The sequence below is a fragment of the Impatiens glandulifera genome, chromosome 4 (genome assembly GCF_907164915.1).
Source record: "Impatiens glandulifera chromosome 4, dImpGla2.1, whole genome shotgun sequence".
Taxonomy (NCBI): Eukaryota; Viridiplantae; Streptophyta; class Magnoliopsida; order Ericales; family Balsaminaceae; genus Impatiens; species Impatiens glandulifera.
The window spans coordinates 36646913-36719001 of NC_061865.1; the positions used below are offsets into that span (position 1 = coordinate 36646913).

At 37.4% G+C, this 72089-nt stretch overlaps 1 protein-coding gene across 1 annotated transcript; it reads left to right on the plus strand.

Moving 5' to 3' along the window:
• The first annotated feature begins 30919 nt into the window (after positions 1-30919).
• On the plus strand, positions 30920-36296 carry LOC124935810 (threonine dehydratase 1 biosynthetic, chloroplastic-like). Its single transcript, XM_047476237.1, has 9 exons — positions 30920-31434; positions 31790-31969; positions 32064-32333; positions 33727-33933; positions 34342-34590; positions 34923-34996; positions 35215-35332; positions 35639-35773; positions 35870-36296. Exons 1-9 carry the CDS (start codon positions 30982-30984, stop codon positions 36011-36013), a joined length of 1830 nt encoding a protein of 609 aa, XP_047332193.1. The 5' UTR covers positions 30920-30981; the 3' UTR covers positions 36014-36296.
• Positions 36297-72089: the final 35793 nt, after the last annotated feature.

The window sequence follows — 72089 nt, forward strand, 5'->3', positions numbered from 1 at the left end:
AGGATTAAGCAAGTCACTACACAAATTATTAACGGAGAAGATGAAGAGGTTACATCGGCCGAGAATAGGTTTGGGCGAGAAGAGTAGAGAAGATAAAGAGAGAGGGTGCTTCTAATTTTTTTTTCTTTTTTACACATATTTCTTTAAGAATAATAATTGTAGCATAAATTAAAAAAAATGAAATGTTAAATAAAATTAACGGAATAGACAGACGTTAGTAAAAAAGCCCCAAATGGCCATAAGTTTGATAGTTGGAGCCCCATATGGCTCAAATCAAAGTTCGAGCTCCATATGATAAAAACGCTTAAAGTTCGAGCCCAAAATGGTAATTGGGCCGAGAGTAAATGGATACTTGGGTCGTATCGTGGGTAGGAGTGAGCATAATTTGAGTTTACCTTAACCCAAACCCAAAATATTAATTTGGGTAAGTTAATTTGGGTTGGGTTAGGGTTATCCAAATTATATAAATTTAATTTAATTCTCTAATATTAATTCAATATAAACTAATCATCTTCCAACTTTAAGTCGGACACGTTTTTGACATTTTTAACATGTTTTTCACATGTTTAACATGTTTTTGGCACATTTAACACGTTTTTGACATTCTTAACACATTTTTACACTCACAACACGTTTTCACGTTTTTGACACGTTTAACACATTTTTGACATGTTTAACACGTTTTCACACGTTTAACCCATTTTCACGTTTTTGTCACGTTTAACACGTTTTTACAAGTTTAATACGTTTAACACATTTTTGATAAGTTTAATACAATTTTCACGTTTTTGGCACGTATAACATGTTTTTGACATATTTAACACGTTTTTGACAAGTTTAACACAGTTTTCATGTTTTTGGTACATTTAACACGTTTTTGACATTTTAACACGTTTAATACGTTTTTGATATGTTTAACACATTTTTTACATGTTTAACACATTTTTCACACTTTAACATGTTTTTCACGTTTTTGACATTTTAACACGTTTTTGACATGTTTAACACGTTTACACGCATTTCACATGTTTAACACATTTTCACATTTTTGGTACGTTAAACACATTTTTGACATGTTGAACATGTTTTTGGCTCATTTAACACATTTTGGTACGTTTAACATGTTTTCAAGTTTTTCACACGTTTCACATTTTTTGACACGTTTAACTCTTATTTGCACATTTAATATATGTTTAACACGTTTTTCACACTTTAACATGTTTTTCACGTTTTTGACATTTTAACACATTTTTGACATGTTTAACACGTTTACACGCATTTCACATGTTTAACACATTTTCACATTTTTGGTACGTTTAACACATTTTTGACATGTTGAACACGTTTCTGGCTCATTTAACACATTTTTAGCATATTTAACACATTTTGGTACGTTTAACATGTTTTCAAGTTTTTCACACGTTTCACATTTTTTGACACGTTTAACTCTTATTTGCACATTTAATATATTTTTGACATGTTTAACTTTTTTTTGCACGTTGACACGTTTTGACAAGTTTTAACACATTTTTGGCATGTTTAACATGTTTTGACCTGTTTAACACGTTTTTACATGTTTAACACGTTTTTCACGTTTTTGACACATTAAACACGTTTTGGCACGTTTAACATGTGTTGGGTCAAATTATTTTGACTATGTGTTGAAATAGTTTGACTATTGGGATTTTGATGATGTAATGATTTATGCGTTTTGATGCAGGTGTATCGAAATCATATTTCATGAGACTTGGCTCTAATAAGGCTCATTAGACCGATTTTGCATTAGATGCACAGAATTAGACGTGCAGTCTAACTTAGTGGAGTTAGACGTGCAGTCTAATGTATACGGAATTAGACGTGCAGTCTAACTTAGTGGAGTTAGACGTGCAGTCTAATGTATACGGAATTAGACGTGCAGTCTAACTTAGTGGAGCTAGACGTGCAGTCTAATGTATACGGAATTAGACATGCAGTCTAAGTCAGTGGAGTTAGACATGCAGTCTAATGTATACGGAATTAGACGTGCAGTTTAACTCAGTGGAGTTAGACGTGCAGTCTAATGTATACAGAATTAGACGTGTAGTCTAACTCAGTGGAGTTAGACGTGCAGTCTATTAGATTGTGAAAGTTAGACGTAAGTCTAACTTCTTCAGACAAGTCTGAAGTTGAACCGTAATTAGACGTATAGTCTAACTCGTGGAGTTAGACGTGTAGTCTAATAGAACCTGAAAGTCAGACGTAAGTCTAATTCCTTCAGACAAGTCTGAAGTAAAACCGGAATTAGACGTGCAGTTTGACTCGTGGAGTTAGACGTTTAGTCTAATAGAACCTGAAAGTTAGTTGTAAGTCTAACTCCTTCAGACAAGTCTGAAGTAGAACCGGAAATAGACGTGTAGTCTAACTTAGTGGAGTTAGACGTGTAGTCTAATGGTTTGTAACAATTAGACGTGTAGTCTAATTGGTGAAAGTTAGACGTAAGTCTAACTCCTTCAAATTAGTCTGAAGTGATTTTAATTAGACATAAGTCTAATCCCATTAGACCAGGAGGTCTAATGAATTCTGCTCTTAGACGGGGATGTTTGATTTCATTAGACGAGGTCGTCTAACTGAAATACGTCTAATTATAAGCTTAAGAAGTATGATTGAAGCTAGCACCCGCCTACCCACGTGCTTTAGCTATACTTTACTCCTGCTCCATTTTCTAGTGAAGATTAGTACGATAGCTATATGCAACCAACCAACGAATGCCACGTAAGAGAATTTTCCTCATATTTACTTGTTTTGCAGGTACATCTCTGATGGAATATTCGGCGCACTACCAGTTGGTGTACAACTACGATCCTTGTGCTCAGAACCTGCTATGTACAATGGAGTTTTTCCAATAGAAGAGTGACATGTATCATTCTAAAAGATTTGACCGTTAGTCTCTGTCCAGTATTTATCAAATCCTAAGGACAACGGATGAACTGCTAGATTTTAGAGAGAAGCGGATTAACAATCTTTTGATCATCTTGCTTGTTGATATTCTAAAGAGAGAAATCAAGCCTTTGAATATTCATACTGTGAAGTTGCTTTCCTGATTGTACTGTGTGTGAATCAAGAGAGAGATATAATCAAAAACATTATTAGCTGAGTGATATTCTTCATCTTGTAAATTGAACAGAGTGTGTTCTGTTCAATAGTGAGCTAAGTGTGTACAAAATGTATTTGATTCGAATCATATTTTAGTGAATCCTTCCGTTGGTTGGAAGAAGGGGTGACGTAGGAGAGTTTCTCCGAACATCCATAAACAAACTATTATGTTCCTTCATTTATGTCATCTTTTCATTCTTCATCTTGAGCTTCAAACCCAAGTAAACAATTCCGTCTTGATTCTGTTTCAAGTGTTTGTAAGGGTTTGTGTAGAATATAAAGCGAATTAAATCCCTAACAAGATTTCTTTCAAACCGTTTTTCATAAGCCTTCATCAATAGCCAGACCCCCGTCTCTATCGATAAAGATGATCCTATCAATTGGTATTAGAGCCCTGTTTTTATTCTCAAGCTTTTCCTGAAAAATGTCGACCAATTACCAAAGATGCCAGTGCTACAACCATTCAAACCTTCTCTCGATAAAACTACATTGTATGGAAGAAAAGAGTTATGCTCACCTCTCTTCTCTTCATGACGACATGTGGAGTGTTGTGACAGAAGGTCCTATCAAGATTGATAAGGATAAAGCTGACTGGACCATTGATGAAAAGAGACAGAACAACCTCAACAACATGGCCCTTGATGTTCTGTACAGATCTCTCGATCACAGCATGTTCAACTACATTAACGAATGCGATACTGCCAAAGAGCTCTAGGACAGACTCACCCAACTGTGTGAGGGCAACGAGCAAACTAAGGAAAACAAGATCAAGGTTGCCACTCAGCAGTTTGATAGCTTCAAGATGCGTCTTGGTGAAACAATGAACGATTTCGACACCAGATTCAGCAAGATTGTCTCCTCCCTGTCCATCCTAGGCAAGATCTATAGCAACCGGGAGTTTTCTATCAAGGTCATGCGTGCTCTTCTAAGAGAATGGGACATAAAGACGATAGAGATGAGAGAATCCAAAGATCTTAACAAGATCTCTCTCTTTGATCTCTTTGCTGATCTCAAGGCCTATGACTTCGAGCTGAACTGTAGGATGGAAGAAGATCAACCCACATCTGTTATCATTGCCAAGGCACTAGTGACTACTGAAGAGCCACCAACCGCTCCGGATGTGAAGATGGCAGCTCAGCAGTTGAGCAGCGACGCCATGTCTCTTTTTGTGAAGAAGTTTGGCGACTTCATGAAGACTCTTCAAATTCTAATGACAATAAAAAATCTAAAGCTAATGTTACTTATTTTAACTGTGGCATTAAAGGTCATTATACATCGGAATGCCGGAAGCCGAAACGTGAAGATGCCAAGGATGATGGAATAGAGCTGAAGGCTCTTATTACAAGTGACGGGAAGAACAAACAAAGCAATTATGGTTCCTACTTCTCATCCAGTGAAAGTGATGAAGAAGAGGTGGCTTGTTTCATGGCTAGAGAAGATGAAGAAAGTACTCAGGAGATTGAGGTATTTGACTTCTCTTCCGAAAGGTTTTGAAGGGAACAACTGGTAGCTGCACTAGATGACATGGTCATCGAGTACAGAAACCTAGCAGAATCCCTAAATGAAACTAAATCTTCACCAGATGTAAACAAACCAATTATATTTCAAACTAAAGAGTCAAACATTTTTGAAAAGAAGGTTGAAGAGATCTCATCTGAGAATGAGATACTCAAAGAACAGATTCAAACTCTTTCATCTGAAAACAAGAGGTTAAATTATATTGTCTGTGCATGGACAAGTTAAAACATGTTGGATCTAGATCCAGATTGGGATTTGATAGCAATGACCCTAACCTGTCTTGCAAAAAGTCAAACTCAGTAACTGATAAGTTTAAGCCAATAAGTTTTGTCAAAGGAAGTATGACTAACATTGAATCTGATCCTATTCATGAAGAGGTAGATTTCAAAAATGAAATAATTTATGTTCTGCTGACTGTTAGCTGACTTAAGAATAAGCTAGAAGCAGCTAATAAGTCTGGCAATCTAAAATCTGACTCTAAGTCAAGGAGTTTTAAGAGAAAGTCTTCTTCAAAATCTAAGGGATTAGTGGCTAGCAGGAAGTCATCTGCTAAGTCAAAATCATATGCATTAATCACAACACAAAATGGGAAATCCATCAGAATAATTCAAATATGGATTCCTAAGGGACTAATTGATCGAGGACCCAATTGAATATGGGTACCAAAATGTGTAAATATGTTCTTTTGTAGGTGATGCAGGAGGATTGCAGGAAGGAAGCAAGAAGAATACTCTTTTGAGTACACAGTCTAGAAGATCAACAATGACCTTTGCCATTCTAGTAGATTAAATATTTTTATTTATTAAATTTTTTTTTTTTGGTCCTTGGACCATAAAAACTATTTCTTATGCTCTTTTGTCCCTATACAAAATGAGATGGAAAATTATTGTGGAAGTAAGGATACTCTTTAGACGAATATTCTTAATCGGCCTATTAGACAAGTGTGTCTAAAAGGAACGGTCTGTACTTAGACATATATTTGCTCAAAATCTATACATCTAAGTTTATATGTTGAGGTTTAAAACCTACGCGGTTAGACGTACACGTCTAATAGACGTTAAACGTTTTTACGTCATGAGCAAGAGGATGCTCACATCTAACCAAACACACGTCTAACACGTGGTGTTCATGCGTAATTAGACGTACACGTCTAATAGACATTAAACGTATTCTTTACAACACGGAATTAGACGTATGCGTCTAATGGACCCATCCGTCTAATAAACGTTTAGATATATGGATATATGCAATAAGAAAAACGTCTAAATACGTGCCGATTAGACTGATCAAGGACAGTTGTCCCACGTGAGGAGATATCTGTTTTTCCCGCTCAAATATTAAACAGTCATCTCTTAACAACATGAAGACACATGTCTTTCAAGTTTAGAGAAAATGACTGATATATCCTCATTTTTTAATGATGACTCTTTGGAAAGGACGTCTAACATTTATTGATGGGCCATACCCTTAAGAAAAGTGACAGTTATTATGTATATCTTTTTCTGTCTATATAAGGACACCCTTGCATGAGTTTGAAAGCTTTTCATCTCTCGAAATCCTTAAGAACCCTAGTTTTTCTTTGCATTCCTCTCTCTAAATCTCTCTGAAATCTTGTGTTTGTTCATATTCTTCTAAAAATGGTGAACAATAGAATCACTCTGGGTCATTATACATTGTAGGTGGATTTTCCATCGGTCTACACTTTCGATCAGCCGGAAGTGATGGATATGTTCAGAACTCTAGAGTATTCTGGGTTGTTTCTTTGAACTTCCGACGGAGGGGCACACGTCCGACATGATTCTTTCATCAGACATTATGCAAGAGATGAAGAAGGCTTTTTCTGCCGATGGTTCGATGATCCATGTAAATGGAAACAAGAAGGTCCTCAAACCTCACTTTATTTTGTTGAACGATGTGATAGCAAAAGCACTCCAAGGGAAGTCTGGTTCCTTTCATCTCTATAATCAAGACCGCTTCGACTATATGTGCGCCATCTCAAAGGGAATCCAAGTAAACTGGGCTTCTACTCTTTTCCAGAACCTTAGCTTTTCTATCTGCCAGGCAAACAAGGAAAGTATAACGTTTGCGGCTCAATTGAGTCGTTTGATGGAGCATCTGGGGGTTCCTATGGGTGAACCTGAGCAGATCAACACTCCAAGGGTATTTTCTGCCCTTACAGTCGCTAGTACCCTGATGAGGATGAAGAACAATTTGGAATCTGCCTCAGGTGCATCTAGTTATCAAACATGTGGTAAGCCTTCTACTCGATCCAGACAGTTGTCTGCTTCCATTATGTCAACGGGAGCGAAGAGATCAAAGACCGTGAATGAATCAGAGGCTAGTTTCTCTAGTCTAAAAAGCTCCACAAAGAAGGATTCTGAATTAGTCGATTCAAGAATCAGGCAAGATCCAAGTGTACTTGTTGCCACTCCCATGTCCTCCCTTTCTTCTTCGGCGACCATCCTGAGAAAGCCCACGAGATCCAGTGTCTCGAAAGAAAAGAAGACGAAGGCACCCCGCGTGTCTAAATCAATGAAGGTAACGTCCTCTAGACCATTGGCCGTTGTGCCTAAGTTTAATGTTATTGTGATGGAACAAGATGAATCTGTTTTTTCTCCTATAAGAGAATCTGCTGAAGGGCCCACTATTTTGTCAGCTGGTCCAAATAATGAAAATGTTTACAGGACAGAGTCTCTTGTTATTCAACCCGATCAATTAGCCGCAGGTGCTACAGAAATTACTCAACTAGAACAAGGTGCAGGTCTTACTTTTGTTGCTGGTAAATCTGCTGAAAAGGATTCCTTAGTAGCCGGGAAGGTAACTCGTGTAGAGCTCCCTGCTGAGCTGTGTAAGAAACTCCAATCGGCGTATGAGTTGATGCGTTCCGCAAGGCTGTCGTGCGGAATTGTTTTTAGTGAACCTAGACCTGCTCCAAGACCCGTAGAGGTTGTTGGAAAAGGTAAGAATATTGAAACTCCTGTTAATGAAGAGGTATCGGAGGCAACATGCATTGTTGACCTCGTGTTAGATCAAGTTAAAGCCATTGCGGCTGAAAAGATGGAAATTTTTGAATCATGGACCCTGTAGATATTGTTTTCCAAGTACAATGAAGCCCTATCAAATTCTGAAATAATTCGAGAATAGAAGAAACGTGTAGCCAATGAGAAGAAGGCTCTCAAGTGGGCTAAAACTTCAGATGTGGCTGATGCTCTGAAGAGAAAGGATCTTGTTGAATCATGCTTAAGTGGAAGATCATTATTCCCAATTCTTGAAGCCAGAAAGGCTAATTTTAACCCTGTTGAGAAAAGCTCTGAAGTGGAAGTGTAAGTGTTGAAGAGATTAGACGACATCATGGATAATTTCGTCTCGATTGTTACCCGATACGTTCATGGCACTAACTGCTCGGGAGCAAATCCTTTTGATGATGATGAACCGATGAATATCTTTGATGTTAATGATGGTACATATGAGATAGATGCTGCTCTCTTAATTGAATTTGGGAATCTTTCTGCTGAAGAAAGACGTATTTTAGATCAACCTGTTCAAGATAATCCTCACTTTGAATAAGAAGAGGTGATTGTTCAAGAGCCTGAACAAGCTCCTCTAACGCATGAAGAAGAAGCTGTTGAAGAAGGTGTTGATGAGAAGTCTACTCACACTCCTAATGATGAAGATGTTGTGATATCCCCTATTGTAAGAACAGAGGAAGGCCAAGAGAAGGAGGCTGAAGTAACTCAGCCAGAGATTATCAGATCTAAGGGGAAACCCTCCAAAGACAAAGATATGTCAATATGCAAGTTATGTCAGACCTCTTCCATTCCCCAACATCATTACGGGAAGTGTTCATGAAAATGTCAACAATCCTCTTCACTACTCTAGTGATCTGTATGAAAGATTTCAGAGAGCTGAAAGGGAATTGCTAGAAAAAGAGCAGAATGAAGCTCGTAAAGTATCTGAGAAGGATCAACCGGAGAAATCCATGCAGATTCATACCCATTTTGAACCTATTCAGAGTATGGCAGCAGAATCTCAAGAGAATTCATCTAACGAAGAAGCCTCTGCTGACGGTATTAAGCTTCTAAAGTCTATGACTTTTGTGCTCTCATTTCTTCAGAAGAACGTGGTTTCAATGGGATCAAACATGATAAAGGCTTTGAACACCCAGACAGAAGAAAGAAAGGATTTTGCTGAAGTCATCAAAGTTCTTACTGAATTGGACAATACTCTGAAGAAGAACACGTGTGAGACTCACGTCTCAAATTTAAACTTCTCCAATTTTGAAAAGAAGCTCTACAGTCGTCAATCTGAAATGATGGACCTTGAAAGGCACATCAATGATGATCGTCATAGAGAGACTATGGATGAACTCAGCTTGATGAAAAACCAGATGGTTGAAATTCAAGGATGTTTAAGAAGAAATGATGATGAACGACTAGAATTTGCTGACTCTATTGCAAGAAAGTTTCAAACAAAAGAGAACGCAAAAGCCGATGCTAAAAGAGATCAACCTCGAATCACCTAAGGTGAGTCAAGTAGAAGAAGTGACGGTGTGTCAACCGGCACTAGATCTAGACGAGCGACAAGCAACGATGAAAATCCTAGGCCAACTAAAAGAGGTGAAGGTCGAAGGGTGGTGATCGTGGTAGCCGAAGCAGTGGTGGTGGCCGTGGTAGGCAATTTGGCTTTGATCAAAGAGGTTGTGCCAGTGGCGGTGATCGTGGTGGTAGACCAAGTAGAAGCGGTCGTGGTAGTCGCAGTCTTCCTCCTTTTCTGAATATGTTAACTAGTCAAGACATGAGCCCAACCGATCCTCGAGTAAAAAGGGAAGAACAATAATTTTTTTTCTCTTACTCTGTTTAAGTTTCTCAAACAATGTTTCGTTGATGATGTTTGAATATTGGTTTTGGAAGTTTGTGAAGTGTGCTGTAAGTGAACAGATGTTTATTTATGTGATGAATGCGTATTTTGCTATATATATGCAGGTTTTCAATTTCTTCATCAAAAAAGGGGAAATTGTTGGGTCAAATTATTTTGACTATTGGGATTTTGATGATGAAATGATTTATGCGTTTTGATGCAGGTGTATCGAAACCATATTTCATGGGACTTGGCTCTAATAAGGCTCATTGGACAGATTTTGCATTAGATGCACAGAATTAGACGTGCAGTCTAACTCAGTGGAGTTAGACGTGTAGTCTAATGTATACGGAATTAGACGTGCAGTTTAACTCAGTGGAGTTAGACGTGCAGTCTAATGTATACGGAATTAGACGTGCAGTCTAACTTAGTGGAGTTAGACGTGCAGTCTAATGTATACGGAATTAGACGTGTAGTCTAACTCAGTGGAGTTAGGCGTGCAGTCTAATTTATACGGAATTAGACGTGTAGTCTAACTCAATGAAGTTAGAGGTGCAGTCTAATGTATACGGAATTAGACGTGCAGTCTAACTCAGTGGAGTTAGACGTGCAGTCTATTGGATTGTGAAAGTTAGACGTAAGTCTAACTCCTTCAGACAAGTTTAAAGTTGAACCGTAATTAGACGTGCAGTCTAACTCGTGGAGTTAGACATGTAGTCTAATAGAACCTGAAAGTTAGATGTAAGTCTAACTCCTTCCGACAAGTCTGAAGTAGAACCGGAATTAGATGTGTAGTCTGACTCGTGGAGTTAGACGTGCAGTCTAATAGAACCTGAAAGTTAGACGTAAGTCTAACTCCTTCAGACAAGTCTGAAGTAAAACCGGAATTAGACGTGCAGTCTAACTTAGTGGAGGTAGACGTGCAGTCTAATGGTTTGTAACAATTAGACGTGTAGTCTAATGGTTTGTAACAATTAGACGTGTAGTCTAATTGGTGAAAGTTAGACGTAAGTTTAACTCCTTCAGATTAGTCTGAAGTGATTGTAATTAGACGTAAGTCTAATCCCATTAGACCAAGAGGTCTAATGGATTCTGCTCTTAGAAGGGGATGTTTGATTTCATTAGACGAGGTCGTCTAACTGAAATACGTTTAATGCTAAGCTTAAGCAGTATGCTTGAAGCTAGCACCTGCCTACCCACGAGCTATAGCTGTACTCTACTCTTGCTCCACTTTCTAGTGAAGATCAGTTCGATAGCTATATGCAACCAACCAACGAATGCCACGTAAGAGAATTTTTCTCATATTTACTTGTTTTGCAAGTACATCTCTGATGGAATATTCGGTGCACTACCAGTTGGTGTACGACCATGATCCTTGTGTTCAGAACCTGTTGTGTACAATGGAGGCTTTCCAATGGAAGAATGCCACGTATCATTCGAAAAGATTCAATCGTTAGTCTCTGCCTAGTATTTATCAAATCCTAAGGACAACGGACGAACTGTCAGATTTTAGAGAGAGAAGCGAATTAACAATCTTTCGATCATCTTGCTTGCTGATATTCCAGAGAGAGAAATCAAGCCTTTGAATATTCATACTATGAAGATGCTTTCCTGATTGTACTGTGTGTGAATCCAGAGAGAGCTAAAATAAAAAAACACCATTAGCTTAGTGATATTCTTCATCTTGTAAATTGAATAGAGTGTGTTCCGTTCAATAGTGAACTAAGTGTGTGCAAACTGTATTTGATTTGAATCATATTATAGTGAATCCTTCCGGTGATTAGAAGAAGGGGTGACGTAGGAGAGTTTCTCCGAACATCCATAAACAAACTGCTGTGCTCTTTCATTTATGTCATCTTTTCATTCTTCATCTTGAGCTTCAAACCCAAGTAAACAATTCTGCCTTGATTCTGTTTCAAGTGTTTGTAAGGGTTTGTGTAGAATAGAAAGCGAATTAAATCTCTAACAAGATTTCTTTCAAACCGTTTTTCATAATCCTTCATCAATAGCCAGACCCCCGTCTCTATCGATAAAGTCGATCCTATCAACATGTTTTTGACATGTTTAACATGTTTTTCACATTTTGGCATGTTTAACGTATGAAAAGCCCATCTGGGTCACAATAATCTAACAATCTCCACCTGGACACGGATCTAGTATGTCAAAAGAAAAATTGATCTTCAAAATATAGACAATAATCATACCAATATCCACCTCTTCCAAAAGCCCTATGAGCTTCAACAACCATGACCAACTAAGTTCGAGCAATGCTCCAACATAGCAATGGGGAGCGTCTTTATCATCATATCATCATGATTATCAACAATACTAATTTTACTCACATCAATATTACCACGAGTAATAACATGCCAAAAACGTGTTATACGTTCCAAAAACATGAAAAACGTGAGAAACATGTTAAAATGTGCCAAAACGTGAAAAATGTAGAAAATGTATTAAAAATGTTAAAAACGTATTAAACGGATAAAATGTGTTAAATAAAAAAATACATGTTAAATGGAAAAATAAAAAAATTAATTTGGGTTACCTAACCTATACCCCACCCATATTAGTAAATAATATGGGTTGAGTTATGGTTTGGGTAAATTTAATTTGGGTTGAATATGAGTTGGGTAATACTGATAGGATCGGCTTAATCAATAGAGACGGGGGTATGGCGATTGATGAAGACTTATGAAAACGGTTTGAAAAAATCTTGTTAGGGATTTAATTCATTTTATATTCTACGCAAACCCTTCTAAACACTTGAAACAGAATCAAGTGCGGAAATGTTTACTTAGGTTTGAAGATTAAGATGAAAAATGAGAAGATGACAGAAAAGAACAACACAGCAGTTTGTTTATGGATGTTCGGAGCAAACTCTTATACGTCACCCCTTCTTCCAACCACCGGAAGGATACACTATAAAATGATTTGAATCAAATACAGTTTGCACACACTTAGTTCACTGTTGAACAGAACACACTCTGTTCAACTTACAAGATGAAAAATATCACTCATCTAAATGATTCTTTTGATTCTAACTCTTTCTTGATCAACACACAGTATACACAAGAAAGCAGCTAACAATTTCAGTAATGTGGATATCACAATGATAGATTGAATTCTCTCTCTGTAGTTCCAGCAAGCAAGACGATAGAGAGATTGTCCGTTGTACTTAGGAATCTTTAAATATGCACAGGTACCAACGACCGAATCTTCAGAATGATACGTGGCACTCTTCCATTGGAATGCCTCCATAGTACACAGTAGATTCTGAATACAAGGATCGTGGCCGTACACAACAGGTAGTGCACCGAATATTCTTCAGAGATTTACTTGCAAAACAAGTAGTGGGAAGGATATTCGCTTACATGTCATTTGTTGATTGGTTGCATCGGGCTGTCGTATTGATCTTCACTGGAAAGTGGAGCAGGAGTAGCGTACAGCTATAGCACGTGGGTAGGTGGGTTCTAGCTTCAAGCAACTACTTAAGCAAAGCATTAGACGTATTTCAATTAGACAACCTCGTCTAATGAAATCAAACGTCCCCGCCTATTAACAGAATCCATTAGACCACCTAGTTTAATGGGATTAGACTTCACGTCTAATTACAATCACTTCAGACTAATCTGAAGGAGTTAGACTGCACGTCTAATTTTTACCAGTTAGACTGCACGTCTAACTTTCACCAGTTAGACTACACGTCTAACTTTATCTTTCTATTAGAGTGCACGTCTAACTCTACGAGTTAGACTGCACGTCTAATTACGGTTCTACTTCAGACTAGTCTGTAGGAGTTAGACTCCACGTCTAACTTTCACAATTCATTATACTGCACGTCTAATTACGGATTCATTAGACAATATGCTTAACTCCACGAGTTAGACTGCACGTTTAATTACTAATTCATTAGACTACACGTCTAACTCCACGAGTTAGACTGCATGTCTAATTACGGATTCATTAGATTGCACGTCTAACTCCACGAGTTAGACTGCACGTCTAATTACGGATTCATTAGACTACACGTCTAACTCCATGAGTTAGACTGTACATCTAATTAATGATCCAATAGACTGTACGTCTAACTCCACGAGTTAGACTGCACGTCTAATTCCTCTAGTTAGACTGCACGTCTAACACCGCTTAGTTAGACTACATGTCTACCTTCGCTAGTTAGACTATACGTCTAACACCATGCATTTAATACCAAATCGGTCTAATGAACCTCATTAGAACCAAGTCATATAAAATCTGACTTCGATACACCTGCATCAAAAACAGTTAGACGCATATATAATCCATTCATCATTTCATCATCAAAATTCCAATAGTCAAACTATTTAAACCCTAGGTCAAAATAATTTGACCCAATAATTTCCTCATTTTTGATGATGAGATTGAAATCCTTGTATAGATAACAAAATAATCATATCCATCATATAAATGCAGGGTAAAACTTGTTCATCCATCACATATAACCACTTTCAAAAACAAATATTCCAAAAACATAGTCAAGGAAACATAGTTCAAAAACTTAACAAATTAAGAGAAAGAAGATTATTTTTCTTTCCTTTTCACTCGAGGATCGATTGGATAGTTGAATCCTCCACCGCTTATCCCTTCACCAGTTAGTAGGTTTTGAAACGGAGGAAGAGCACGACCACCACGACCGCTTCCACTGGATCTCCCACCACGATCACCGCCACTGGTACGACCTCCTCGATCACTACCAGATTGCCCACCACGACCACCACTACTGCTTCAGCATCCGCGATCACCACCGCTTCAACCTCCACCTCTTTTGGTTGGCCTTAGATTTTCATCGTTTGTTGGCGCTCGCTTAGATCTGGTGCCGGTTGATAAACCATCGCCTCTTCTACTGGGCTCACCTTGAGTGATACGAGACTGTTCTCTTTCAGCATCAGCTTTAGCATTCTCTTTCTCTTGAAATTTCCTTACAATAGAGTCGGCATACTCCAATCTTTCAGCATCAGTTCTTCTCATGCTTCCTTGAATTTCAAATAGATGATTCTTTTATAATTCCATTGACTCCATGATCTCACGATGATTATCAAGATTGATTTGCCTATCAATGCTTATCATTTCTGATTGACGACTGAAGAGCTGCTTTTCAAATTTGGAGAAATTTGAATTCAAACTATGAGTCTCATACGTATTCTTCTTCAGTGTGTTATCCAACTCCTTAAGAGTTTTGAGATGTTCAGCGAAGTCCTTTTTGTCCTCTTTCTGGGTCTTCAAGATCATTGCCATATTTGATCCCAGAGTTACCACGTTCTTCTGAAGAGAATCAAGTAGAGATGTCATAGTCTTTAGAAGCTTTGTACCATCAGCAGATGATCCTTCGTTAGATGAATCATCTTGTGAATCTGTTTCCATGCTCTGAATAGGATTAAATTCGGTGTGAATCTGTAGAGATTGCTCCGGTTTATCCTTCTCAAAATCATTTCCAGTTTTATTCCGCTCTTCTTCTTCCTGCTCCCTTTCTGCTCTTTAAAATCTTTCATACAGATTTCCTTTGATGTGAAGAGGATTGTTAATATTTTCATGGAGGTTACCAGCATTAATATCGGGAAATGGTAGAGGCTTGACAATTCTAGCATTTTGATCCTGTTCCCCCTTAGATGAGGAACTCTCTTCTTCGGCATCTTTGTCATTTGAAGGTTCCCCCTCAGATCTAATAATCTCAGGCTAACTAACTTCAACCTCATTTTTTTGAGCTTCCTTTGTTCTGACAACAGGGGATATCACAACCTCTTTTTCATTTGGAGTTTGAACGATCTCCACAACAATTTCTTCTTCTTGAGTTACAAGAGCTTGGACCGGCTCTTGAATAGCATCTTCTTCTTAAGTCACAAGAGCTTGTTCATGCTCTTGAATGTTCTCTTCTTCTTCTAAGGATGGATTCTCTTCAACGGGTTCCTTATTTTGCTCGACAACGGGTTGAGCCAGTAAACGTCTTTCTTCTGCAGAAAGATTTCCAAACTCTATCAGAAGAGCAGCAACTTGCTCATCTGTATCAGCATTATCAATAGAAACATCCATTGGTTCGTCTTCATCGGAGAAAATACCAAAATAACTCCTGAGCAGTTAGCTCCATCAACATATCTAGTGACTACAGAAAGATAGTCAGCCATGATCTCGTCTAACCTCTTTAAGACTTTCACTTCCACTTCAGCACCTTTCTCAATAGGGTTAAAATTAGCTTTTCTAACTTCAAGGATGGAGAATAAAGCTCTTCCTCTCAGACAAGCTTTGATAAGATCTTTTCTTTTCAGAGCTTCCGACACCTGCGGAGTTTTAGCCCATTTAAGAACCTTCTTTTCATCTACTACAAGATTACGCCATTGAGTACTTATTTTTGAACCCGTGATGACCTCATCATACTAGATAGACATTCTGTTCTTAATCCACGAATTAAAATTTTCCATCTTCTCAGCAGCTATGGCCTTGACTTGATTCATCATGAGGTCAACAATGCATGTTGTCTCAGAAACATCTTCACTTTCTTCAGTTACAACGTCTTTCCCTTTTCCAACAACCTCAACTTGTTTTGGAGAGGGTCTCGGTTCACCAAAAACAATTCCACACGACTGTCTTGTGGAACACATCAATTCATAAGTAGATGGTGGTTTCTTGAAGAGTCCAGGAGGAAGCTCGCCTCGAGTGACTTTCCCGGTTACTATTGAATCTTTTGAAATGGGATTAGTGGAGAAGGCTCTCTGACAGAAACAGAGGAAGCCTTTTCAGCATCATCACCAGCAACAAGGGTAAGGACTGCACCTTGTTCTGGTTGGGTAAATTCTGTAGCACCAGCGGCTACTTGATCAGGTTGTTGAACAGGAGACTCAGTCCTGTCAATATTCTCAATATTTGGACCAGTTGACTCAACAGCAGGCCCTTCAGCAGATTCCTTTTCAGGAATAAAAACAGATTTATCTTGTTCCATTACAGGAACATCAAACTTGGGCACATCAGCCAGAGATATAGAAGAGGTTACCTTTGATGAAGCCTTCATCGATTTAGACGCACGGGGCGCCTTTGACTTGTCACCTTTTGAGACAGATGACCTTGAAGATCTCCTCAACTGACTGGTAGCCAGAGATAGGGGAGACATGGGAATGGTGGCAAGTTCAACTAGACCTTTCCTGATTCTGGAATCAACAGTTTCAGAATCATTCTTTGAAGAGCTCCTTAGGCTAGTAGAACTAGCCTCTGATTCGTTGACTGTTTTGGATCTCTTTGCTCTAGTTGACAGGATGGAAGCGGCTGACTGTTTAGATCGGATAATCGATTTTCCACCAGTCTATTGGCTAGAAGCACCCGAAGGCGATTCCTTAAGATTCTTCATTCTAACCAGAGTGTTGGCAACTGTGAACACATTATACACCCTGTTTGAGTTGATCGGTTCAGGTTCACCCATCGGAACCCTAGATGCTCCAACAAACGGCTTAGTTGAGCAACAAAGGTTATACTTTCTTTGTTCTCCTGGTTGATGGAGAAGCAAAGATTGTTAAATAATGTTGAGGCCTAGTTGACCTAGATCCCCTTTAAATGGCACACATATAGTCAAATCGATCTTGACTATAGAGATTGAATGAACCAGCCTTCCCTTGAAACGCTTTAGCCACCACATCATTTAGAAAAATAAACTGTGGTTTAAGGGCTTTCTTACTTCCATTTAGATGAATCGTCGAGCCATCGACCGATAAAACCTTCTTCATCTCTTCCCTTACTTCCGGTGACAGATCCCTGTTGAAAGTATTACCCTCCGACGGAAGTTCAAAGAACTCCGCGTACAAGGCTTCGTCGAAAGATATTTCCATCCCGTTTACAATCGCTAAGATGAAATCGTCCACCATAGTTGTAGATTTAAAGAACTCTCAAACTTCCTTCTCGTAAAAAATGAAAGGACCGCCAAGATATTTTCCGAGACTGGAATACTCGAGGGTTCTGAACATATCTACTACTTCTGGCTAATCGAAGGTGTAGATAGACGGAAAATCTACTTGCAAAGTACAATGACCCAGTGTGATTCTCTTGTTCACCATTTTCAGCAGAATATGAACAGACACAAGATTAGCACCGATTTTTGAGAGAGAAAGGCAAAGAAATCTAGGGTTCTTAGAAATCTTGAGAGATAAAAAGCTTTCAATCTCATGCAAAAATGTCCTTATATAGACCATGATAAGTTATACAAGATAACCGTTGTTTATCCTAGGGGTATGGCCCATCAATTAAAATTAGACGTCCTTTCCAAAGAGTCATCATTAAAATGAGGGTATATCAGTCATTCTCTTTTAACTTGAGAGACACGTGTCTTCATGTTATTATGAGATGACTGTTTTAATGTTTGAGCGGGAAAATCAGATATCTCCTCACGTGGACAGCTGTCCTTGATTAGTCTAAAAGGCACGTAGTTAAACGTTTTTCTTACTGCACAAATCTATAAAACTAAACGTCTATTAGATGTGTGGGTCCATTAGACGCATACGTCTAATCACGTGTTGTAAAGAATACGTCTAATGTCTATTAGACGTGTACGTCTAATTATACATAAACACCACGTGTTAGATGTGTGTTTGGTTAGACGTGAGCATCCTCTTGCTCATGACGTAAAAACGTCTAACGTCTATTAGACGTGTACGTCTAACCGCGTTGGTTTTAAACCACGACATAGGCTTAGATGTATAGATTGTGAGCAAAAGTACAGACTATTTCCTTTAGACACCCTCGTCTAATAGACCGATTAAGGTCATTCGTCTTGAGAGTGTCTTTACTTTCAAAGTAATTTTCCTCTCATTTTGTACAATTACAAAAATGAATAACCAAATGTTTTGAGATCCTTTGGACCAAAAATATTTTAATACACAAACATAGAAAAACATTTATTCTTCTGAAATGGCAACAACCATTGTTGATCTTCTGAGTTGTATACTCAAGAGAGTATTCTCCATGCTTCCTTTCTGCAATCCTCCTGCACCACCTCAGTTTCCTAAGTTTATTCTTCATCTTCTCTTGCCATGAAGCAAGCCACCTCTTCGTAATCACTGTCACTAGATGAGAAGTAAGAGTCACAGATGCTTCGTCGGTTCTTCCCGTCACCTGCAATAAGAGCCTTTAGCTCTTTTCCATCATCCTTTTCATCTTCACATTTCGGCTTCCGGTATTCCTATTGATAATGACCTAGAATACCACAGTTAAAACACTTAACAATAGCCTTTGATTTCTTATTATCATTAGAATTTGAAGAGCTTGAGTTAGTGTTTCTCTTCTTCATAAAGTCGTCAAACTTCTTCACGAAAAGAGACATGGCGCCGCTGCTCAGTTGTTATGCCGCCATCTTCACATTAGTAGCTATAGGTGGCTCTTCAGCAGTCACCAGAGCTTTGGCAATGATAATAGATGTGGATTGATCTTCTTCAATCCTACAGTTCAGCTCGAACTAATAGGCCTTGAGATCAACAAACAGGTCGAAGAGAGAGATCTTGTTGAGATCTTTAGATTCCCTCATAGTCATCGTCTTTATGTCTCATTCCCTTGGAAGAGCATGCATGACCTTGATAGTAAGCTCCCTGTTGCTATAGGTCTTGCCTAGAATGGATAAGGAGGAGACAATCTTACTGAATCTGGTGTCGAACTCGTACATTGTTTCACCAAGACGCATCTTAAAACTGTCAAACTGTTGAGTGACAACCATGATCTTGTTTTCCTTGGTTTGTTCGTTTTCCTCACACAGTTGGGTGAGTCTGTCCCAGACCTCTTTAGTAGTCTCACACTCGATAATGTAGTTGAACATGCTGTCATTGAGAGATCTGTACAGAACATCAAGAGCCATGTTGTTGAGGTTGTTCTGCCTCTTTTCTTCACTGGTCTAGTCGGCTTTCTCCTTATCGATCTTGATAGAACCCTCTGTGATGACACTCCACATATCGTCATGAAGAGAAGAGAGATGAGCACGAACTCTCTTTTTCCATACAATGTAGTTTTCTCGAGAGAAAGTTGGAATGGCGGTTGCACTGGCATCTTTGGTTAAGGTTGTCATTTTTTTCAGGAAAGGCTTGAGAATAGAAACAGAGCTCTGATACCAATTGATAGGATCAACTTAATCAATAGAGACGAGGGTCTGACGATTGATGAAGGCTTATGAAAAACGGTATGAAAGAAATCTTGTTAGGGATTTATTTCACTTTCTATTCTACGCAAACCCTTGTAAACACTTGAAACAGAATCAAGTGTGGAAATGTTTACTTAGGTTTGAAGCATAAGATGAAAAATGAGAAGATGACAGAAAAGAACAACACAGCAGTTTGTTTATGAATGTTCGGAGAAAACTCTCCTACGTCACCCCTTCTTCTAACCACCAGAAGGATTCACTATAAAATAATTTGAATCAAATACAGTTTGCACACACTTAGCTCACTGTTGAACAGAACACACTCTGTTCAACTTACAAGATGAAGAATATCACTCAGCTAAAGGATGTTTTTGATTCTAACTCTTTCTTGATCAACACACAGTATACTCAAGAAAGCAGCTAACAATTTTAGTAATTTGGATATCACAATGATAGATTGAATTCTCTCTTTATAGTTTCGGCAAGCAAGACGACAGAGAGATTGTCCGTTGTCCTTAGGAATATTTAAATATGCACAGGTACCAACGGTCGAATCTTCAGAATGATACGTGGTACTCTTCCATTGGAACACCTCCATAGTACACAGCAGACTCTGAATACAAGGATCGTGGCCGTACACAATAGGTAGTGCGTCGAATATTCTTTAGAGATTTACCTGCAAAACAAGTAGTGGGAAGGATATTCGCTTATGTGTCATTTGTTGATTGGTTGCATCGGGCTGTCGTACTGATCTTCACTAGAAAGTGGAGCAGGAGTAGCGTACAGCTATAGCACGTGGGTAGGCGGGTGCTAGCTTCAAGCAACTGCTTAAGCAAAACATTAGACGTATTTCAATTAGACGACCTCGTCTAATGAAATCAAACGTCCCCATCTAATAACAGAATCCATTAGACCACCTAGTTTAATGGGATTAGACTTCACGTCTAATTACAATCACTTCAGAATAATCTGAAGGAGTTAGACTGCACGTCTAACTTTCACCAGTTAGACTGCACGTCTAACTTTCACCAATTAGACTTCACGTCTAACTTTCACCAGTTAGACTACACGTCTAACTTTCTCTTTCTATTAGACTGCACGTCTAACTCCACGAGTTAGACTGCACGTCTAATTACGGTTCTACTTCAGATTAGTCTGAAGGAGTTAGACTCCACATCTAACTTTCACAATCCATTAGACTACATGTCTAATTACGGATTCATTAGACTGTACGTCTAACTCCACGAGTTAGACTGCACGTCTAATTACTGATTCATTAGACTGCACGTCTAACTCCACGAGTTAGACTGCATGTCTAATTACGGATTCATTAGACTGCACGTCTAACTCCACGAGTTAGACTGCACGTCTAATTACAGATTCATTAGACTGCACGTCTAACTTCACAAGTTAGACTGCACGTCTAATTAATGATCCATTAGACTGCATGTCTAATTCCGAGTCTATTAGACTGCACGTCTAACTCCACGAGTTAGACTGCACGTCTAATTCCTCTAGTTAGACTACACGTCTAACACCGCTCAGTTAGAATACATGTCTACTTTCTCTAGTTAGATTGCACGTCTAACACCATGCATTTAATACCAAATCTGTCTAATGAACCTCATTAGAACCAAGTCTTATAAAATCTAACTTCGATGCACCTACATCAAAAACAGTTAGACGCATATATAATCCATTCATCATTTCATCATCAAAATTCCTATAGTCAAACTATTTCAACCCTTGGTCAAAATAATTTGACCCAACAAATACGAATTGGGTTTACCCGTTTGCTCTCCTCTAAACGTGGGTTGACCCATTCATAAATTTAAAACGGTTAAAAATAAAATAAAAAATGTTATATGGACGTTTCAAACTTGTAACCTAACAAAACAAATACTACCCTTTAACTAACTAAGCTAATAAGACTTTATATTTTAAATTCTATACAAAATTTGATTTACGTGCGACATTCATAACAATATAATATATATAATAATGCTTAATTTGAAATTTTCGGATTGAGAGTTGTGTTTAATTTGAATATAATGTATATGTGAGAGTAAATAGATATTTGAGTCGGATCGTGGGTTAACTCGCCCATAAATTTGAAACGGTTAAAAATAAAATTAAAAATGTTATATTTATGTTTCAAACTTATAACCTAACAAACACAAGTACAACCATTCAACTAACTAAGCTAATAAGACTTTATATTTTAAATTCTACAGAAAATTTGATGAACGCACGATGTTCATAACAATATAATATATAATAATAATAATAGTAATAATATTGTTTTATTTGAATTTGTCGAGTCGAAAATTGTGATTAATTTGGATATATGTGTGAGAGTAAATAGATACTAGGGTCGAATCATGAGTTGACCCGCTCATAAACTTGAAACGGTTAAAAATAAAATAAAAAATATTATATGTATCGAATGTTGCGAATATTGGAATGCACACGGATAACATAAAAAAAAATCAACAAAAGAACTATAATAATTTTAAGATATGTACTCAATGTGTCTTCTACACAAAATTATAAAATAATTTCAACAATTATAAGTGATATAACGGTTAAAGTTAAAAAAATATTTAAAATAAATGTGACATTTATTTTATTTTTATAAATTTTTGGGTTTAATAAATAATTTATTTTGGATAAAATTGATACAAATTTTATCCTAAATTATTTATTTTAATACCTTGATTTTTTAAAATTAATTTGAGATTAAATGGGTAAACATTTATTTCAATTTTTTTTACTATTATCCTTAATTAATTATGATTAAATTATCAGAATAATTAATCTAATTGATTGTTTGATTAGGTTTTGACCTTGAGTTAATTATTTTTTTGATTTTATTTATTCAAAAATAATTAAAATAATTATTTTTAAATTTATAATTGAATATTTAGAATTTTAGTGTTTACACTAATATAAAATAAATTTAAATATAATATTAAAATAATTAAGTAAATTAAAAAAAATATGTATTAAAAAATATATTACTCTTTTACAAATATTTCTTAAAAGTAAATTTTAATAAAAATAAATTTATAACTCAAGAAACCAAAATTATTAAGATTTCAGGGTTAGATATTTATGTAAAACGTCTTAAATTATAATGAATATTATAATTAAAATAATAAAATAAAAAATATATTTTACTCATAAAATCTAACTAACTAACCGGATATTCATCCTATTTGGTGACAAAAATAGTAAAACTAAGTAATTGAAAAAACTTCGGATTTTTTTTGGAAATTTTTTTACCAAAAAAAATGAGTTGTAAATGAAATTTATCTACTCCTTAATAGGTGACATTATTTTTGTTTAAGAAATTTTGGTCACAATACATTTGTTTAAACTTTCTTTGGAGTTTAACCATGTAAATAATTTATTTGGATTTCTTATTTTTTTTTCTTTGAAAAGTACAAAATAGAGATATGTGTTATGACAACAACCTAATGAATGCCAAGCATTAACAAATTTACATAAATGTTGAGTTGGGTTTAAATCAAACCTAAAAAGAATTTATTATTATTATTTTAATATAACATAATAAAATGAAATTACTCTTTAATTTTTTTAAATAGAATTAATTGTTAGATAAAATATATATATATTTTTTTTAAAATCCAACTTAACTTAGATTTCTAAGTTCTTACATCGTGACAAGTCTAATCAGAGTTCAATGAACGAAAGGTTAAATGTTGATATATAAAAAGAACGAAACTTGACTTGAGTCGATGCACAATTTAAAACGAGATTCCGCCCTATAAATATTTTGATGAACCCAAATTGACGACGTCAATAGATAAGGTTAATTGAAATTTATCGCCTTGATTTTGACCGTCAACATTCTCATGATGCGGAGAGTGCGTTGTATTTTGTTGTTCGGGCACTGCTTCAAGCCGCGCCACTTCGTCGATGAACTCTCCTTTCTTGACCGCAAGTAACTCCAACACCAAGAGTTGTAGTTGAGAATTCGGTGTTCCCGGAGTATACTTTTCTGTTCGTTTTCGAATATGTTCGGCTAGCTTTTGTAGCCGAGCACGCAGTTTCACTATTGCGTGTCGGCTCAAGGCTTCATTTGGATCCTGAGCTTTTGTTAGGTTGATGACTTCCTCCTCCATCTCCATCAACCTTTCGAATTTTTGTCCAGCGGTTAGGCCCGGTAGCATTTGTTTGTAGAATATTTCATTCCGGTACTAGAACCACCGTAAGAATACGTCGGATACCTCCTGGTCTTGCTGATGGATTTCCTCCATGATTCTGCGCACAATTTTCTCGGCCATCTCCTGAGTGTTGTCGTTAGCGTGAACATTTTCTTCCTCAGTGCCCTCTGCACCGGTATCGGCGTTTTCAAGACTGGCCGATTGTTCCTCGTTCATCGGTCCTTTTCCTTTACCGGACTCATTTTCTTCGGTATTCTGTGAAGCGGTTCGGTCAGAACTAGAGGCCGAATCGTCCTCATTTTGCGTTTCGGATGGCGGATCTGCGAATTCTATCGGTTTCTTGCTTCCGGATTTCTCTTTTACCGGAGTTGCCTTTTTAGCGCCTATCTTCTTTCGGCCACCGTTAGAGACCTTCCTGTTGCTCTTCCTTTCCTTGAATTGGCGAGACCTTATGATTTTGCTTGAAGAAAGAAGAACACCTGGACCGGTGTTGATATTGTAGTGGAGCATAATTCCCGAGTGGGATGGCGTATCCCCATGACCGGGTGGAATCCGGTATCACCATTTCCTTTAGGTTGTTGAAAATCTCCTTCACCCAGTTAATTTTGATGCCGTTTAGTAAACCGGCAAGCATCTCGATTTTTGCCTTGGTGAGATTGTCAAAATTTCCCCCTCTTGCCTGGACCGACTTGGTGAAGATGTCACATAGCGGTATGTATTCCGGTCGAAGTGATGATTTCTTTCCGGAGACTTCTACAGGAGCCGCGGTTGTCGAGAGAACCTGGCAAGCCGCCTCGAAGGTTTCTCGATCTAGATCCGCCGAAATGTTGCGTCCTTCTGTTGGTAGGTGTAGGATTTCAGCAACCGACTCTTCGGTTAGGTCGAACTGCTGACCGCCGACGGTTGCGGTTATTGTTCTGCCGGTGAGAGATGCGGTTTTAAAGAATTCCTCAACCGCTTCCTTGTATAGAACAAACGGACCACCTAGGAAGTATTCGAGGCCGGACTCGGAAATCCGGGATAAAACTTGCTTTGCCGGATGTGTGTGTGCTGCTTCAACCTGAAACAAACCAGGATATAGTATACTCCGGGAACACCGAATTCTCAACTACAACTCCGGCAACCTGAATTCGGTGTTCACCAAGGAAGCCCAAATCCGGTTCTGCCTATCCTGTATGTGTGCTGCTTCAACCTGAAACAAACCACTTCCGCGTTTGAATCTTGTTCAAGGGTTTGTGACAGTTTGTGTAGTATTGAAACCCCGGTATTAATCTCTAACCGGATTAATTACCACCTTTGAGTGAGACGAGCTAACCCCGGTCCTCCAGCCGCGACCTAGATCCTAACATTCCTGCTAGCCACTGATCCTTTAGCTTTTGAAGAAGATTTTCTTTTAAAACTCCTTGACTTAGAGTCAAGTTTTAAATTGCCAGACTTGTTAGCTGCTTCTAGCTTATTCTTAAGCGAGCTAACAGTAGGCGGAACATAAGCTATTTCATTTTTGAAAGCAACTTCTTCATGAATAAGATCAGATTCAATGTCAGTCATACTCCCTTTGACAAAACTTATTGGCTTAAACTTGTTAGGTGAGTTGGACTTTTTGCATGACAGGTTAGGGTCATTATTATCAAACCCCAATCCGGATCTAGATCCACCAGGTTTCAACATGTTGATCTGATATTTGACAGATTCTCCGGACCTTGTCCATGCACAGACAACGTAGTTTAATCTTTTGTTTTCAGATGAAAGGGTTTGAATTTGTTCTTTGAGCATCTCATTTTCAGATGAGATCTCTTCAATCTTCTTTTCAAAAAAATTTGACTCTTCAGCTTGAAACATATTTGGTTTGTTTACATCTGGTGAAGATTTAGTTTCATTTAGGTATTCTGCTAGCTTTCTGTACTCGATGACCATGTCATCTAGTGAAGCTACCAGTTGTTCCCTTGAAAACCTTTCGGAAGAGAAGTCAAATACCTCAGTCTCCTGAGTTCTTTCTTCATCTTCTCTTGCCATGAAGCAAGTCATCTCTTCTTCATCACTATCACTGGATGAAAAGTAGGAACCACGGCTGCTTCCTTTGTTCTTCCTGTCACCTGCCATAAGAGCCTTCAGCTCTTTTCCATCATCCTTGGCATCTTCACGTTTCGGCTTTCGGCATTCCGATGCATAATGACATTTATTACCACATTTAAAACAAGTAACATTAGCTTTAGATTTTTTATTGTCATTAGAATTTGAAGAGTCTGAGTTAGAGTTTCTCTTCTTCATGAAGTCGCCAAACTTCTTCACAAAGAGAGACATGGCATCGTTGTTCAGCTGCTGAGCAGCCATCTTCACATCCGGAGCGGTTGGTGGCTCTTCAGCAGTCACCAGCGCCTTGGCAATAATAACGGATGTGGGTTGATCTTCTTCAATCTTACAGTTCAGCTCGAACTCATAGGTCTTGAGATCAGCAAAGAGATCAAAGAGAGAGATCTTGTTAAGATCTTTGGATTCTCTCATCGCCATTGTCTTTATGTCCCATTCCCTTGGAGGAGCACGCATGACCTTGATAGCAAGCTCTCGGTTGTTATAGGTTTTGCCTAGGATAGATAGGGAGGAGACAATCTTGTTGAATCTGGTGTCGAAATCGTTCATTGTTTCACCAGGACGCATCTTGAAGCTGTTGAACTGTTGAGTGGCAACCATGATCTTGTTTTATTTGATTTGCTCGTTGCCCTCACACAGTTGGGTGAGTCTGTCCTAGACCTCTTTGGCAGTATCGTATTCGATAATGTAGTTGAACATGCTGTCATCGAGAGATCTGTACAGAACATCAAGAGCCATGTTGTTGAGGTTGTTCTGCCTCTTTTCATCAGAGGTCCAGTCAACTTTCTCCTTATCAATCTTGATAGGACCTTCTGTGAAAACACTCCACATGTCGTCATGAAGAGAAGAGAGATGAACACGAACTCTTTTCTTCCCAACAATGTAGTTTTCTCGAGAGAAAGTTGGAATGGCTGTAGCACTAACATATTTGGTTATGGTCGACATATTTCAGGAAAGGCTTGAGAATAAAAGCAGGGCTTTGATACCAATTGATAGGATCGGCTTTATCGATAGAGACGAGGGTCTGACTATTGATGAAGACTTATGAAAAATGGTTTGAAAGAAATCTTGTTAGGGATTTAATTCACTTTCTATTCTACGCAAACACTTGTAAATACTTGAAACAAATTCAAGGAGGAATTGTTTACATAGGTTTGAAGCTCAGGATGAAAGATGAAAAGATGACAGAAATGAAGAACACAACAGTTTTGTATGGATATTCGGAGAAACTCTCATACGTCACCCCTTCTTCCAACCACCGGAAGGATTCACTATAATATGATTCGAATCAAATACAATTTACACACACTTAGCTCACTATTGAACAGAACACACTCTGTTCAATATACAATATGAAGAATATCACTCAGCTAAAGGTGTTTTTGATTCTAGCTCTCTCTTGATTCACACACAGTACAATCAGAAAGCAGCTTCATAGTAAAAGACTTGATTTCTCTCTTTGGAATAACAAGCAGAATTGTAGATTAACTCTTTTGTAAAATCTGACAGTTTGTGAGGCAGATTGTCCGTTGTCCTTAAGATTTATTAAATACTGGGCAGGGGCTAACGATCGAATCTTTTAGAATGATATGTGACACTCTTCCATTGTAAAGTCTCCATTGTACACAGTAGGTTTTGAGAACAAGGATCGTGGTCGTACACCACTGGAGTGCGCGAATATTCCATCAGAGATGTACCTGCAAAACAAGTAATATGAGGAAAATTCTCTTACGTGGCATTCGTTGGTTGGTTCCATATAGCTGTTGTACTGATCTTCACTAGAAAGTGGATCAGGAGTAGGGTACAACTATAGCACGTGGGTAGGGGGTGCTAGCTTCAAGCATACTACTTAATCTTAGCATTAGACGTATTTCAGTTAGACGGATTGTGAAAATCAGTCTAATGAAATTAACATCCCCGTCTAAAAACAGAGTCCATTAGACCGCCTAGTCTAATAGAATTAGACTTACGTCTAATTACAATCACTTCAGACTAATCTGAAGGAGTTAGACTTACGTCTAACTTTCACTTAATTAGACTACACGTCCAATTATCCAATAATCATTAGACTGCACGTCTAACTCCACTAAGTTAGATTGCACGTCTAATTTCGGTTCTACCTCAGACTTGTTTGAAAGAGTTAGACTTACGTCTAACTTTCACTAATTAGACTACACATCTAATCTTTCACTAACCATTAGACTGCACGTCTAACTCCACTAAGTTAGACTGCACGTCTAATTCCAGTTCTACCTCAGACTTGTCTGAAGGAGTTAGACTTACGTCTAACTTTCACAATCCATTAGACTGCACGTCTAATTTTCTCATTCCAATAGACTGCACGTCTAACTCCGCTGAGTTAGACTGCAAGCCTAATTTCAAATATATTAGACTGCACGTCTAACTCCACTGAGTTAGACTGCACGTCTAATTCCGTATATATTAGACTGCATGTCTAACTCCACTGAGTTAGACTGCACATCTAATTCCGTATACATTAGACTGCACGTCTAACTCCAATGAGTTAGACTGCACGTCTAATTCCGAGATCTATTAGACTGCACGTCTAACTCCGCTGAGTTAGACTGCACGTCTAATTCCGAGATCTATTAGACTGCACGTCTAACTCCGCTGAGTTAGACTGCACATCTAATTCTTTGCATTCATTAGACTGCACGTCTAACTCCACTAAGTTACACTGTACATCTAATTCTTTACATTCATTAGACTGCACGTCTAACTCCACTAAGTTAGACTGTACGTCTAATTCTTTGCATTCATTAAACTGCACGTCTAACTCTGTTGAGTTAGACTGCACGTCTAATTCTTTGCATTCATTAGACTACACGTCTAACTCCGTTGAGTTAGACTACACGTCTAATTCTTTGCATCTGGTGACGAGATCGGTCTAATGACCCTCATTAGAGCCAAGTCTTATGAAATATGATTTCGATACACCTGCATCAAAACACATAATTCATTTCATCATCAAAATTCTAATGGTTAAATTATTTCAACACTTAGTCAAAATAATTTGACCCAACATCATAATAATATAATATATATATATATAATAATAATGATTCATTTGAATTTGTCGGGTCGAAAACTGTGATTAATTTGGATATATGTGTTAGAGTAAATGGATACTTGGGTCGAATCATGTGTTGACCCGCTCATAAATTTGAAACGGTTTAAAATAAAATAAAAAATATTATATGTATCGAATGATGGGAAGATTGGGATGCACACGAATAACATAAAAAATAAAAAAAAAATTCAACAAAAGAATTATATTAATTTTAAAATATGTACTCAATGTGTCCTATACACAAAATTATAAAATTATTTCAACAATTATAAGTGATATAGCGGTTAAAGTTAAAAAAATATTTAAAATAAATGTCACACATTTATTTTATTGTTATAAATTTTTGGGTTTAATAAATAATTTATTTTGGATAAAATGGATAAAAATTTTATCCTAAATTATTTATTTTAATCCTTGATTTATTTTAATTAATTTGAGATGAAATGGGTAAACATTTATTCCAATTTTTTTTACTATTATTCTTAATTAATTATGATTAAATTATCACAATAATTAATTGTTTGATTAGATTTTGGCCTTGAGTTAATTATTTTGATTTTATTTATTTAAAATAATTATTTTTTAATTTATAATTGAATATATAGAATTTTAGTGTTTATTAATATAAAATAAATTTAAATATAATATTAAAAGAATTAAGTAAATTAAAAAAAAAATATGTATTAAAAAATATATTACTCTTTTACAAATATTTCATAAAAGTAAATTTTAATAAAAAAAAAATTATAACTCAAGTAACCAGAACTATTAAGATTTCAGGGTTAGATAATTATGTAAAACTTTTTAAATTATAATGAATATTATGATTAAAATAATAAAATAAAAAATATATTTTATTCATAAAATCTACATAACTAATCTGGAGATTCATCCTATTTGGTGACAAAATTAGTAAAACTAAGTAATTGAAGAAACTTTGGAATTTTTTTTGGAAATTTTTTTACCAACAAAAATGAGTGGTAAATGAAATTTATTTACTCCTTAATTGTTACATAATTTTTTTTAAGAAATTTTGGTCACAATACATTTGTCTAAATTTTATTTGTAGTTTAACCATGTAAATAATTTATTTGGATTTCTTTATTTTTTTCTTTGAAAAGTACAAAATAGAGATATGTGTTATGACAACAACCTAATGAATGCCAAGCATTAACAAATATACATAAATGTTGAGTTGGGTTTAAATCAAACCTAAAAAGAATTTATTATTATTATTTTAATATAATATAATAAAATGAAATTACTCTTTAATTTTTTTTAAAAAGAGTGATAGAAGGAGAGAATTTGAGAGAGAATGGGGAGGAAATGATGTGTCACTACATTACTTGGTTAGAAAAAGGATAAAAAGTGAGGAGAGAGAAGAGAGATATTTTTTTTTATTTTTTTGGCTAATCAAATTGCGCCCACATCATTCCCTCTCTCAATCATTTCTTTTTTTTTTAAATAGAATTAATTGTTAGATGAAATATTTTTTTTTTTTTTTTTTTTAAATCTAACTTAATTTAGATTCTTAAGTTCTTACTTCATGACAAGTCTAATCAGAGTTCGATAAACGAAATGTTAAATGTTGATATATAAAAAGAACGAAACTTGACTTGAGCCGAAGCACAATTTAAAACGAGCTCTATAAATATTTTGATGAACCCAAATTGACGCGTCAATAGATAAGGTTAATTGAAATTTATTGAAAAATTTAAAGTTTCTTATAAATTTTCTTTTATAATAGTCTTTAGACCAATTTCTTCTTTATAAATAGTTGCATGGGAATGGAGTAATCACTATGTACCACAAAATTAATTCCCTCCCGCAAAAAAAAAAATAAAATCCCGTATATACCAAACGTTTTCCATATTTTCATATAAATAGAACCAGACTTTTGTTCACTTTCCGCCGCTGCAACTGTTTGTTGATTGCAGACAGCACCCTTCTTCTATCTTAATTATATGGAGGCCTTAAGCTTTACTCTTTCACATCCAGCTTTTCTCCGTTCCAATTTGTCAAATCCATTGAAATCGCCCAGCAATGACACTTTCAAGGCAGCTACCACTAAGCTTAGGAGGTCTGTAGTTTCCGCTACCCTCTCCAAATCAACGGCTGAGGTCTCCGTAAAAGCATCACTCGCGCCGCCATTGCAGCTAAATCCATCGCTTCCCTCATTGTCTTTGTTGAAAGTATCTCCTGATTCTCTCCAATATCCCGCTGGATACCTAGGCGCAGTGCCCGACGGCGTCGCCTCTTCCGGTGGTGATGGTATTCCTAATGCCATGGATTACTTGACCAATGTTTTAACTTCTAAGGTTTACGATGTTGCTGTTGAATCGCCGTTACAGTACGCACCCAAGCTGTCGGAGAGAATGGGTGTGAAGGTCTTGCTGAAGAGAGAAGATCTACAACCCGTAAGTCTCTCCCAGAAAATTTTCATAAAGTTATTCATTTTGCTGTTAACATGGGTAGTACTTGTGTCAATTTCTTGAGAATTTGCTAGATGTAAATTTAAGTTCTTTAATTGATCCAATGCATCAACATCAATTTCTTTTGGCTTAGGCGTTTATGATGAGCCTATTTGTAAATTGGTACTTGGTCATCATTTGAAAGTGATATTTTTTCTTGTCGTTTGGGATAAGATTATTTTTATCAATCATAATACATCTTAATTTCTAAATTATTGTGATTTTTGTCCAACATAATCATGATTCACATGAAAAAGTGTATAACAAAACAGTCCGGTATGTCCTTTCCTGTTCGTTGTAGGTGTTCTCCTTCAAGCTTAGAGGAGCTTACAATATGATGGTTAAGCTTCCAAAGGAACAGTTGAAAAAAGGGGTTATTTGCTCATCTGCTGGAAATCACGCCCAAGGTGTTGCACTATCTGCTCAGCAGTTAGGGTGCAATGCAGTGATTGCGATGCCTGTTACTACTCCAGAGATCAAGGTTGAATTGTGTCTAATTTTAGTAATTTAATTCTTGGATTGGTTTTTTTCTTTATCATACCAGTTCTTTCCTTTTGTTTGGTTATATTGAACAGTGGAAGTCAGTTGAGAGACTTGGTGCTACAGTTGTTCTTGTGGGTGATTCATATGATGAAGCACAAGCATATGCAAAGGCACGGGCTGAAGCTGAAGGTCGTACTTTTGTACCTCCTTTTGATCACCCTGATGTTATTGCGGGTCAGGCCACAGTTGGAATGGAAATTATACGTCAAATGAAAGAACCAGTGCATGCTATTTTTGTGCCTGTAGGAGGTGGTGGGCTAATTGCTGGTATAGCTTCATATGTAAAGAGGGTTTGCCCAGAGGTTTGTTGTTCATTTAGCATTGTTAGTTATGCTCTTCAACTTTATCTACCTAGCAATTTTGAACTTTATATTGACGTATTTTGAAGACAATGAAACCCCCAACAAAAAAAGCATTACAAATATAGGGTGTAAAGCTGGATAAAAGACAAGACTAGGCATAATCTATTTCGATAGTAGTAAATTTACTCGTGTAATATAAAATGAACCTAATGCCCTCAAACTCCTTTTAATGAGTGTAAAATCGACCACATGTAAAATTGAATGCAAGTTTTGTGTTTTCCCTTCTGTTTTTCCTAATACTATTCAATAATCCATCATTCACATATTAACCCTTTTTTGTCTAATTTAATATTTTAGAAAATGAAGGCCGAGCATAAACTAGAGGGTAACACAAGAAAGATGAAAATGAGTTAATAATATATTCATCTTGAAGTATTGAGATTCCGAGAGTATTTTGATAAAAATGCTTTTTTATGGTTTCATTTTCTTTTTCTCTCTTGTTGATTAATTCATGGAAAATTTTATCATGACTTGTAATGTATTGGTTTGGATTTTTCTCCCACGGACAGTGTGACTTTTGCGTTAGTTGTGGTGTAATTAAAAGTTTTTCCATCATTTCAAGAAAAAATAAGTTGTTATCCATGGGATAAAGAGATTAACAAGTTTGTAAGAACTAATGGAGGGGAGATGAGAATTGCATTCAATTTAATTGATGGTTGATTTTTTATCCTATTAAGGAAAGCTGGACGGTAATCATGTTCCATTTATAGTACAATAATAGATTTTTTCGTATTGAAAAAAGTTATATTTAAGTTTGCCTTTTTTCTCCTATGGTAGCATTAATGAGGTAGTATGGCTGAGGCATGCGGGTTGCTCACATATATGAGAATATGTTATAGGAACCATAGCTCAAACAAAAGTATCCAAGAAGATAATTATGACTTGTAATTTCATATTTATAAACAATAAAATCATTAAGATTCAAGAGGTGACCCTCGTTGTATTTGTTCCATTTGGATTCAAAGATGGTCTTTGTGAGACTTTATTCTATCACGACAGTTGTATTTGTTCCATTTGGATTCAAAGATGGTCTTTGTGAGACTTTGTTCTATCACGACATCATTTGTAACATTTTGGACCTTACTATAGGCTATAAATATCAAATAAAGCAACTAGGCCACTATACTTAAACCTTGAAATGCATAACGATTTATTTTTGTTGCTTTCTTCTAAGAAAAAAGGCTGATAGACACTCATTCAGTTCCAATTTCTTGTTTTTCTTCTCTTTTGCTACATGTTTTCCTCCACAGCATGCATTCATTTTGACCTTCACTTAGGTTCCTTAAATGCTGTCAATTGTCATGCATCTAATTGGTACTTGATATCTGCACAGGTAAAGATTATAGGTGTGGAGCCTACCGATGCAAATGCCATGGCATTATCATTGCATCATGGAGAAAGAGTTATACTTGATCAAGTTGGAGGTTTTGCAGATGGTGTTGCTGTCAAAGTTGTTGGTGAAGAGTCCTTTCGTCTATGTAGAGAATTAATAGATGGGATAGTACTTGTCAGCCGAGATGCTATTTGTGCTTCTATAAAGGTAAGATCCACTAACCTCTCTTAATCTCAAACTAATAGTTTTTGTTAATTCACTGTCTCATCTTTTGATGCAACAACTTGTGATTGTAATGGTAGTAATATGATATATTAGTATGGTAATTACTATGTTAGTAACTTATAAATAGTAAGTGTATGCATTATTTTGTTCCATGAATAAATAGTTATTGAATCTGAATTATCTCTCTCAGGTTTAGGCCATTCTTAGTCTCATCTATATTTCTTCTACAAATCCTAGATATCCTAAATTAGAATATATGTTTGGTCAGAAACAGATTAATCAAATTTCTCATACAGGACCTCTTCCATCTAGCTGTGACCCTTTGTTTACAATGGTCTCTTCTTTTCATGCTGATGTTGTATAACAGATTAGTGATATAAATAATTGCAGGACATGTTTGAGGAGAAAAGGAGCATTCTGGAACCTGCAGGTGCTCTTTCTCTGGCTGGAGCTGAAGCTTACTGCAAATATTATGGTCTTAAGGAAGGAAATGTTGTGGCCATAACCAGTGGAGCCAATATGAACTTTGATCGACTAAGAATAGTGACTGAACTTGCAAATGTTGGTAGGCAACGGGAGTCTGTTCTTGCAACATTTTTGCCCGAGGAGCCAGGAAGCTTCAAAAGTTTTTGTGAACTTGTGCGTATCTTCTTGAATCATTAATTAAGGGCTTGTTTTATATGGTTTGTTTGGATTTAATCTAAATAAACCACTGTTCCCTCATTAATCACTTTCATCACATCAACCTTAAATACCAAATTACCCTAACTTTTTTTTTATAACATTTCAAAATTTTAGATACTAAAGATATATTTGTCACCTTACTCAATTAATCCAATTAACGCACTCTTTACATCAAACAAGATTTTTTTTTTTCAACTTATCTGTTTATTTGCAAAAATCAAGATCAAACAAGCTTTAAGTTTCTCCTCTTGTGTGCTTATAATATGTGGACTCTCTTGGTTTTGCAGGTTGGTCCCTTGAATATAACAGAGTTTAAATATAGATATAACAGGGAAAAGAATAAAGCATTAGTTTTGTACAGGTAAAGTTAGATTTCTTTCTTTTAGTATTTGAAAAACTTTGATACTGTCCAACTTTTGTCCCCCTTCTCTCCTCCCAATTACATGTTTTCCTTGATCTAGGTAATTTGTATTTCTAAAACAATCTCCTTTGCAGTTTAGTTGGTTTATATTGGAAGTCGTCTCATGTTTCTTATTAGGCTACCAACGTATTTGTAGTTTCTTGTTTTCTAATTTCCAGTGTTGCTCTTCATACTGTTCTTGAACTTGGAGCATTGGTGGAGAGAATGGAGTCTTCTCAACTTAAAACCATTAATCTGACAAGCAATGACTTGGTTAAAGATCATTTGCGTCATCTGGTAATTTCTTGCCATACATTTTATCTTTCATAACTTGTGTTCAATACAGTGACTACCAAGTTTGTACTCATTCTAAAGAGAAATCACGTTGTCATTGAAAAATTATCAAAGTTAAAAGTGATTATTTTCGTTTGGTATAAAATTGTTTTCTGGGTCATGATCCAAATAATATCAAGATTTTTTGTTCCAATTTGTAATAATTAGTTTCTAAATCATGATCCATATTATTTTCTAGACCATTGTGATTTTTCTAAGGTGGAGGAGCATTTATAATCTAACTTTTCTTTCTTTATGAACATATCTCAGATGGGTGGCCAATCAAACGTTGAGAATGAACTTCTTTGTCGGTTTGTTTTCCCTGAAAGACCAGGTGCATTAATGAAATTTCTTGATGCATTCAGCCCAACTTGGAACATTACCTTGTTCCATTACCGTGGACAGGTTTAACTTTCTAGCATTTGTATTTCTGTTATTTTTATCGACATTTGGCCCTTCTTATTGTTTGTTATATTTTCCTTTCATCAAAATGTTGAGTAGGGCGAAATGGGTGCTAATGTATTGGTTGGCATTCAAGTTCCACCAAATGACACTGATGAGTTTCAATCTCGAGCTAACAATCTGGGTTACGACTATGCGGTTGAGTCCAGAAATGATGCATTCCATCTCCTAATGCAGTACTGAGGTATCAGCTTTACGGAAATCATGAACTTGTATCATTTGACAGCAAGCTGTTCAATTATTTTTGTGTATTAGTTGGATGTTCCAGTTTCATCCAGAAAGGGGCTAAATTCCATTGGCATGTATAGTATAGTTGGCTGAACTTGTATTCTCTAATTATTTGTTTGATAGGAAAATGAGTTAGTTCTTAAAACTTTCCTGCAAACTTATGTATTAACCATCACTAAAACAACAAATCAACAATTTTCATTTTATTACCACCATATCAAATCCTCAATTTTCTTCAGTTCCTTTTTGTTAAATATGACAAATATTGATGTTCAAAATCTCTATTCTATACATACGTTCAAATGTTGCTAGCATGTTGACAAACTCAGAAGAAAATATAACCCCTTTAAGAATTTTTGCCTACAGAACATATGGTTTAGGTAAATACACTATGTTGTCTTAGATAGCAAGGACTTGTGTTCATAGCCTCAGAGTCTGTGAAACCGGAAACCATTTGTAAATTTCCTCATGGTCATAAACTTCAATTGTTTCAATAAATTCTCATATTTTCTAAGTTTTCATAGAAATATTGCATAGTTAGGAATTGCTTACACTTTTCACCGGCTTGACTTAGTAGTTTCTCATTCCACTATCTACATTCTTTGTAATTCTGACCGCAAATTCTTTGTTAGGACTTAGGAATATCTAGTTATTTTGTTTGAATTGTTCTTATTTTTTTTGTGTTATAATGTATACCTCTATTGCATTTATAAATAAAATTGTATTTTTTATAAGAAAAACAAGAGCAAACTGAATTTATAACAAATTTAAAATAAATTTGTACAATGAACTTCAAAATCATAAAAGAGATTTATTTTTCAAATTTGAATTCCTTAATTATGTTATTATATATAAGACTTCTTTAGATTATAACAAAAGCTATATTAATTATGACATGTTACAGACATTTTTAAATCTCATGTGATGTCTGAAAACACCACATCTTAGCTAATTAGTTCTAAAGCTGAACTTACCTTTCAATGAACTCTGAATTTATAATGAATTGTTTCTTCCCAGAAAATTGTTGAAGCAAAAAGAAGCCTTTGCAAACACGCGGTTTTAATACTAACATTATGTTTGATTAAAAATAATCTGGATGTGCAATGGTTTAACAATACCAATATGAATATCATATTTAGACTTGGCAGACCATTTCTTATTATTTTGTTATTAGTTTAGTTGTTATATATAATAATAATAATAATAATAATAATTATTATTATTATTATTATTGAGGTTAGATTACAGAGTTCTCCTACAATAATGAACTACTCGTTTTATAAGAATAAATAAGTCACTTTTTTTTTGTTATCAGGTTCACCTGTTCTCAAAACTGGAACCAGTTAATTAAAAATGATAAGATTAAAAATAAAATAAAAATGATATATAGGTATTAAACTTGAAATATATATTTATATTTGTAACACTAACCAATTAAGTTATTTTAATTTTAATGTCTCACTATTTATTCCTTAGTACAAAACCAACGTCAGGCCAGCTCGATGGATCTCAGGTTATTTGAAGGGATGTTTTAAATTTTATCAATTTTCTTTTATAAATATACATATTTTTTTTTTATTAATTTCTTATAACTTTATTTTTAATATTTTTTTGTATCAAGATTAATTTTAAAAAAATTGTAACATCTAATTTTTGACATTTTTAAAAAAAAATTTGACTTGAATGTCGATACCAATAACCAGTGGCGGACCCAGAAATATTTTCTCGGGGGGGCCAAATACATAATAAAGTAGCATTTTTTGGCTATCAAATAAATGCATTTTTTAATTAAAATTTTACTCGATAATTACATAAAAATATTAATAAGCACAATTACTAAATTATTCTTGTCCATGAGTCGGTACAAAAGAAGACAAATATCTTCATTACGTTGACTATACCAATCAATCAATTCAATAAAATTTCCTTTATTTGATGAACTACTTGACTCATCATGTCCTCGAAAAGGTAATCCTTGCCTCAATAGAAAGCGTGTTACATCAAATATTGTCGTTAAACATGTGTGATAATTTATTTCTATATCACGACCATGTGTACGTAAAACGTTTCTCACGTTATGTCTTTGATCTTAAAATGATTCAAATTGAATTCTAGCTTCATTATGACAACTATTTGAAGTTCTCATATGACGATTGAATCTTTCTAATGCTATTTTCCAATTTTTGTACTCATCTCCTATAAATGTATCATCTACGTTTTCTCTATTTAAAGGTTTGAAAAGATAACACCAAAAACAAAATGATGCATCTTTTGATATGCTCTAACCATGTATATTTGATCAGTAACATTAAAATCATTAGTAGGCTCATTAATTGATTGAGAATACTTATGTTGGTCATGTGATGTAGAAGTACAAATTCATTTATAGAACATCTTCATTATTCTATATCCTACATAAAATAAATGATTAAAAATAAATATGTGTCACAACCCCTAAATAAAATCTAACAAATACATTTATTTGTTGAAATAATTTAAAATTAATTTAAAATTAAGAAATATAAAATAATATTTTACCCTTATATTTATATAAATGGTTATTTTACCCTTATATTTATAAGTAATTTGTATTATTAATTATATTAAAATTAATAAAATATATATATATATATAAATAAATTATAATATAAATGTAGTTTTAAAATAAATAATAATATTATATGATTTTCATTATTTTATATATAATTCTTTATATTTTAACTTATATAAATAAATGTTATTTATATATTAACTAAAATTTATGTATTATTATAAATATTGTATTTTAGAAAATATTTTTTTTTTGTATAAAATAAAATATTAATAATAATTACTTTAATGAAATTAGAATGCTATAATTATGAATTAATTTTTTTTATTAATTTTTATAAAAGGAATGGTTAATTTATTATAAATATTAGAAAATAGTGTTGATATAAAATAAAAATTTTATAAAAAGAAGTGTGAGGTTATAATTATAGTAGAGGCAGGGTTTGATCACCTGACCTCTACTATACATTTCAACTCTAAAACCACTCAGACAAAGCCTTATTTGATAAACATATATATAATATCTTAAAAGTTTTACCTTGGGGAGGCCCGGGCCCCCCAAGGCCCCACTTGTAGGTCCTCCACCGCCAATAACTCACGTTCTTGAAAAAAGATGACGAACCAAAATGGAAGGTATTTTATTTTGTCGATTTTGCTAAGTTCTGTAATTTACTTTTCTCTCGAATTTCGTAAAACGAGGAGAGAAAATGACATTTCTCGAAGGTCGTCTTGTCTAAAAATGAGATGAAAAAACAAAAATACGATTTAACAAAATACCAGCCTAACTTTGACTTTTGAGAGTTGCCACCCAATTTTTCTTTGAGAGAAATTGAGAAAAACAAGATTTTTGTGAAAATGTGTAACGTCTAAAAAATCAACTCATGGAGAAGAGTTTGAAAAGTCGATTAGGTGTCGCCCATAACTCATATTCCTCTCGAATCTCGAGTGAGATGAGGAACCAATAGGCTAAAGTAACAAAAGATTTGAAGTCGATTTCATTAAACCCCGTTGCTTACCTTTTTCTCAAACCTTGTAAAATGAAACGAGAAAACGACTTTCTTGGAATTCGCTTGAAGTGAGGTGAGAAACTAAAATATAGTTCAATAAAATTAAGACTAGTTTTGACTTTTTAAAGTCGTCACCCGATTTACTACTCGAGAAATTGGAAAAAAAAATATTTTACGTTTTGAACGTGACTTAAAGATTCTGATTTTGTTCGGTACTTGGTTACACGTGAGGATCTCGATGTTATGTTTCACATGCCCATTAAACAATGGTCTCTACTATAAACTTTCGAACATTTTATAAAAGTTATAGCATAGTATATAAAAATTAAATAAATAATTAAACTCGAGAAAAATATCTATAGGCTAAGATCGAATATCGAGAAAACCTAAAAAAAAATTAAAGTTAGAAAATCAAATATAATCCAAACAAGAATAAGAATAAATATTTTTTATATTTTTGTTGAGAAATATTTATTTAAATATTTTATATTTTTTGGAATTAAATTATAGGTTCTAACACAAATAATTAAAAAAATAGGATAAGATAGAAACAAATAAAGCCTTATTAGGCCCTATTGATTGGATCAACTAGACCACTAGCTGAACCACTTCGCGAGACGGCGAACGGGGTGCAATTCGGCGAAGACATGGACCGAGACAAGCATGGGTTAGGCTGGGTGGTTAGGAAGGTTCTTAGGGATCTTGGGTTCGAATCCTAAGAGGCGTTATTGTTTTTTAAATTTTATGGCGCATGTGAAGGTATAGATAGAAGGTGAGGCCAATGATTATAGGGATGGCGCATTGGCGCGAGGCTTGGACTAAGTGCTGAGCATTGGGTCATATGTCTTTGGTTTGAACCCCTCAATTTTTTTTGTTTCACTACAAGCGTTAGGCGGAGAGACACATGGGTGGGTAGGAGGCTTTGCCTTAGGGAATAAAAGAAATACATATGCCGGTGCTAAGTCTCGATCTCTCATCGAATGCTTGGCTTGGAAGGAAATTGCACAATCATTCAATCGATGCCTCCTCACGGTCACTCCACAATAATGGGAAATTTGATGAAATGTCCCCCATAACAGGGGAAATTCCAAAAAGGGCCCCCGCCTACTAATGTTGGCAAAAAGGGCCCTTTTGCCCTGCGAAATGTCAGAAATACCCCTTCGGCGCCAGTTTTTACGCTCATAGACGCGAATTACCAATCACGCGATTTTATCTAAATCGCGTGAGTTCATCACCGCGATTTAGATGAAACGCGTGATTGGTAATTCGCGTTTTTAAATGTACGGGAATTACCAGCCACACGTTTCATCTAAATCGCGGTGATGAACTCACGCGATTTAGATTAAATCGTGTGCATGGTAAATCGCGTCTTTAGTCTTATATATAATTTTCCGGCCCTAATTTAAAACAAAACCACCCCGATTCTCCCTCCCACTCCGACTTCTAAAACCACGTCTTCTCAACTGCCGACTTCCTTCAACATCGATCAAGATCATCGTTCCTCGTCCAACATCATCGACTTTCCACTCTATTCGACATCATCGTCTTTTTCCGCCGTCTATTCGACATATTCCGGTGAGTTTAGGGCTTTCAGTGTTAGGGTTAGGGTTTAGAAGTGTATTATCCCGTTATATTGATTTATATTGATGTATTTAGGGTTTAGGGTTTGGTTCTGGTTTCGTTTATGTGTGTAAATTCTTTTAGTGTGTATATGACGAGTATTGTATCAATGTTCTTATTCTGAATGCATGCATTTCACGCTTATTCATTCATTTCTCGTTTAAGAAATGGCATTTCCGTGTTTGTTATGTTCTTGTGAAGAAATGGTATTTTTGTGTTTTCTTTGACTGTGTAGGCTTAGGGTTTACCTTTTGTTGCTTTACTGCTTAATTTTCGTCTGTTCTTACTCTGCTTTACTGCTTTACGTTTAATAGAATGCCAATGAGACAGGATGAGTTTTTGATCTAATAAATGACACATCATATGCTTAATGTATTTAGAACTGTCCATTACTGCACCTTAATGTATTACTGCACCTTTACTGCACCTTAATCTATTAAGAAATTTGCAAGCATTTCTCAATGGTTAATTCGATTTGCTTATTCCCATCTTCTTCCTTGTTTTGTAGATGGAGTCCACTACAATACCCGAGTTTGCTGGGAGGGTATCTTGGAAAACCAATATGGGAAATATTGCTGCCAAGTTTGCGAAGATGAATCTAACTGAAAGGGTAGAGGAAACCCAATTCAGATTCTTATTCAAAGGGCACCCGTTACTGCGTTTCTCAGGAATGATTATACACCACATGCTCCTCAAGAAGTCCAGCTCAAATTCTATGGAGATGAAGTTCCTTGTGAATGGAGAAGAGTTGTGCTTCGGGATGAGGGAGTTTGCATTGGTTACAGGTCTCAATTTTGGGAGATTCCCTACGAAGCAAACAGTTTTCAACCAGGTTGAAGAATCTCCAACTTTGGTTCTTAAATATTTTAAACGTATTCCACTTATTAGAATAGGAGACCTTCATTCAAAATTCCTGTCCTGCTCTGATAGGGAAGATGCATGGAAATTGGGGCTGGTATACCTTGTTTCCCATTATCTCTTTGCCCTTGACCCGAGGAGGATAATAAATATGAAACTCTTCAGCATGGTCGATGACATCGACACCTTCCTCAATTTTCCATGGGGAAAGGTGGCCTTTAGAGCAACCATGAAGGGTTTGACCAAAGACCTTGATCGCTACAGGAAGCTATATCTGCAGAAGAAGAATGCTGCCTCGGGGAAGAAGAACAAAGACAAAGACAAAGATGTCGATGTTTCTTATACCGTATATGGGTTTGCACTAGCCTTACAAGTGTGGACTTATGAGGTGATCCAAACGTTTGTCCCCAATCTTTCAATTAAAACGACGCTTCAAACGGAAGAGCCTGTCTTCCCAAGGATAATACAGTACAAATCAAAGAGGAAGAGCACTGCCTCTGATCTTCACACTGCCCTGCAAGGCACGATTGTTAAGAAAATGGAATTGTCTGAAGAAGAGAAGATCTTATATGCTGGGGATGACTTTGAAGATATGGGAGGTAATGTTTATGATGTCTTTTTTGATCTTGACTGCAGAAAGAGGAAATTTGGAGATATTGACGATGGAGTTCCTCATAAAAAAACTGTCATGAGGAAGAAAAGACAAATTACTCCAGCCAAAGCCAAACCTTCCACAAGAAGAAGAACCCGCACCCCTACCCCCAGCACCAGCACCAGCACCAGCACCAGCAGCTCTTATTCTGTCGAGAGCGCCACGAGTAGAAAAGACGAAGAAGAAGACGAAGAATCCTCTCCCCCAACTCCAACAGCAACAACTCCCCACGATAGATGTAGATTGGATGAACTTTCGAAGGAGCTAAATGAATTCAAAACTGTAATGAGAAACGAAATAACTCTCTTCAAAACTGAAATGAGAAGTGAAATAAGTCTCATCAAAACCGAAATGAGAGCTGAAATAATTCTCATTAAACGGATGTTAGAGCAACTACAGCAAGGGGAGAAAAAGAAGGAGAATGATGAAGAAAAGGACGAGGGGGATTTTGAGGTGAACACTGAGGTATGAGTTTGAATGATGATAAATTTCGTTCATTTGGCATTTCTTGCATTTGGTCTAATTAAATAATTTTTTCTTTTTTGTAGGATGGGAAGGGAGACAATGATGTGCTGATTTTGGAGAAAGACAATGTTGGGCTTGTGGAGGAGAATGAAGTTGAGGTATGTATTTCTTGCATTTCCTTGCATTTGGATAATTGGTGCATTTCTTGCATTTGGACTAATTGAAGGCTTTTCTGGTTTTTGTAGGATGGACAGGAGGAAGACAATAATGTGCTGATTTTGGAGAAAGACAATGTTGGGCTTGTGGTGGAGAATGAAGTAGAGGTATGTATTTCTTGCATTTCCTTGCATTTGGATAATTGGTGCATTTCTTGCATTTGGACTAATTGAAGGCTTTTATGGTTTTTGTAGGATGGACAGGAGGAAGACAATGTTGGGCTTGTGGAGAAAAACAATGTTGGGGAGGACAATGAAAATGAAGAGAAGACAGTTGAAGATGGTGTTAAAAATACTGAGGTATGCATTTCTTGCATTTGGTGCAATTCGCGCACTTTTCCTAATTCTTGCATTTGGACTAATTGAAGGGCTTTTCTGTTTATTGTAGGATGGACAGGAGAAAGACATTGTTGGGCTCTTGGAGAAAAACACTGTTGGGGAGGACAATGAAAATGAAGAAAAGTCAGTTGAAGATGTGGAAAAAAATTTTGAGGTATGCATTTCTTGCATTTGGTGCAATTCGCGCACTTTGCCTATTTCTTGCATTTGGACTAATTGAAGTGCTTTTCTGGTTTTTGTAGGATGGGCCGTTGTTGGAGATGGAGAATGTTGGGAATTTGGGGGAGAAGACAGTTGAAGATGGTGAAAACAATACTGAGGTATGCATTTCTTGCATTTGGTGCAATTCGCGCACTTTGTCTATTTCTTGCATTTGGACTAATTGAAGGGCTTTTCTGGTTTTTGTAGGATGGGCCGTTGTTGGAGATGGAGAATGTTGGGAATTTGGGGGAGAAGACAGTTGAAGATGGTGAAAACAATACTGAGGTATGCATTTCTTGCATTTGGTGCAATTCGCGCACTTTGCCTATTTCTTGCATTTGGACTAATTGAAGGGCTTTTCTGGTTTTTGTAGGATGGGCCTTTGTTGGAGATGGAGAAGACAGTTCAAGATGGTGAATTGAATATCGAGGTATGCATTTCTTGCCTTTGGTGCAATTCGCGCACTTTTCCTATTTCTTGCATTTGGACTAATTGAAGGGCTTTTCTAGTTTTTGTAGGATGTGCCTTTGTTGGAGATGGAGAAGACAGTTCAAGATGGTGAATTGAATATCGAGGTATGCATTTCTTGCATTTGGTGCAATTCGCGCACTTTGCCTATTTCTTGCATTTGGACTAATTGAAGGGCTTTTCTGGTTTTTGTAGGATGGGCCTTTGTTGGAAATGGAGAATGTTGGGAATTTGGAGGAGAAGGTGGAGGAGCATGTGGAGAAGCAGATGGAAGATAATGAAGATGAGGTTGAAGAGAAGGTTGAAGAGGAGGTGGAAGAGGAGGTTGAAGAGAAGGTTGAAGAGGAGGTGGAAGAGGAGGTTGAAGAGAAGGTTGAAGAGAAGGTGGAAGAGGAGGTGGAAGAGGAGGTTGAAGAGAAGGTCGAAGAGAAGGTTGAAGAGAAGGTGGAAGAGAAGGTGGAGGATAATGAAGATGAGGTATGCAATTCTTGAATTTGGACTAATTGAAGACTTTTGTTGCCTAATTCAATGATTTCTTTGTAGGTAGACGATGATTTCGTTGTGCAGAGGGGTAGGAAGGGGGTGCAGAGGGGTAGGAAGGTGGAGGATAATGAAGATGAGGTATGCAATTCTTGCATTTGGACTAATTGAAGACTTTTGTTGCCTAATTCAATGATTTCTTTGTAGGTGGACGATGATTTCGTTGTGCAGAGGGGTAGGAAGGGGGTGCAGAGGGGTAGGAAGGGGGTGCAGAGGGGTAGGAAGGTGGTGCAGAGGGGTAGGAGGGTGGTGCAGAAGAAGGTGGACGATCATTTCGTTGTGCAGAAGAAGGAAGAGAAGAAGGAGGACAAGCGGATAGATGAGGATGTGGTGGTACTGGAAGATGCATCCCACATCCTATTTAAGAGAAAGAGGACGGCGTCGAAAGCTGTACTTAGTCCCTACGTCGTCCCTCGTCCAAGAAAGAAGACGATTGTTGTCGATCCTATGTCGACTTGTAATGAGCAACTAAGGAAAGAGTTCAAGAAAGAATTTGCGAAAGGGGCTACATTTAAAGAGGTTCAACTCTCTGATGGCACTGGAGACCTTAAGTTCTTCACTATAATTCTGAGGTTAAATAAGTGGCTAACTGATGTGGAGATGAATGCAGCAATTTGTCTGCTAAGAGCAAGAGCATTCGCCTACCCTAAGTCGTACCCGGCGGATTTCACCATCTTAGATTGCCAGTTTGGCCCTTTGATTACTTCATACTATGACGATTTTGTTGCTGACTCGGTTGATCCAGAAAAACCACATGGCCATACTTTCGATCAAGTCATTTACCACTACTACTGGGGTAGAGAAGATAAACATATGCCCGGTTGGAGCAGTGTTGATGTTATTTACTTCCCCCTGAACCTCAACAACCTACACTGGGTACTGTGTGTTATTCGATTGCAAGAATGGAGAATTGATGTTTATGATTGCGATCAGACAATTTTCAATGATGAAGAATTAGGAAAATACATGAAAGCCATTTGTGAGATGTTGCCGCCCTTCCTTCATAAAGCAATGTCTGAAGTTGAAATGGCCAGGTATCCTAACATGATAAATGAAACTTTTAGATTTCAGAGAATCCCACACCCTGAAGTACCAAAAGCAGAATGGAGTGGGGACTGTAGCGTTTTTGTATTAATGTATTTAGAGTACCTGACTGCTAAACTTGGTCTAGAAAATTGCATATCAAAGAATATGCAATTATATAGAGAAAAGTGGGCAGTCAGGTTGTACCACCAGATTTTAGAGCCATGAAGTTGTAAACACTGAATTATTGTTGTATATTGTTTTGTAAACACTGAATTATTGTTGTAACATGTTTTGTAAACACTGAATTATTGTTGTATATTGTTTTGTAAACACTGAATTATTTCAGACATGAATGTTGTAATAGGTATCATAAAATTCACGTGTTTATATAATTCACGTGGTTGTAATAGGTATCATAAAATTCACGTGTATTGTAATACGCGTGATTCATAACTCACGTGTATTACAATATGACTCACGCGTATTGTAATATGACAATACACGTGAATTATATTACAATACACGTGAATTATATTACAATACACGTGAATTAGCATTGTGCAATATATATGCGTGAGTCACTCACTGTATGGCCAACCTGTATGGCAATATCTGTATACAACTTTCAATCAGCATACAATATTCGAAAACCAACAACAATCAATCAGCATACAATATTCGAAAACCAACAACAATAATCAGTATACAATATTCAAAATTGCACAGACAATATTCATGTTTGTGGCTGAGATGATGGCGGCTGAGATGATGATGCTCTTGCAGCTCTTGCAGTAGAGGGTGCAGGCATTACTGATTTGCATGTTGCCCTGTTGTGACCCTGACCACCACATGAGCTACATCTTCTCGGCATCTTACGAATTTCACCTTGGGATGACCTACGCTTTGTTTGAGGTCGCCCTTTCTTAACCTTAACAGGTGGTTTAAGGCACACTCGTTGCTTGATATGTTCTGGAATATCCCAATACTCTTCATGACAAACTGGATATATTGTTTCCGCATAAGCATTGACCCACATTTCACTTGAGTAATACCTGAAAGATAACAATTGAACATTTGAGAAATAAAGTTAGTTAGATAAATTCAATAGCAAATAATCTAAAGTAAACCTTGAGCAGAACTCATAGGCATCCAATCTATGGGTACGGGAAGCAGCCAGGGCATGAGTGCAAGGAAGACCAGATACATCAAATACCCTACAACTACAACTCATTCCTCTCAAGTCAACTTTATAATCAGATTCACCGTCATGGACATAAAACTCGAAACGGTTAAGTGGATGAACGTTATATAATCTGGCCTTCTCAGCTTGATCACGTAAGAACTTTTCATAATAAGAAGATAAACGTTCATTGTGATTGGAAGCTTTTTCTCTTCGACTGTTAAACCAATCTTGTAATGTGAATCTTAAATAATCAGCTAAGATTGATATGGGATACTTTCTAGCTTCCCTACTTTGACTATTGAAGCTCTCAGCGTAATTGTTTGTCATTTGATTGTATCGTTTACCCGGAAAAAATGCACGACTACATCTCTCAAACCCAATATCTGCCAAATACATAGCAATACGAGGGTCCTTAGCATTGATCTTGTCAAAATGCTGATTAAACTTCAAGATTGTGTATGCTTGAGAAGCCAAACCAAACTCGGCGTGGCAGTGATCGGTTTTGAATTTGGCCATAATATTCATCTTGATGTGATATGTGCACGCACCGTGGTCAGCTTCTGGAAAAACATCACACAAGGCCTTGGCGATGCTTGGGTGTCTATCAGATACAAACACGAGATCATCAACCAATCCAATTGCATCTCTAAGTTTTTGCATGAAATAAGTCCAGGAGTTGTTATTTTCAGAATCAACAACGCCGAATGCAACAGGATAGAGTTGTTCATTCGCATCTAATGCTATCGCCACCAATAGCTGACCTCCAACCTTGTGCTTAAGAAAACTGGCATCGACGCACAATACTGGACGACAACAGTTTTTGAAACCCCTAATTGAGCAGCCTAAGGACATGAACATATACCTGAAATGACCGTGCTCATCCGTCTGGATGTCTGTTATGGTACCCGGATTGTTCTTCTCCAACATGTACAGGTATGATGGCAATTTACCGTAAGAATCTTCTACAGTTCCTCGCACCGCCATTAGGGCCTTTTCTCTAGACCGCCAAGCCTTATTATAAGACAACTTTATTCCATAAGTAGTCTGTATGTCTTCCATTATTTTCTTGGGCATGTGGTCATGGTGATGGTCCATGTACTTGCTCTTCATGCATTCCCCAAACACCCATACTGGTGCTGGCCTTTGATTCTCTTGCCTCGTCACAATTGAACAGGTATGATCTTTTACGAATTTACGAATCTCAAACATTTCCGAGGAATTTACTCTGACAGCACGTAGTCTCCACTTGCAATTCTTATCCAAACATTTCACAACCCAAAGTTCTTTTTTTGACTTCAACACTTTGAATTCAAAATGATTAGTCATGGCATATTTATATAACCTCAGCTGAAGTTCTTTTTTATTCTCAAACAAAGAACTGACTTCCAATCCGATTCCGGTACTTACTGCCTCATGTAAAGGATTTTCACTACTTGGTATGTTACTAGCAACCCATTCACTGCAGCTTGGTTGAGTACGAACAACAACATTGTTTTGTTGTGTACTAGGAACCCAAGAACCGCTTGGATTTGGATTGATACTAGGAACCCAATCAGAACTACTAGGTTGGGTAATAGGAACCCAATCATCATCAGCATCATCCCCCACATTCAGACGCAAATGTTCATCTTCAATGTCATTTTCAAAGAAAACCTCACGCTGCATCGGGAAGACGTCGGGGTCATCAATTTCTGGAACCGCTACACTTTCTTGAGTTGGTAGTGACTTCTCTACTAAGGATACACACAATGGAGTGCGGTTGTGGACTGAAACTGCTTCATGTAAAAAGAACTCCACATCCACATCTTTTTTTATATCAGTTATATAAGAAAATTTGGCAATCATTCCAGGAGCATTATACTTGGCTTGAAGCAATAAATCATATCTAGATTTGTCAACATCGGTAGCAGAATAAATTTGATCAACTAATTGGGCATAAGTAGAATTTTGGGGAACAATCATACCGCTGTTTGACTTTGCAGAAAAATGAGTAAGATCGTCTGTAGTTTTCCACTCTCCATCAAAGTAAAGAAGTACAGGTACTTGAGCTGCAATTGAAAACAGTTCAACAACATCACAAGAATTGAAAACAGTTCAACAACATCACAAGAATTGAAAACAGTTCAACAACATCACAAGAATTGAAAAAAGTTCAACAACATTACAATAACCGAGGAGAGTTTTCTCGTAGTGTTTCAGGAAATCCAATGCCGCAACTTTTTACCATAAGTTTGCTTCAATTAATCTAATGGGATAAGAGCTCCCTATCCAATAGGTCCATTGAAGCAAACTTGTGGTTAATTCTTGGAACATTGTATCTCCACGAAACATACCAGTAAACTCTACCTCAATACTAGAATAACAAGATAGTATTGAGTGAAATCAGCTACGCTATGCCAGCATGCAAACCCTAAACCTTAATACTAGAATAACAAGATAGTATTGATTCCCTTTCAGAACAATATAGTGGAGAGGAAGCTTAACATACAGAAAACGGAAATAACTCAATAAGACTTTCTAAGAACTAAAACAAAGCTAATACCCAAATCAAGGCCTCGTTTGAGGAAGGGTTATTTAGATTTAATCAAAATAACACCTTATCCCATCATGAATCAAATCATTTCAATCATCCACAAATTACCCTTACTTTATTTGAATAGCATTTTAAATATTAAATAAACATACCCATTTTGAGAACGAAGAGTAGTGGGTAAGCTGCTGCTGCTCGTGGTCGAGTTCTTCAGGGTATCGTGGTGTCGTCGTAGTCGTCCGCTGCTGCTGCTCGTGGTCGAGTTCTTCAGGGGAGGGTCGAGTCGGAGTGGCGAAAGCGAGAGAAGAGAGAAGGGGAAATTAAGGATTCGTGGTTTTGTTATAAATTAGGGCACAAAAATAATATATACGATGAAAGACGTGAATTGTTATTCACGTGTTTCATCTAAAACGCGTGAATAAACTCACGCGTTTTAACGTGAAATGCATTCACGCGTTTCATCTAAATCGCGTGAGTTTATTCACGCGTTTTAGATGAAACACGTGAATATCAACATTGTTCCTTGTTCCTTGTTGTTTGAGTTATGTGGCAAACATGCGTGAATAACAACATTGTTCCTTGTTGTTTGAGTTATGTGGCGAATAACAACATTGTTCCTTGTTACTTGTTGTTTGATTATACACAATACGCGTGAGTTATGAGGATAAGTTATTATATTGTTAACATAAGTAATAAACCATAAATAGAAGAATATTCAGTAATATAAACCACCATAAATCATAAATATCCAAATTAAGTATTGTTATAAACCATAAATATCATAAATATCATAAATAACCCATAAATAGAAGAACAATAAGTCTAAACAACTCCAAATTAAGTAAGCAAATGCTGCAAATCACAAGCAGCAACAGATTGAAGCAACTTTGTATGAGGAACAACATGTTCATCCAATATGCATGACATAGCAGCCGCTGTCTCAAAAAGCCAATTGTCGGGGAGAACATCAAAATCCTTTTCAATTGGTCGATACCTGCTGTCTATCTCGAAATATACTATTATAGTTTTCGCATCCCTTGGCTCAGCAAATGGATAATCTGGATTATACGATTCTTTAATACTACCACCTCCAGCAACTATTAACTCAATGAGATCCTGTTTGTAAAGTGTGTTGAAATTCCCTATAAATATAAAAATGTAACCGTCGAACAGTTTCGAACGCTGAAAAACCAACAAAGAAGATAATTTCAATTTTCATGCAAAATAAGAAAAAGTACAGATAGGAGGAATAAGACCAAACTCACATTATTCAACAACAGAAGTCTGCCTTTTCTAGGACTACCTTGGGCTCCATGATTATCATGTTTAACCTCATAAGGTTCCTCATCAACACAGTTTTGGGTTTTCAATGATGATTTTATCCCTAAACAAAACAATTTTTAAATTAATTTAACAGACATATGTATGAAAATAATCGTGTTAACAGAGACTCACAATCAATAGTAAGGACCCATTTTCCGTTCAGAATTGCCTTCAATACTTTTTGAGTTCGGCCGCATGCACCATTGGGATCAGTGTAAGCAATAACATGGGTTACATCTTCTCTCCACTTCGGAGACACCCTTGCACCAAAAGTGCGAGCAAATTCAACTATCAACAACTGTGTAAAACAATAATATAATGGTTATTACATATAAAACTAGTTAATATGGACATAGTAGAGAGAATAGAACATACATTATTTTCAGGTGATAATTGATTGGGACATAAGGTCATAACATTGTTTGTTGCTTGCATATTATAAAAAAAAGGAGTTGAACGAACTGAGAAAACCATTTTATTAACAACCATTTTATTACATACCATTTTGTTGAACGAACTGAGAAAACCACAACGGAAGCTCCTGATCTAAATACTACAATATCCATCATTATAAACAGCAGAATATACATCAATAGCTAACCATACAATATTCATGTAATTGAAAATCAACAATCAATCAGTATATATAGGAAAACCAACAATCAATCAGTATATATGAAACGGCATAATATACATCAAAACCAAACCTGGAACCCTAAATACAACAATATCCATGAATATAAATGGCATAATATACATCAAAACCAAACCTTTAACCTAAATACACCAATATCCATGAATATAAACGGTATAATATACATTGAAACCTAACCCTAAACCCAAATACTTCGATATACATAGGAAACGGCATAATATACATCAAAACCAAACCTTTAACCTTAAATACACCAATATCCATGAATATAAACGGTATAATATACATTGAAACCTAACCCTAAACCCAAATACTTCGATATACATAGGAAACGACATAATATACATCAAAACCAAACCTTTAACCCTAAATACACCAATATCCATGAATATAAACGGTATAATATACATTGAAACCTAACCCTAAACCCAAATACTTCGATATACATAGGAAACGGCATAATATACATCAAAACCAAACCTTTAACCCTAAATACACCAATATCCATGAATATAAACGGTATAATATACATCAAACCCTAACCCTAAACCTAAATACATCAATATATATAGGAAACGGCATAAAATACATCAAAACCAAAACATAAACCTAAATACATCCATATCCATGAATATAAACGGTAAATATACATCAAAACCTAAGTCTAAACCTTAAGCCCTAAACTGACCTGATGATGTTGAAGAACGATGATGTTGGAAGGATCCCGATGATGTTGAGGAACGATGATGGTGAGGAACAATGATGTTGAGGAACGCTGATGTTGAGGAACGATGATCTTGATGGATGTGGGAATGGAAAGTCGGCCGCAGTCGGAGTGGGAGGGAGAATCGGGGTGGTTTTGTTTTAAATTAGGGCCGGAAAATTATATATAAGACTAAAGACGCGATTTACCATGCACGCGATTTAATCTAAATCGCGTGAGTTCATCACCGCGATTTAGATGAAACGCGTGGCTGGTAATTCCCGTACATTTAAAAACGCGAATTACCAATCACGCGTTTCATCTAAATCGCGGTGATGAACTCACGCGATTTAGATAAAATCGCGTGATTGGTAATTCGCGTCTATGAGCGTAAAAACTGGCGCCGAAGGGGTATTTCTGACATTTCGCAGGGCAAAAGGGCCCTTTTTGCCAACATTAGTAGGCGGGGGCCCTTTTTGGAATTTCCCCTGTTATGGGGGCCATTTCATCAAATTTCCCACAATAATTTTCGGTCATTGACCCTTTCTCCAACGGCCATGCAACACTATGAACAAATCTTACATGTACTTCTCATGCAACATCAACCAAAACAACTCCTTATGTCCAATTTTAATCTTCTTACCGAAACACGAAAGTAGAGACACTCAGCTACTCATAATCATCATCGAAACATGTTACAATCATCGTATCATCAACATTACATCAAGAAATTATCAAAAATCTGAATGTCACTTACAAGTTCCATATATTTTGTAAATGAAGTTGTGTAGTTCGAATTGTTAACCCATAAACATGTCCATACGTTCTAGGATACTTCAGGAATGTTTACTGTACACACTCAATTTTTACACACGAATTTACAACTTTAAAAATAATTCAAACTAATATGATTTAATTGAAATTATAATAAAAGATTAATTTGGGATCAACATCATTCTAACCGGTTTTAACCGGTTTTTGGGCTGATCTGGTTTTCGGTATTGACCAAATAAAATAAAAAATACCAAAAATAAATTAATAGAACAAATAGGATATACTTGTGGGATATTTGATATTCATATGATGTTTGTTTATTTTGTACGGAAATAAAAAAAATGGTCGTAGTTTGCCGAAAACCGCCGTGGGCGGTGGCTGTCGAGCCAGCAACATGCGATAACAGCCGTAGGCGGATGTAGTACAACATAACAGACTAGGGCTCGTACAGACCAAACCATATCTCACGGGTTCAAGTCAAACAACGCATGGGTGCGGGTTTAACTCAAGTCAACGCGTGGCTAAATGTTGCTAACAGAGAGTTTACACGGAGACTGGATGGGAGCTGACGGAACGCCAAAAACTGGACGGATCACTAATATGCAACTCTAATAAACACCAATTAAGTCCTGAAACACTTAACATTTAGGCCGGAAAGAATTGGGGTGAAATTAGATTTTCATCAAATTCGAGAACCTCCGGTAGAATCGATATAAATAGGGACATATGTTAGCTATAAATTAGAAATGCAGTCAACCAATTGTGATTTTACAAAATTTGGGACAAAAGGGTAAGAATCGGTTTCAGGTGTTTCTCACAACCTAAATATGTCTTAAAATCTTTAAAACTGACCGGGTTACGTTCCAAATCACGTAAGGAAGAGCCTAATGCTCTCGGATTGCATTTTCATACATCCAAGTAAATGGTCATCAAATTCCGACAGCCTATTTTATGTTTTTGTCCAAATTCCGACGATAGTACTTCTAGGTGATTGTATATATGAGACTAGTGTAGACGTGTTATTTGTTAGAATATATTATACGGTACTTCTAGAGGGTTGCCCTAACTTGGACGTTAAAGATAGACCATATATATATATATTAACCATGTATTTTCATATCAATTTTATATAAATTATTAGATTAATTTAAATAAAGAAAAAGAAAACTGATTAAAATAGAAATAATTAGTTAAGGAAAAACATCTTAATAAACTTAGGTGAATAAATTTAATTCAATATGATATAGTTTTAATGTTGTGGTCTGAACAAAATTAAATAGTGGTCTAAACAAAACTAAACTATGGTCTGAACAAGAACTAAGTTGTGTAATTTTCTTTTGAGCAGGTTTGACCCAAAAGACGCATGTCTTCAAATGCAGTCTGAAGAAGTGCTAGAAGACATCTAGGCTTCAACAGACGCTCTGGTCTGAAGAAGCGCTAGTAGACGTCTAGGCTTCATTAGACGGTCTGGTCTGAAGAAGCGCTAAAAAACGTCTAGGCTTCAACAGACCATCTGGTCTGAAGAAGCACTAGCAAACGTCTAGGCTTCAACAAACACTCTAGTCTGAAGAAGCGCTAACAGACGTTTAGCTTCAATAGACGTTCTGGTCTGAAGAAGCACTAGCAGACATCTAGGCTTCAACAGACGCTAAAGCAACGCCCGCTCATCTTCCCTGCTCATCGCTCGACAAGCGGCATACTACCACATCAGCACGCACAATAATCAACGGAATAATGCCACATGTCAATATTCAGATTCGACCATTGCATTAATTGTCATGCATCATTTATACAAAACTTCAAAGAAGTTCAATAGTCACACACGATTCAAGTATGGATACGATACTCGCGAGCGGCTACAACACTCTAGTAGAGCTCGCTACATCAACACGCGAAATTCTACAACACTTCATCATTGAATACAAAGCGACTGTGACTCATATATATATATGTGGATCTTAATCAAGAAGGTGTAGGACACATTATTAATTTTTATTAAAGATCACTCTCTCACTATCCCAATTGTAATTCGTACTCTGTACTTTCCATTAAGATAAGTTGAGAGAGAAATTGCTATAATATCTGTTAAGAATGTTAAGTGTTGTAAGTTGAATAGAGGGTGTCTCTTCAATAGAGTGAGAGTTAGGAGTTTAGAACAGGCATTGTTAAGTCCTGAGTTTCTGACCGAGCTTGTGTAGAGGCTATACAAGTTAAAGTCTTCTAGTGTATCCTTCTAGTAAAAGAAGAAGGGGTGACGTAGGAGTTTTTATCTCCGACCATCCATAAACAACTCAGTGTCCATTTCTTATTGTCTTATTCATTCTGCATCAATCTGTTGACTAGGAGTTTGGATGTCTGATAAGATGGCCCCGCGACGTCCGAACTGTCAACAATCTGTTGACTAGGAGTTTGGACGTCTGGTTGGTTCTTAACCAGATCAGACACGTGATCAGACGAATAATTCCTTTGGACAAGAGCTTCATCTTCACTATCAGATTTATGACTTGTTTCTTCTAATCTGTTAGCAATGTCGATGGGATCAATAGAATTGTTTTCAACATATTCATCACAAAAACATGAAAGGATTCCTCAACAGTTTGTGTTCGATTATTGTACACTCTAACAGCCTTACTAACTGAAGAGTAGCCTAACATGATTCTAGCATCTACCTTAGCATCAAAAGCGGTCAAATAATCATTCCCATTGTTATGAATGAAACACTTACACCCAAAGATTCAGAAGTATGAATTTGTAGGAATTCTTCCATAAAACAGTTCATAAGGTGTTTTATCAAAGCGTTTATTAATTATTGACCATTTTGTGTATAACATGATGTGTTTATGGCTTCTGCCCAAAACTTCTGAGGAACACTTGAGTCGACAAGTAAAGATCTCGCTGCTTCCTTTAGTATTCTAACTCTACTCTCAGCAATTCCATTTTTTTGTGGAGTTCTAGCACTAGAAAACTCGTGTCTAATACCAGACTACTCGAGATATGAAGTTAGGCGACTATTGGTGAACTCGGTTTCCCGATCACTTATAATCGTGATAATGCTAAAGATTTTTGATTTTGAAGTCTTCTAAGGATCTTAATTAAATTTTCAGCCGTCTGTTTCTTAGATCGTAAAAACAAAACGCATGTAAATCTTCAAAAATCATCAATAATGACTAAGGTTGAATCTTATTCCTCCTAAGCTCTTTATATGAATTGGACCAAAAAGATCCATATGTAAAAATTCCAAGTACCAGTTGGATTGAGATTTTCCTTTACTTTTGAACAATGATTTGCTCTACTTGCCTAACTGGCAAGTAGGACAAACTTTGTCCTTTGAAAACTTCAAATTAGGTAAACCAAAAACCAAATTATGCGAAAAATGTTTTTAATGGTTTTAAAATTAAGATGATTTAACCTCTTATGCCATAGCCAGTTTTGATCATATTTGGAAATCATACATATGAAATTAGATATCTTATTTTTCCAGTTCATTTTGTAAAAGTTTCCTACCCTGCTTCCGGTCAACATAGTGTTACACTACTAATCCTTAACCAGGCATGCGTGCGTTTTAAAATCGACAGAAAATCCATTATCACATAATTGGCTAATACTAATCAGGTTATAACACAAGTTTTAAACAAGTAGCACGGTGTTGATGGTTAGATTACCATGGATAATCTTACCCTTACCCATGGTCTTACCCTTGCTGTTATCCACAAAAGTGATCTTAGGCCCTTAACAATCTGTAATTTCAGTCAAAAGCCATCTATCTCTAGTCATGTGTCTAGAGCATCCATTGTCTAGATACCAAACTGATTCCTCCAGGAAGTTAATCTGATGTACCTACACAAATAACTATTTACAATCTTTTGGTACCCACATTCACTTGAGTCTTCAGTCAATTAGTCCCTTTGGAATCCATATTTGAGTTATTATGATGGATTTCCCTTTTTGTGTTGTGATAAGTGCGTATGATTTAGGCTTAGCAGACGTCTTCTTGGTAGCAGCTGATCCCTTAACTTTAGAGGATGATTTTTGTTTAAAACTCCTTGACTTCTTGTGAGGTTTTGATATGCTAGACTTGCTGGCTGCTTTCTTCCTAGGTTTCAGCCAGCTTACAGTTGGTGGAACATAAATAATCTCATCCTTTAAGGTTAGATCCTCACATCTTGGATTAGTTCCTTTATCGGTTAAACTCCCTTTGACAAAGTTTATTGGCTTAAACTTGTCTGTTGTTGAATTTAACTTCTTATAGGACTTGTCTGAGCTGGCATTGTCAAATCTTAAACCGGATTTGCATCCGACAGACCTCAACATATAAATCTGTTGTCTGACAGCATCTCCAGACCTTGTCCAAGAACTGACTATATAAGTTAAACGTTGGTTTTCAGACGAAAGAGTTTTAATCTTTTCCTTGAGCGTCTCATTCTCAGATGAGAGCTCAACCACTTTGTTTTCAGAAACTTTTTGTTCAAAAACTTGAGATGAAAGAGAGTTATTGATCTCATATTTTGATTTCATTTCATTAAATGAGTCTGATAACTTCTTGTACTCAATGACCATGTCATTGAGTGCAGAAGTTAAATCATCTCTTGTAAAATCTTTTAAGAGAAGTTGAATACCTTGGATTGGTCGTCTGCCATCAAGCATGTGACGGCTTCGTTATCGTTATCGCTAGATGAGTCATCTTAATCTCTATTGGCCCACTTAGACTTGCTTTCAATGCTCATAAGAACCTTCTGTTCCATTCGGTTCTCCTTTATTTGATCATTACCGCCCTATATTTGAATCAGCTTCTCCCAAATTTCTTTAGCGGATGAACATGACTTGATCTCACTGAATATGTTCATATCGATCGACTTTGATAGAAAAATTAAGTAGATTAATTTTGGAACCGGCCAGACAAACTAAACAGAAGTTAAACTTCATGTGCAGGTACTGAACAAACCGGAACCGGAAATCTTGCATCAACAACCAGCTGCTATTACATCAAAGAAACCGGCTTCAAGTGATCAAGACAAATGATCACAGGAACCGGCTTCACTTTCTCAAGCAACCGGTTAGCAAAGAACAGAAGAATACACTTCAACCGGATCATAAGGTACAAGACATAGAAACCGGAAAGTACAGATCAAAAGTCAGAAGATTCAAATCTCAAGAGTGACGTACTATGACGGAGGAAACGTGTCTCGAAAGTATAAAAGAAGATCGGATCCGATCAGAAGCATGGGAGGAAAGCAATGATGCCTTGGTGATCCGATGCTGACGACCGGAAGCGGATGTTCAACACGTGTATCAATCTGAAAACCGGTTATGTCATCATCTGCTCAAAGTTACCTGCATGAATGCCAGGTGTTGAACAAGTTGAAGCGTGCAAGCAATCCTTCTGCAGATAGGCGTGCTAATGATCAACCAATCCGCAAGAGAGAGAAGAAAGTAGCCGTTAGCTACTTTCAGCTATAAAAGGAAGATCAAACGTCTTCATTTAATGCAGTTGTGAATACGAGCAGTTCGGAACTTGTAGTTGTGAACATCATAAAGCATTAAATTCTAGAGAGATAAAGTTCTATATTCTAAAGTCGGTTTGCCTAAAACCGGAAGTCAATTGTGTGATATTGTGTTGAGTTGTTATATTACATCAAAGTGTGAGTTTGGTGTAACCGGCGAGTAGCGAAGTTGGGCTCGACCGGAAGTGTAAATTGTAACTCTAAAGAGTTAGTGGAGATCCTTCTCATAACCTGAGAAGAAGGGGTGACGTAGGAGGGTTTGCTCCGAACATCCATAAACAAATTTCCTTGTCTTGTGTTCTTTCATTTCGTTTTCAGTTCCCGCTGTCTTACCGTAAACCGCAACCAATCATACTTCCAAAATCGGTCACTCACTCTCGTTAAACATCTTCCTCCTTAAACATCATCTAAAAGTCGCAAACGTTGCTTCAACCTGAAACAGACACTTCCGCCCTTGAACACCGGTTCAAGAGTCTGTGACAGGCTGTGCAGTGCTGAGAACGGTTTTAGTCTCTAACCGGACTATCACCAAGTTGTGTGTGTTGTTGTAAGCGGCCTCCCTTTACCGAAACCGGAAAACAACCCCGGTCCTCCAAGGGCGTCCCCGATCCTAACAAGTGGTATCAGAGCGAGGTTCTTAGCACTCAAGCAACCAAAATGGTGGGAAGCATGACTCACAGCGACAAGCCGCCAATGCTAAACAGCGAAGCATTTAGCAGTTGGAAGAAGCAGATGTATCTACATCTGATAACGCTAGATGATGAGATGAGCCGAGTCCTGAAAGAAGGACCGATCAAGATTAACAAGGAGGAAAGCCAGTGGACAAGTGAAGATCGGAGAAGAAGCAACCTGGACAACCATTGCATGAGGCACATCTATAAAGCCATAGATAACAACACCTTGAACAAAATATCAGAGTGCGAAAATGCAAAGGAAGCCTGGGAAACGATTATCCAGATTCACGAGGGAGACGAAAGAACCAAGGAAAATAAAATCTTGGTGGCTACGCAGAAGTACGAGAATATAAGGATGAAACCGGGAGAAAATATGAAAGAATTTAGCAACCGGTTCACCAGCGTAGTAAGCGAGCTTCAGACACTCGGAAAGAAGTATGACAACCGAGAAGTGATAATCAAAGCTCTAAGATCCTTGCCAAGCACGTGGGACATCAAGACCATGGTGATGAGGGAATCCAGCACCCTTGGGCAGATGAAGTTGCATGATGTATTTGAGGACTTGAAAGCCTACGAGTTCGAGATCAATTCTCGGATCGAAGATGAAACGTCAACATCAACCGCAACAAGAGCTTTGGTTACATCGGTGGAACCGGCGGCTCCAGTATCAACCGCACCGGCTCCAGTCAAAAACACCGATCAAATAACCGACGATGTGATGGCGATGCTAGCCCAGAAATTCGGAAAATTCATGAAGAAGAGCCAGCCACCATCTAATAATAACTTTAATTATAACTATGTAGATAAATCAAACAAAAGATGCTATAACTGTGATGGTTTTGGACATTTCAGGTCGGAATGTAGAAAACCAAGAAGAGATGATAGAAAACCGGAGGGAAATTATCAAGGAAACTATCAAGGGAATAATTATCAAGGCAACCGGTATCAGGGAAACAATTATCAAGGAAACAATTATCGGGGAAACAACAATAACCAGCGAAACGACTACCGAAGAAATGATGATCAACGTACTGATGAAGGAAAGGAGATCCAAAAAGCTCTCATTGCATCAGACGGTGGAAGTGAATGGGCATATTCCGATAATGAAGAAGGTGAAGAGAAAGTAACCTGCTTCATGGCAAACGACGAAGAGGTATTTGATTTCTCTTCTGATGAATTTACTAAAGAAGATCTAGTTTCTGCACTCAACCAAATGGTTGCTGAGTTCAGAAATATATCTGCGTATATGCCAGCATCTGTAGAAACTAAAAACGAACAAATAAATGATGAAAACGATAAAATATATGAGATCAAAACACATGAACCGGATGAACTATTCTCGGATGATGAGAAGACAGTTCAACCGGAAATGGAAACTAATGAACGAGCAATGTATGTCACAGCTGCGTGGGAGAGATCACGTCAAGCAGTAAAACAAATGTGTAACTATAAACGACATCCGAAATGTAGATACGGTATAGGCTATGATCCAAGTAAACAAAATGAAGTAAAACAATCTAACGGGATGAAACTAACGAAAAATAATCTTCCATTTATAAAATTTATCAAAAGCTCACAAACCGAAAATGACTTAAAACCGGAAGAAACGATTAAATACGTAGGCCCTAACGAATCTGAAAAATGGCTTCATCCTGAGAGAAGGAAAGCCAACCGGAAACCGAATAAAAATAATAAAAACCGACATCGAAGAAGTCCATCACCACATAAGGCATTCTTGAGCAACGACCAAGAAGTTAAGCCAAATATTATCAAAACAATAACCGGGAAAGTGATCCGACTAATTCAAGTCTGGATCCCAAAGGGACTAATCAACCATGGACCCAACTAAATGTGGGTACCAAAAAGTTGTAAATAATTGTTTGCTGCAGGTTAGGAGGAGCAACCGGTTGAAGAATTCTGAATGGTACTTGGACAGCGGATGCTCAAGACATATGACCGGAAACAAGGAGCTACTAACCGACATCAAGTATGAAACCGGAGCACTCATCACATTCGGGGATAACTCAAAAGGTAAAACCGTGGGCAAGGGTAAGATTGTCCATGGTGAACTATCCATAAATAATGTGTTATTGGTAGAAAAGCTGAGTTTTAACTTATTAAGCATAAGCCAGATGTGTGATGTGGGCTATAAGGTTGAATTTCATAAAAACTCATGCTTAGTCAAGAATCAAAATGATGAAACTCTATTAACCGGTAACCGGATAGGAAATATCTACAAAGTAAACTGGAAAACTGATTTCGAAAAACCTGTGTGTATGATAGCCGGAAATGATCCAAACTGGCTTTGGCATAAACGGCTAAATCACTTGAATTTCAAAACGATTAACTTTATTTGTTCCAAGGAACTGGTTCACGGTTTTCCAAATGTTAAATTTTCAAAAGATAAAGTATGTGCTGCATGTCAAATGGGAAAACAAGTGAAATCATCTTTTAAAAGTAAAGGAAATTATCAATCTGAAAGATGTTTAGAACTGCTGCATATGGACTTGTTCGGTCCGGTTAGAGTAACTAGTTTAGGAGGCATGCACTATACTATGGTAGTTATCGACGATTACTCTAAATTTACTTGGGTTACTTTCCTAGCTTCTAAAAATCAAGCTGCTTCAAACTTGATTAAACTGATTTTGAGAATACAAAATGAAAAATCTATTCGAGTAAACAAAATTAGAAGTGATAGGGGAACTGAGTTCATTAACAGTAATTTAACTACCTTTCTTGATGATTCCGGTATTAGGCACGAGTTGTCTAGTGCCAGAACTCCTCAACAAAACGGCCTGGCTGAGAGAAGAAACCGAACTCTCAAGGAAGCCGCAAGGTCAATGATAGCCGATTCGGGTATCGCTCAAAAGTTTTGGGCTGAAGCTATCAACACCGCTTGTTATACACAAAATCGATCTCTAGTGACTAAACGATTTTCGAAAACCCCTTTTGAAATTTATTTTGATAAAATTCCAAATGTACGGTATTTTCGAATTTTCGGTAGTAAATGCTTTGTTCATAATAACGGCAAGAAGTACTTGACCGCTTTTGATGCTAAATCCGATGAGGGAATAATGTTGGGATATTCAGCTGTGAGTAAAGCCTACAGAGTATACAATACTAGGACTTTAACAGTTGAAGAAACCGCACACGTTGTTTTCGATGAATCGGTTGAGCGAAACACTGCATTACCCTTCGACCTTCACAACAGAATGGAAAATTTCAATATCTATTCTGATGATGAAGACGAGGTTCCGGTTTTTAGACGCTTTGTCAAGGACCAAGCGGTTGATGTTGAAATTCAACCTGATCAAGCTGCTTTACCGCAGAAAGTTGACGCTTCAGTTTCTACTGAAGAAATCGGTCGGTCTGACTCTGTTCAACCTACCGATCAGTCTAACCTTGATCAGCCAGCCGAAAGCTTGGTAGACACGTCTCGGATTAACCTCAGAAGGAACAAAAATCATCCTCTTGAACTAGTAATAGGTAACATCTCCTCACCCGTCCGAACTAGGCAACAAAATTTGGATCACTATGGAAACTCTGCTTTCATATCACAAATTGAGCCGAAAAAGGTGGATGAAGCACTGTCAGATCCAGATTGGATCTTGGCAATGCAAGAGGAATTAAACGAGTTTGAGAGAAATAAAGTCTGGTACCTAGTTCCTAGACCGAAAAATAAACCGGTTATAGGCACACGATGGGTATTCAGAAATAAACTCGATGAAAACGGTTTAGTTACGAGGAACAAAGCCCGGTTAGTGGCTCAAGGCTATAAACAGGAAGAAGGCATTGATTTTGAAGAATCATTCGCACCTGTAGCTAGACTTGAGGCCATTAGAATATTTTTAGCATATGCAGCTTTCAAAAAGTTTAAAGTTTATCAAATGGATGTAAAAAGCGCTTTTCTAAATGGTAAAGTAAATGAAGAGGTGTATGTTAATCAACCTCCAGGTTTTAAAAATTCAGAACATGAAAATCACGTTTACCGGCTGAATAAAGCTCTTTATGGTTTGAAACAAGCACCAAGAGCTTGGTACGATACTTTGACTCAATTTCTTTTTGATCACAAATTTACAATCGGTTCAGTAGACAAAACCTTATTTAAATTTGAAAGAAAGGAGCAAATTTTACTTGTTCAAATTTATGTTGATGACATCATATTCGGGTCAACCGATCCAAAGTTATGTGACAAATTTTCGAAAATGATGACTGATAGATTTCAAATGAGTATGATGGGGGAAATGAGTTTCTTTCTAGGACTTCAGGTTAAGCAGATGGAAGCCGGAATCTTTATTAGCCAACCGAAGTATACAGCCGAACTGCTGAAAAGATTTGGGATGGATACATGTGCCGAAGCGGCTACGCCAATGAGTCCTTCCGTGAAGCTAGACAAAGATGAAGATGGTCAAGCAGTTGACATCACAGCATATCGAGGAATGATTGGTTCGCTGTTGTATCTCACAGCTAGCCGACCTGACATTCTGTTTGCGGTTGGAGTATGCGGGAGGTTCCAGGCAAATCCAAAGCAATCTCATTATACGGCAGCTAAGAGAATCTTAAAATATCTGAAGGGAACTCAAGAAGTGGGACTCTGGTATCCAAAAGACTCGAGCTTCAATCTAATAAGCTACTCCGATGCCGATTACGCGGGATGCAAAATCGACAGAAAGAGTACTAGTGGAACCTGCCAGTTTCTGGGTGACCGGCTAGTTACTTGGAGCAGCAAGAAACAAACGTCCGTTGCAACGTCAACCGCAGAGGCGGAGTACTTAGCGGCTGGAAGCTGCTGTGCACAACTCCTCTGGATTCAACAGCAACTCAGGGACTTCGGAATAGAAGCAAAGGAGTCTCCTATCTTTTGTGACAACACCAGCGCCATAGCAATTACATACAATCCGGTGTTGCACTCAAGAACGAAGCATATCGACATTCGACATCATTTCATCCGGGAGCATGTTCAGGAGAAACACATCCGGCTGGAATATGTGTCAACCGAGCAACAAGTAGCGGACATCTTCACAAAACCGCTACAGGAAGCTAAGTTTTCACATTTTCGAAATATTTTGGGTCTTACTAATTTAAATCAATTGATATAATCATGATGCATGCTTATATACAAAACCGGGATATGTGTTCAGGGAGAAGCTAAAGCTTCTCAAACCATATTCAAATAGGCCATTAATAAAAATCAAACATGCTAACCGGGAGGAAGTCTCCAGTTATGCCTGACTACTTCATTATTTCAAATCAAATGTATGTTTACTTAACGGTTGAAATAACCAGGTTGAAATAGATAAGATAAATCCAAAGTTGAACAATTGTTGATATTAATCAACTTTTCTTCATAAAACGGAAATATCCTACTAAAACCGGTCATGCAAAACCGCTTAGTACTTATGCACTCTGATCTGATGAAATGAACTCTTCCGGTTAACCTGAGATGAATAACCGAGTTTTCGTGCATGTTTTGAAAAATGAAGCCTGTGATTAATTAAAGACAAGTTTACCACAATCGAGATGACGACATGTGTCCATCATCAAGAGAGGGAAACTTACATCTTGTCAATAGATATTTTTCATCATTGCTATCTTAGTAATTATTAGATTTACCTTGGAAATAACCATTAGTTACTTCAACAAGTTAAGTCCATTTAATAGCTGATGACATCATCAGGCATGCTTAACTTCATTTAATACCAAGCCGAATCCACGGGCTATATAAACCATGCTTAAACTTTGTCAAAACATCACAAGTTCACTATTCACAAGAATCATCCTTGAGATAAAACCATCTTTTCTCTCTCAAAATAATCATGAACTCCAACCCTTTAGCCAAGAAGATCTTACTGGCAGACTTTGAATCAATCTACCAGTATGAGGATCACGAAGTCAAGGAGATGTTCTTAGCCATCGAAAGGAGTGGGCTAAGAAGTTTCCTTGAGAACAGGTTCATAATCGACTACCTCGTAGTCGAAGAACTGTTCGAAACCGTAAAAGAGGTGCATCGAGAGATACTCGTTGCATAGGTTTACGGGCAAAAATTCCTCTTCAGCGAGACGGATTTCGCTGTATACTGCGGTTTACCCAACGAAGGGGTAACCGACCTAACCTATTCATCGGTGACAATGGAAGAGATGTGTCACCGGTTTTCTGGATCTAACATCCCGGTTAAGCCCTGGGGTGCTAAGAGTCAACTTTCTCACAAGTACCAGATTCTCTGTGAGATTCTGGGAAAATCTGTTTTATGCAGAGAGAAAAGTTACTACTACACTCAGAGGGTCTTCAAGATGATGATAGCTGTAACGGTTGGGACACCGGTCAACTGGTCCTGGATCATCTTCAGCAACCTGAAGAAGATGATTCTCTCCAACAAAACCGGATACGCTCCTCAGCTGAGCGGTTTCTGCGCAAGTCTGGAGATCCACTCCGGAGCTTTCGTCACTCTGCATCCAAGGCACGTGCTCACCAAAGAACGAGTACAGGAGATGATCGACCGGTGGGAAGCGATCAAGGCTAGAAAGATTCAAGCGGCTGAGGCTTCAACCGCTCAAACAGCTGAATCGTCAAATGTCTAAACCTGTCCTTCGTTTCTTCTTTCTTTTTCTTTACAAAACCAGTACTTTTGATGTACTACCGGTTTTGGACTTCAATTAATGAAATAGATTTCTCTTCCATCCAAATCAAAATCTACAACATTCAATGCGTCGTATCATTCTATTCTTGGAAACATAAAGCATGCCTGAATTGATTTGACAACACATGCCTTTATTCTCTTGAAAATCACAAAATCATTAATAACTAAGCATAAACGGCTACATTTTCAAATCTTTGCATTAAATGCTATCATTCATTCCAGGCTATAAAAAGGGGTTCAACCTTCATTTTTCAAACCACGCCTTCAAGCATTCCTCTCTCTAAGAATTCAAAAGCTCAAGAACTCTCCTAAGCCTTCTTCATTTTTCATCACCATGTCTGCTGAATTAAGAAACACTCTTATTATCGATTTTGAAGATATTAAGGAAAGTGCCTACTATGAATGCATTTTTCAGCATGTCATAGACTCTGGCTTGAAAGGTTTTCTCAAGGGTTCGGACACCATCCTCGAAGAGGAGGTGTATGAATTCTTCAACAACGGTCACATTCTGGATGATGGCAGCATTCGCACCATCATCGACGGCCAATTCCTCCAGCTTACTGAGGAAGAATTCGCCACTTTCTTTCACCTTCCAACCGAAGGTTTTTCTGACTTCCCTACGCCATTTCTGCCGGTTAAGGAAGACTTCTTTCACATCTTCTCCTCCTCCAACGCTCCGATTAAGGACTTTGGGAAGAAAGAAGATCTCGCCCCTCACTACCAAGTCCTGCATGACTTGGTTCACAGTTCTATCATAGGTCGAATGCCCAACCAGAACTATTGCCGGGAAGCATTCGACATTATGATAGCAATCATTCGCAACTCCGATATTAACTGGGCCTCCTATCTCTTCAATAAGCTGAAGCAGCTTATGACCGGTAAAAGAGGACGGATCAGCTACGCTCCTCAGATTACCCGGTTTCTGATGTCCAAGCGTCGCAGCCTTGGAACCGGTATTCCAGTTGGACCATCCAACACCTTCACCATGATCATGATGCACAGGTGGATTTCAAGGATTGTGAGACGATCACCTGAAAACACCCTCGAGAACTGGTATGAAAGGATGGTGGAAGGAGACTGGTTCACCAAAGATTAAATATTTCTTTCCTTTTACTTCTAATTTCCGGTTTCTGGTCATTTTTGTTGTACGACCAGAACCGCTCCTATGTATTTCATTTCCGGCATTAATGAAATATTCTCAATTCTAAACAAGTCTCCGGTTTTCTCATTCAAACACATGTCTTTCCGGTTCTCAAAATTAAAATTAAAAGATAACTTAACAATCTCCGGTTAACAAGTTATCAACAGAAACCGGAACTTCAGGCAAAAATGAAAAATTTGAAAAACCTTAACCGCCCATGGTTTTACCTTTCAAAATTTACCGCCCATCGAATTTCCGCTTTTACCGCCGAAAGTTACGGCAGTAACTTTTGGAGGGAAAATTGGCGCCAAAAACACTAAAATGACGGTTCATCTTCAAAACTGCCTAGAACCGCCATCTATATAAAGACAAATCAACTCATTCAACACATGCGCTTTCTCTCTCTAAAAATTTCCAGAACTTCAAAGATTCTCTCTCTCCGATCATCATCAATCTTCATCTCTCTTTCTCAAAATTATCAATGGATCTAGGCAAAGCCCCGTTTCAATGGATGTTGCAGGTGGATTTTGCAGACATCGATGAGCACGCTGAAGACAAGAACAAGGCCGTTCTTCAACTTCTTCGAGATTCTGGGTTGGAGAAGTTTCTCTCTGGTCCGTTCATCATCTACCCGGCGGCGGTGACGGAGTTCTTGGCGACGGCGACACTGTTGAAAAGAAAAGTATCGGCTACTGTCAACGGGAAGGCAGTTCTTATAACTGAAGAAATTTTTGCGGAGGCTCTCGGTCTGCCTAACACAGGCTCGGACTTAAAATTCGACCTAACCAGCGCAGAATCAAATGCTGCCCGGTTGGTTGTATCCCTTTCAGGTCAGGATCTGGTGCTCCACAATAGCCGGAAAATCAAGCTGAAACCGGAATACAAATGGCTGGTAACCGTCATCTCCAGATCGCTCCAAGGAAGGGGAGGTAATTTCGATAACCTCACAAAGCTTAAGCTCAGAATGCTGTTGGCAATTGTCCGCAACGATAAGGTGGACTGGGGATACGTGTTATACGAAGAATTCTGTCAAATGATAATCAAGAAAGAAGGCCGGGTGCAGGCCTATGCTATGCAAATAGTTAAGATCCTTGAGTTCCTTAATGTGGAACTAGGTGAAGGCGTACCGTTTCCGATTTCCAACATTCTTGACTCTGAGTCAGTGGCTGAGAAACCGGAGAAGACAATAAAACCAAAAACCTCAAAAACCAAGTCATCTAAGGGAGCCAGTTCATCGGTTCCAGCTGAAGAAGAAAAACGTCAAAAGAAACCGTCCAGAAAAGCGGTTGAGGCAGAAGCTCAACCAGAACCGAAAAGAAGGAAGAAGGTCTCAGCGAAGAAAAGTGCAAAGAAACCGGCGGACTCCGAGAAAACGCTCTCCTCGGACAACCCACCTGAAAGAACCGCAGATGTCTTCCAGCCCATTCCAATCAACACCGTTGTTCCAACTCCCATCCCATCCGATTCTCCAAAGCAAACCGAATCTTCGGGAAGCAAGGAGAACAAATCAAACTCTAAGGAGGAGGCAGAGAGAAATGTTGACTCTGCGACCTCCAAGTCCCCAAGCAAGCAAGCCGATGAAGTATTAGCCGAAGTGGGCTTGAATACTTCTGAAGCCATTCAGAATGTGGTCCAAGAGATCACAAGAGAAACCGAAGAAGACGACGTTTCTAGTCGTCGGAAGCCAGAAAATCAGGTTGAAATACCTGATCAACCAGAAGTCCAACCGGTCGACGAGACGACCAAGTCAACAGAAACCGCACCTCCGGCTTAGGAGGAAAACATTGAAGAAAGGGAACCTTCCGGTTCCGCAGGAGGCAAGATAGCTCAAGGAGGTCCCTCTCGAGTAGATAAAGGCAAAGGCATTCTTCTTGAAGAAACACCTGAAACCGGAACGGGCACATTGCAGATTGACCCTCAGACTGAAGCCGCAACCGAAGAAGATTATCCATACACCTTAGAGCAAGAAAACGAGTTGTTTGACGAATTCATCCAAGATATGAATAAAGGTGCAAGTGACGCGCTAGCTCCATATATCCGGTGGGTGAAACTTAGAAGTGAGACAAAATTATCCGACATGCTTCCAGGTTTCAGAGGAAACAAGCAGTGGGACGCTCTCATCCAGCTAGAAGAAAGGGCACTCGAGTTAGCTAACACCCAATTGATCCAACCGGCGTTTTCCAAAGCCCCGGTAATTCTTGAAAATGTGCGGTTACAGGCAGTTGAGAATGCCTTTCAAGAAATCCAAGGAAAAGACCTGGAACCGATTGAAATGAAGATGGCAGAGCGATTTATTGAAGTACGTGAACGACTTGTGCGAAGCTTCGAACGTCTTGACAAGAAATGGTGGGATACTTGCCAACGACAATTCAACAATCCTGAGTTATTTCAGAGTAAGCCTTTCTTTATAACTGGTGAAACATCCGACGCTTCTGAAAACCGGGAACAAGAAGCCTATCAACCGGCTAAGGCTCTGGACATCGAGCAGATCAAGCAAGCAGTGGTAGAAACAGCTGACTCATGCCTTGGGAACTTTAAAGCAGTAACCGAAGAAAGGATCTCAGCGGCTGAAGATAAAATGGTCAACTCTCTACAAACCATGATGGACAGATCAATGCAAACAACTGTGAAAGCCATGATTACCGAGTCCGTCAACGCCGCAACCGCTCCACTTTTGGACATGCTGCAAGCAATGGCAATCCAGATCAGTGAAATGTCAAAAGCTCAAGTCGGTTCAACCCAAACTCAAATCGAAAAAGATGCTGAAACCGCACGTAAGCTGCAAGAAGAAGAGATTGAAAGAGAACGGTTACAGAAGGAACTTGAAGATAAGGATCATGAGCTTGCCCAACAATGCAATGAAGAGGGGCAGGCAAACGCTCAGGAATCGGCACAGGGTCAATCATCCCACTCCATGAGAACAAGGAACAAGAACAAGAAGAAACGGAGTGCCATTAAAAACGTGATGAAGCGGGCAGAATTGAAGACAGCCGAACCGGTTGCATTGAATGCGGAACCGCTTGATGAAGAAGAAGAGGAAGATCCGGAGGAACTCAACAGACGGAGAAGAAGGACAACCGGAGAATCCACCGCAACTCCAAGCTGCAGACCTTTGACTGTTCAACCACGTCCACCGCCAAAACCAGCTTGTGCAAACTTCAATCTTAGGAAAAAGGTCCCCGGCCATTCAAGTGTGTGGGCAGGTGTGGTGATAGATGCTGACAGACGTGCTAGAGAGCACAGAGCAAGAATAGAAGAAGCAAGGAAACGTCTGGACAAAGAACTGGAAAAGGAGCAAGACAAGGGGGGATCATCCAAGCCTTAAACTCTATTTCCATAATTACTTTAAACAATTATGTTTTTGATGTGTTTCAGAACTTGGTCACTTTTGCTATCTTTTGTGTTTTTCAAACATATTTTCTACGTTTTTCAAAACATACAAGTTCACCTATCTCTCATATTTTTTCAAAACATACACTTATCAAAAATCAAACACTTGTTTTTCAAACACGTTTCTCTCAAACAAAATCTTTAAAACCGGCCACACATTACAATTTTTGAATATTTATTCTAAATAATCAAAAAGGGAGAAATTGATAGAAAAATTAAGTAAGTTAATTTTCTTAAAACCGGCCACACATTACAATTTTTGAATATTTATTCTAAATAATCAAAAAGGGAGAAATTGATAGAAAAATTAAGTAGATTAATTTTGGAACCGGCCAGACAAACTAAACAGAAGTTAAACTTCATGTGCAGGTACTGAACAAACCGGAACCGGAAATCTTGCATCAACAACCAGCTGCTATTACATCAAAGAAACCGGCTTCAAGTGATCAAGACAAATGATCATAGGAACCGGCTTCACTTTCTCAAGCAACCGGTTAGCAAAGAACAGAAGAATACACTTCAACCGGATCATAAGGTACAAGACATAGAAACCGGAAAGTACAGATCAAAAGTCAGAAGATTCAAATCTCAAGAGTGACGTACTATGACGGAGGAAACGTGTCTCGAAAGTATAAAAGAAGATCGGATCCGATCAGAAGCATGGGAGGAAAGCAATGATGCCTTGGTGATCCGATGCTGACGACCGGAAGCGGATGTTCAACACGTGTATCAATCTGAAAACCGGTTATGTCATCATCTGCTCAAAGTTACCTGCATGAATGCCAGGTGTTGAACAAGTTGAAGCGTGCAAGCAATCCTTCTGCAGATAGGCGTGCTAATGATCAACCAATCCGCAAGAGAGAGAAGAAAGTAGCCGTTAGCTACTTTCAGCTATAAAAGGAAGATCAAACGTCTTCATTTAATGCAGTTGTGAATACGAGCAGTTCGGAACTTGTAGTTGTGAACATCATAAAGCATTAAATTCTAGAGAGATAAAGTTCTATATTCTAAAGTCGGTTTGTCTAAAACCGGAAGTCAATTGTGTGATATTGTGTTGAGTTGTTATATTACATCAAAGTGTGAGTTTGGTGTAACCGGCGAGTAGCGAAGTTGGGCTCGACCGGAAGTGTAAATTGTAACTCTAAAGAGTTAGTGGAGATCCTTCTCATAACCTGAGAAGAAGGGGTGACGTAGGAGGGTTTGCTCCGAACATCCATAAACAAATTTCCTTGTCTTGTGTTCTTTCATTTCGTTTTCAGTTCCCGCTGTCTTACCGTAAACCGCAACCAATCATACTTCCAAAACCGGTCACTCACTCTCGTTAAACATCTTCCTCCTTAAACATCATCTAAAAGTCGCAAACGTTGCTTCAACCTGAAACAGACACTTCCGCCCTTGAACACCGGTTCAAGAGTCTGTGACAGGCTGTGCAGTGCTGAGAACGGTTTTAGTCTCTAACCGGACTATCACCAAGTTGTGTGTGTTGTTGTAAGCGGCCTCCCTTTACCGAAACCGGAAAACAACCCCGGTCCTCCAAGGGCGTCCCCGATCCTAACAGACTTGTATATAATATCTTTGG

Excerpts from the sequence above, each read along its gene's own strand:
- LOC124935810 (XM_047476237.1), top strand. The coding sequence starts at position 30,982 with ATGGAGGCCTTAAGCTTTACTCTTTCACATCCAGCTTTTCTCCGTTCC. Across the intron at positions 31,435-31,789 it reads AGAGAGAAGATCTACAACCC|GTGTTCTCCTTCAAGCTTAG; the intron begins GTAAGTCTCTCC and ends TGTTCGTTGTAG. Across the intron at positions 35,774-35,869 it reads TGTTCCATTACCGTGGACAG|GGCGAAATGGGTGCTAATGT; the intron begins GTTTAACTTTCT and ends AATGTTGAGTAG.